Source organism: Ornithodoros turicata, chromosome 1, assembly GCF_037126465.1.
Source record: "Ornithodoros turicata isolate Travis chromosome 1, ASM3712646v1, whole genome shotgun sequence".
In the NCBI taxonomy this organism is placed as follows: domain Eukaryota; kingdom Metazoa; phylum Arthropoda; class Arachnida; order Ixodida; family Argasidae; genus Ornithodoros; species Ornithodoros turicata.
Genome location: NC_088201.1, coordinates 100816937 through 100888813, shown reverse-complemented (window position 1 = coordinate 100888813; position 71877 = coordinate 100816937). Strand labels below are relative to the sequence as shown.

At 46.3% G+C, this 71877-nt stretch overlaps 4 protein-coding genes and 1 long non-coding RNA gene across 5 annotated transcripts; 2 read left to right on the top strand and 3 right to left on the bottom strand.

Annotated features, from left to right (window-relative positions):
* Window positions 1-26730: 26730 nt before the first annotated feature.
* Window positions 26731-28754, bottom strand: LOC135367122 (uncharacterized). The gene is made up of 4 exons (XR_010414370.1): window positions 28369-28754; window positions 28134-28228; window positions 27893-28010; window positions 26731-26895 (listed from the first exon to the last, which is right to left on the bottom strand). It is a non-coding gene; the product is annotated as an uncharacterized LOC135367122 (long non-coding RNA).
* A 15159-nt stretch (window positions 28755-43913) lies between these two features.
* On the top strand, window positions 43914-44549 carry LOC135380306 (uncharacterized). Its single transcript, XM_064612502.1, has one exon. The coding sequence runs from the start codon at window positions 43914-43916 to the stop codon at window positions 44547-44549; it is 636 nt and encodes a 211-aa protein (XP_064468572.1).
* A 12963-nt stretch (window positions 44550-57512) lies between these two features.
* LOC135380290 (uncharacterized) lies at window positions 57513-62858 on the top strand. Its single transcript, XM_064612501.1, has 4 exons — window positions 57513-57643; window positions 57698-57786; window positions 58976-59195; window positions 62731-62858. Exons 1-4 carry the CDS (start codon window positions 57520-57522, stop codon window positions 62856-62858), a joined length of 561 nt encoding a protein of 186 aa, XP_064468571.1. The 5' UTR covers window positions 57513-57519.
* Window positions 62859-65394: 2536 nt separating this feature from the next.
* On the bottom strand, window positions 65395-69149 carry LOC135380274 (uncharacterized). Its single transcript, XM_064612500.1, has 2 exons — window positions 66199-69149; window positions 65395-66076 (listed from the first exon to the last, which is right to left on the bottom strand). Exons 1-2 carry the CDS (start codon window positions 69147-69149, stop codon window positions 65395-65397), a joined length of 3633 nt encoding a protein of 1210 aa, XP_064468570.1.
* Window positions 69150-69841: 692 nt separating this feature from the next.
* Window positions 69842-70987, bottom strand: LOC135380258 (uncharacterized). Its single transcript, XM_064612499.1, has one exon. The coding sequence runs from the start codon at window positions 70985-70987 to the stop codon at window positions 69842-69844; it is 1146 nt and encodes a 381-aa protein (XP_064468569.1).
* Between the last annotated feature and the right edge of the window lie 890 nt (window positions 70988-71877).

The following is a 71877-nucleotide window of genomic DNA, read 5'->3' as shown; positions in this document are numbered from 1 at the left end:
ACGTTTTCGTCCCGTCTATACTGAGAAATGTTGGCCCAGAGCTTGGTTTCTGGATGCCACAAAACACTTCTCGCCAATGTGGTGCACTGTGACTCAATGGGGCATTTACAGCTCAGTGTCATTACCACATGAGGCAAGTTGGCTCTCTCAGGTGCTGTAGAAGATCCAGAGTATATTCTTTGTCATTGCCCACACTACTGAGCTTTCCAAACTGCCATTTTGAGATCTCAATAATCTGAACTCCTGCCCCTCTCTCTAAAATTTCTTGGCCTATAGCTAAATCGAGCCCACGAATGCCTGCTCTCGAAGCTCTTTTGGCAATTTTGGACTCCATGGGACATTATTTCCTTCCTCACACCACAAGCAGCTATGGGGTAGAGTACCGCCCCAGGCAATGAAACTCTCTGTCCATCTCAAAATAAAGTTGATGAACAGCATCTGCAACTTCTGTGAGGTGGTTTAAACCACTCTTATAACTACATGATACAGACAAAATACAGAAACCGACACTTCCTCAGGTAGGACCTAAGGAAGCGTGGACCTCCATGCGAAACCTTGTACAAATTAAACTTAAACAAAAATCTTCAGTGTCGGTTTCTGTATTTTGTTTATGCGATCTACAGGACTTGACTCCCCTCTTCGTATATCAACCACATGGTATGTGTAACCTAGGAATGCTGGTATGTGGGTGGAGTGACTAGTTTGCCACAGTACCACAAATAGGAACACAAATGGCTGATAAATCTGCTACAGAATCTGGGCCAAGACGATGAGCACTTGGAATCATCACAGTTTTCAATACCATGCAGAGGAAGATAGAGTAGAGTACCCTCAAATTTTGTACTACTTTTTCTGAATTACTTGTAATTATGCAGCAGCTACATAGGCAGCAGTTAAAATGCTACTCAGAATTGCCAAAACTTCATGCTAGCACTCAATTCTTTTTACAAACTTTGGTTTGTGATGTGATGAATGTTTCGGTGACTTCCATAGGCCCGGTTTCACCAACTCTGGTTAACTGAACCAATATCAAGGGTTGCCAATCCTCGAACAGACACTTCTTTTTTTCCATCGGTGATGTGGTGAAGCAGATAGTTTAATGACCGTTCATCTTAGTTCAGATGCTGAAAAGGTTGGTGAAACTGGGTCATTATGTAGCCTTTGTGTTCTGGTGCTGTGCAATGGTTTTTCGAGGGATTCGAACTACAAAAAAAGGGTAGTAATAAAAAAAATTCTTGGCATACCTACCTACCTACATATATGTCCTGGACAGCATGTAAGAAACTCAACAGAATATAAATGTCATCATGACATTGGTAGACAGACTGATACCGAAACAAATCGGAAGGGGAGGGCTGGGTTCCACGAATGGGCACTTGTTCACTGCCTCCTCTTGAAAGAAAAGTAGGACCGAAAGTCGCGTGCTCTGTCAAAGACCACCATAATCCCCTCAAGACCGTGCCTTTTTGATGCGAACTCGTCCCCCCTAGCTTTGAGCGTAGCTCAACTGTACCAAATTGGTGGCACTGTTGAACAGTATGATGTCATTTGTTTTTATGATGGACAGTGTGATGTCATTTGTACCGTTTCTAAGGCACTTTGTACAAGGGTTTTGTATGCCAGCAGTGTACTGTCTGCGAAAGGTAGTTTCCGTGTCCACTTCAAGAAGACAATTTTTTTAAGAGGCTTAGAGGATGCGTAACTAATGTGTGATTCCCACTAAATATCAGAAGAGAGGTGCACACTTAAATACCTGAAACCCTCAACTCAATTAATTGTAGGATCAAAATTACGTGGGAATATATTGAGGTTTGTCTCGTTCACAAAAGACATCATTGCACACTCTGCAAAGTGCATCGGTAGTTGCCATGGCCTACATCAATCATAGATACTGCAAACCACTCATTGAGCATAGTCAGTCCGCGGTACACAAAGTGAAAAGCGTCATTGCCCATTGTGAACATGGCCATGCAACAGTGCTTGCGGCTTCGCATTTCTCACTAGTTTCTTTCATCACTTTGTTATGAGATGACTAACGCTTTGCCAATTCAACACTTGGAACTTTGGAACAACTTTGCAAAGCATATGTACTCGTATGCACTTCCTTTAATCGCTTCAGGAGTATTTCTTCCGTAACATATCTCAGCAAAGCAGTATGTCATGTAGGTAACACAATTTTGGCACAGTATTTGCTTGATATGTCCAACAAGCAGAGATATCAAATCTTTGTGCCAAAATGGTGTGCCACGTGTCCGTGTAAAGACGAGTCGCTTAGATGGAATAGGTACAGCATCTTGATGTTGAATGCAAGAAGTTAATGTTTGACAACATATATGTCATGGGTTAAATAGAGCAGTATATCATACACATCAGAAGAATGCCAACACTTCAGTGCTTTACCTTTACCTGTTATTCCAATGTTTACTCTCCCTTCTATTGGAATTATGTATTTCAGAATCATTTTTGTATTACTGAATTTTAATTTGGCAATCCTTTCACATGTCTTGTGATAGACAGGTTAGCAATGTAAGCAGTGTTTATGTGCCTCTCACAACCTGCATCTTTATGCAAAAGTACTCCAAAAGCCGGGAGACGACATAACTAGACAAAAAAGTAGAGAACTCCAACTTAACATAACAAAATAACAAGGTTTACTCAGACGTTTCATCCGTCATGCGACAGACATCATCAGTGCCAAACTGAATGAGCGATTGCACAACCGGTCATTATTTAAGGAGATGGGAGTATTGTTCGGGGAAGGGCCACGGTTTTTCTTAAAAACCGAGGGGTCACTGCGTATGTTCCGAGACTCTAGAAGCTTCCTGTGTCCCCATCTTTGTTCTCTCTTGTTATGTTAAGTTGGAGTTCTCTACTTTTTTGTCTGCATTTTTATGTCTGAGGGTGTTTTTGTGACAAGAGGGCAAGGGTGCCGGCAACATGGCACATGTTCACAAAAATGCAGAACCAGAGACACACACACACAAAAAAAAGTATAGCATAACACAGTCCCAATCATTTTGTCGTGTCCTTTTTGATGTGTCGTCTGTTCTACAGTTTTTTTTGTTTTTTTTTCGTGTGTAGTTTCTGGATTTTAAGCCCAGGAGCAGTTGCTGTAGAGGATGCTGAGAACATGTGAAGCATACATTTTCTCATTCTCACATTATGCTGTAAGCAGTGTGAAATACAACCCAAAAGGAATTTAATGAGAGACAACTTGTCATCAAGATCAGTGTGGGAACATTGCAAAGGAAAAATAATTCTGAACCATAATGAATTTCTATCCTATTTAATGGTACAGTATCAGATGAAAGTAATCCAAATAATATTAAAGAAGTAACCGTGCAAATTATGAGTCAAACAGTGAAGCTGGCTGCAGTACACTACAATGTGTCACATGTAACAATATCAGTGTTTCCAAAACTGACACATAAACCTTAGGGAGGCCGCAATAGTCAAAGCAGGGGTTACACCAGTTGGCGAAAAGAAAAAGCAGATGAAATGAACGCAATATGCGACAAAACCAAGGAAACTATCACGCTACAACTGCAATATATTGAAGTTGTTTTTAAAAAATAGAAGTTAGTTCAGCGCACAGATATCAGCTGTCGAACACACAGCCATCCCGAAAACTATGCCCATCTTCGTTGATGCACCCACGAATCCACAGGAAGACCGCCGAGGCTTTCCCACTCGGATTAAGTATCTGTACCTTGAACTGTGAACAGTTTGGTGTACACTCCAGAAAACGAGAACAGCTGATTGCCGATTTCATGGGCGCGGCCATGCGAGCCGACAAGGACAGTTCAACAGAGGAGCAATTTGAACGCGAATGTGGCGCTAGTGGTAGGCGCAACAATTTGCACTTCAAACGACGTAAAGTGACCAAAAATTAAGCAGCGAGGATGCGTGCTTGCTCATTTGTGATTATTTGGGCCTGTAATCCACATCACGGTTCAGAAAAGCTGCTAAAAATGCCGATGACTGGCACAAGAAAAACGAGTTTGCAATGTTTTTTGACCCGTTGCGGTTCAAGCGAATATATCTTTTTTGTGCTTCCTTCCTCTTTTTTTCTTTCTTGTTTTTCTTTTTCTTTTATTGTTTTTTACTGTTGTCGGTTCGTTCCGGAGCCCTAGCTTGGAAAGCTGCTCCTGTTTAGTTTCGGTATAAATCGGAATGTGGGGGCAGGGGGAACAGTCCACCGCTCCTCGAGTTTTCACAGTGCTGGCTCTGCCCCCACCCCCCACCCTCGAATTTTCCCTCCGAGGACCTCTTTGAAAATGCCGTACTTCTCAATCTCTAACTCCATGTCCAGCAGTGCTCTCCTTCAGGTTAGGTTAGGTTGGGTTAGGTTAGGTTAGGGCTCGCTCCCCCTTGCCGACTTCCGAGTTAGTGCGAGCGAAGTATCTCGATAATGGAAAATCTGAAACGGTGCACTAAAAACAAATGTCACCTCTGGGGATAATAATTTGAAGCATATAGATGAAGGATTCATCTCATATCTAAACCGATTGCCAGCAATTCTGCTCTTTCTGTTTCTCGAAGAAAGAAAAAGAGCTTCACACACGCACACACAAAAAAAATACATCTTAGTGAATTATGCAAATTAGAATGCCAAAATACCTTGCAGATAAGGTTTTCCTCCACTCGCGTACGCGTACGTGCGAAACTAATGTACACATAGTCCTAGTTGTTTTATTTAAAAAAATCTCCATTAAAATATGGCTACGACCACAAAGTATGCGTTTGTGGCACCCCGTTTATTTTGTGTGTGTGTGTGTTTCAGCTTGGGGGGGGGGACAAACTTTTATAAAAATGGCACGAGAGCACGTCATTTTCACAGTTGAGTTCTACGGGCGCGTATCTTTTCCAAGAGAGACTGTAATGACTAATAAGGATGACTAATCAATTAAATTCATTAATTAACTCTAATAAGGACGTCTTGAACAAAAGCCAGATACCGATATGAGAGACTGTCCTAGTTAAAATCCACGTTTAAAAATTTTGAAACGCGTACGTGTATTAAAATATCAATCCCTGAATTTTGACATGCAAATGGCCAAAACCGAAACCGTGGCAACCACGTTTGGGGTGGTGGTCTTCACGGTACGGGATCTGTATGGGATACTTCTGTAAGTCAACTGCGCTCGCAACTATATTGTCTTGGCTCAGAAACCGTATGTTTCTGGAACGTAGAGAGGGAAAAAAGGAATCACACAACAGGAATATACTTCAAGTACTCTTCTCCTTAGGGAAGCGAGGAAGCGAAAGATTTATTGACTCTACGTTGCACTAGTGTCAGCGCGCTGAGCGGTTGAGCTGGAATTGGAATTAGAATTGGAAATGAATCAAAAAGAATGATAAATATTACTAGAAAGAAAAAGAATGAAAAAAGCGTTATCTGAGCTGATCGAACTCGGTTCACTCTGGAAATTGTTGCACCGACGACTGGCGCCACGTTCGAACTTACCTAAAATTGCTCCTCTGTTGAACGGTCCTTCTCGGCTCGCATGGCCGCTCGCATGGCCGCGCCCATGAAAGCAGCAATCAGCTGTTCTCGTTTCGTGGAGTGTGCACTAAACTGTTTGTAGTTCAAGCTACAGGTACTTAATACGAGTGGGAGAGCTTCGGCAGTCTTCCTGTGGATTCGTGGGTGCATCAACAAAGATGGGCATAGCCTTCGGGATGTCTGTGTGTGTCAGCCGGTGTCTTTCTCCGTCTGTTACGTCGCGAGACAACTGAGATCACCGTCTGTGCGCGCTCAGGAAGCTTGAAATCTGCCCTGATACATATACAGTAATATACACCTTCAATATACGCTGATACATATACGGTCAATAAATTGGGACTTGCTCCACGGCAATCTTTCCCGGAGTTCACAAGAGACACTGTTTGTGGATTTATGCCTTACATTTAATCTATCGCATGCCGTTCCACATCCTACCCGAATAACTCATGCCACGCAGTCAACCCTTGACTTGGTTTTAACCTCCCATCCTGAGCACATCACTTCTTTGCATGTCACTGATGGTCTCAGTGACCATTTTCTAAGATATCTCTTCAAGTAGTCCAAATGTTCATAAATTCAACGATAAAACCATATACGACTATGCTCGAGCTAACTTCCAAGCCATCAACGAGGGTCTTGAAGCTCTGTATGAAAATTCATTTCATGGCACCTTGCCTCACTCCATTGAGGATAACTGGTCCCTCTTTCGTGACAACATAAACTACCTTACCGAGTACAATGTTCCAAAGATAAGAGTGAAATCTTATGATCACAATCCTTGGTTCACGAAAAGTCTTAAAATCTTGCTAACCAAGAAAAAGCGCTTATTCAGGAAAGCAAAGCGTCTTGGCGACAACGTATCATGGGCTAAATTTCACTACTGTGAACGGGAATACAGGTGCTCGATCAAGGAAGTGAAACATAAGTTCTTTACCATCGACCTCCCGTCTCTCTTGACGAATAAACCAAAACAATTTTGGAAAATCTTATCTCCACCAAAATCCCACCGTATCAGTCTAACTGACACCCGCCGACAGCGACTGCGCCAACGCTTTCGCTTCCTTGTTTTCATCCGTTTTCAACACCGATAACGGGTACACCCAAACTCCATTATCAGTAATCGCCTTGTCACCTATGGTCCCCATTCATATCAGCACTCATGGTATTTGTAAAATCATTGAGTCACTTAAGCTGTCGTCGAGTGCTGGTCCGGACTCTATTAACCCGAAGGTTCTATACAAGACGAGATCTATTTCCAGCAAGATTCTATGTTGCATATTTACTCAGTCACTCCAAGATTCTGCCATACCGCAGGACTGGAAGATGGCGAAGATTGTCCCTATTCACAAATCAGGCAGCTGCCACATCGTTAATAACTACCGCCCCATTTCACTCACATCTATAGTATGTAAAATTCTCGAACGCATACTCCAACGTAGTTAAGTACCTTGAAGAAAAATGCTTCTTCTATCACTTGCAGCACGGGTTTCGAAACCTCTTTTCATGTGAAACTCAAGTAGTCAGTTTTGTTCACGACATCTTTCTCCACGCGGACAATAATCATCAGACTGACGCCGCTTTCTTAGACTTTCGCAAGGCCTTCGATATGGTGCCGCACTCTAAGCTTCTATACAAACTCTATCTGCTTAACCTCGACCCGTATGTCGTCCATTGGATAGCTCAATTTCTGACTAATCGTACGTTATTGGTTACTTGCAACAACCACCTATCCCCAGATGTACCTGTGCTTTCTGGTCTCCCTCAGGGTTCAGTCCTCGGCCCTCTCCTTTTCCTTATCTATATAAATGACCTTCCTTCAGGCATATCTTCCACGATTTGTCTCTTTGCTGACGACTGTGTAGTGTACAGGCAAATCCTCTCTCCTTCTGACCAACTAACCTTACAAAGCGACCTTTAACTAATCCGGCGTTGGTGCAATGAGTGGCAAATGCCTCTGAACATTGCACAGAGTCGCATTTTGTCGTTTTCTCGAAGACGGGTCTCCTGCCTTCCTCCCTTCCCCTACACTCTAAGTGATATCACATTAACCCGAGCAGATTCTTACAAATATCTTGGAATCCACCTTTCCTCCAACCTAACTTGGAACGAGCACATCAACCACATAATAACTAACGCTTCTCGCTCCCTAGGCTTTGTTAGACGCACCCTCAGGTTGGCGGGCTCCATCTTAAGCTCCTAACCTTCACGGCTCTTGTACGAAGCAAGCTGGAATATGCATCACCTATTTGGGACCCTCCCCAAAAGTATCTCTGCGACGCCCTAGAAGCCATCCAGAATCGGGCTGCCCGTTTCATTTCGAACGACTACAAATTCGATCCCTTGTAACCGCGTTAAAATCAAACCTTAATCTCGACTCACTCGAACGTCGTCGCCGTCTTGCCAAGTTAGCCCTCTTCCATTGGTTCTTTTTCATCTTGCCACCGCACCAATCGCCCATCACCTGCCTGAGTGTCATTTTTCCTCGCATCCACCACACTAATAAGGTCACATGCTTTCATTGTAATACCAATGCATTATCCAGATCATTCTTTTGTTCAACTGCCATCGAATGGAACAACCTCCCATCACCTCTCGCAACTATTATCTACCATACACTATTTTGTAACACCCTCTCCCGTTCACTCCACCCACAAGACCACCACGCTTGTGTCAGTTGCTATGAAATTTTTCACCTCCCCCTTATCATATTTGTTAATTATCTGTACTTATGTGAACGAACTCCCTGTTTCACGCTTTAATACTTGTTTTCATATAAGATTGTACTGTCGTCGTTTCTTTATTTTCCTGTTTACTTACTGCTAATTGTGTTGTTCTTTTCTGCTTGCTTGTTTGTTTCTATCAAGTTGCTGTAAATGTATCTTACGCTCCAGTTCCCACCCCCCATGTGATGTCCTCCGGACCCTTGGGGTTCTCGAAATAAATAAAGAAATATGAATTTTATACTAGTGCGTGCAAGTAGCGTCTGATGTAGGTCCACGGTCTCGTCATGATACAGTGAGGAATACTGCGGCACACTTGATTCAAAGCATTGCTGCGAGTTAGCTTGTTTCCCGACTGATTGTGTGCTGAACTGAACTTGCATTTTTGTAAAACTTCAATATAATGCAGTCGTAGAGAGATAGTTTCCTTGGTTTTGTTGCATATTGCCCTCACTTCATCTGCTTTCTCTTGGGCCCCGTTTGGGCTTTCGTGGCCTCAATGGGGGTCCTGACACACGGTTTGGGAAACACTGAGGCATACTGTATATTGTTACATGTTGTAGTGTACTGAAGCCAGCTTCACTGTTGTATTGTGTCTTCGCATGGTTACTTCTTCAACATTACTTGAATGAGGAATGCGGAGAATGAGGAAATGTATGCCTTGCATGTTCTGGATGTGCTCTATTTGCTGACCCCTGCTGTTGGGCTAAAATCCAGCAACTACACAAAAAGATTAACAAATGCAGAACAGGAGACAGAAACACGGACACAATGACATGATTGAGATCATGATATGCTGTCAATTTTTTTCTGTGTCTCTGGTTCTACATCTTATGAACATGCGCCACATTGCCAGCACCCTTTCCCTCTTGCTAAGAAGAGAGCCTCTCAGCAATAAAAATGCGGGTTGTCAAATGCACGTAAACAGTGGTTACATTTTTTTGGGGTCTTCAGTCATCTAATGTTTATGCCAGAAAATGCTCCTCTAGTTCACATGGCATACTGAATATGAGTGTGCTCCACAGCCACAAACTACATTGTAAATTAGCACTGCAGTATATTTATTGGCACACATGAAATTACCCTTCATAAGTGCATCATGCAAGCTGATTGATTCTGATGCCAACTGCTCATGAAATAACGTGGGGTGGGGTGAAAGACACTGGAATCACATGTTGCGTCACTAGCAGTGCCGTACTCACTCAGCAGTGACATCACAAGCAGTGATTTTTCACTGAAGCCTGCAACTCAACGATGTAATTAACATCTTGATTGCAGAAAAAGTAAGCACATGTTTGTTATTACTTGGTATACAGTTGAAACTTGTTAATTTGATGACGGTCATTCTCGTTGATTTTGGCAATGAAACCATTTTAGGATAAAAAACACCTGTCAAGGTGTAAGCTATGAAAAGTAGTAAATTGAGTGAGGCATTTTAAATTGCCTTTTTTCCTTTATATTTTCAGTGCTGACATACATCAGCTTGTGTAACTGTCAACCTGGGCTATTCCAGCCAAAACCAGCCAGAGATGTAGCTTGACTCTGTTAAATATCACTGAAAAAAATTGTGTGCATTTTTTAGATGATGCATGTATCGAATGTAACTCATCATTTTGTTTTCTTGAACAATGGGGGCACATTAAACCGTGCCGAAATATAAAGTTGTCCCTTACGAGCTTCCTTCTGACATCTACATATACATCATTTGTGCGCTTTCCTTGCCTGGTGTTAGAGGGGAACCACGGCTCTGCCATCCCAAAGGGTATGTAGAACGAGAATAAATCTGGTGACGTGGTGAGAACTCGAGAAAGGAACACATTTGGAGTGAAGTTTACAATACATTTCTGACACATTAGCATTCTTGAAGGAGCCCCAGATTATTTATGCTTGTAACTGATTGCTTGTGATTAGCTTCGCATAAAAATATCAAGCTGATCTATATTCATTGTTTAACCATGTGTTTGAGAATAACAAGCACTTGCAAAACATTACTTTTTTTTCAGATAGTATATTCACATATAGGTCGTCTAAAAGAAATCTTCCCTTATTTGTATAACTAGTCCTCTCCTGCAACATATTGAAAATCTAGAGGTTTATTTTTCTTTAGAAAAAAAAAAAAAAATTGTCACCATAATGTGCTGCAGCTTATTCGTCAGTTAAGGCCATCTAGGAAGCAAAAAAAAATATTTTGAGAACCTACAGGTGTATTTGCTCTTAGCAAGAAAAATGTTTCGTCAGCTCATTCATATCCCATCTGTATGACGCTATAGCACACTTTGAACAAATTCTGCATTCAACCGTTCTGCCCAGTTCTACAGATTAATTGCAGTGGCTGCTTCATAACAGCTTTGTCAACATTTATGATTGTTTTCACATACCTGAAGTCATCTGGAAAGTAAACAAATCTCATCATTTCAAGGGCATACCCTCTCCTATAGCATGTTCAGAATCTGCTGGCATGTGTTTTCTGTTGGTCTTATAGCATCAGCTGACCATATTGGCTCAGATCATGTCAGAATGCGACGTAACAGCTTTTGGAAACAATTTGTTATGATCTCGTGTGCCCTTCAACCACAACAGAAAAAAAAACAGTCTTTCTTTCAGTGGAAATAGGTGTTTTTGCTGCATTAACAGAAGGTGGCTCAAATTAATTGTGTACCTCCTTGTGGCCTGGGTGGAGCATGCCTCACTGTGCTTTATGTCCAGTAATTTCTTCTCCAACCGCATCTCTTTGGCAATGAGCCACAACGTATGCAGTCTTCAAGCTTTCTTTCACCCGGAAGAACAGCTTACAGCTCTGCAGGCATCAGAATATTTGCACGCAATAAGGGGCTACAATCTAGCCCTATAGGTGCCAACGTTTTAAATCGTACTGCGAACACAGTCATAGTACCCTATATCACGGCACAAAGCAATTATGTCAAAGTAATGCTTGTGGAGGCAAAGTCACGCTTGCCAAAGCCAAAGAGGCAAAGTGATGCTTATGGAGGGTTTTATTATGCCCTGCTGCTCGGTGTATGGCTTCTGTTTTTAGCTGGAACAAACCAATAAAAAAAAATCTGAGGAAAGAAATATGCCACCTTCAGTTGTCATCGACCAAGCAAACTAAGTCAATAATGGTGGTTGTTATTCACTCTGCTATGTGATTGTCTTCATGTAAATTCACCTCTTTGGTACTGTGGTATCAGGTAGCTTCCTTGTAGCGTAACATATATGTGACCACATAGAGGACAAAGAGGAGGAATTAGCTAGTCTGGCGTAGGAGCTCTCACACTGGCATAGCTGGTCAAAAAGAAAATGTGGGCCATATATCACATAAGACACAAATACCAGTATATTTTCAGCAAGCACTGGTTAATTTCTAGTAGGTGCAGTGCATATAGCATGTCCATGGACTGATATTTTATTCTTAGAGAAATAATATTTTTGCAGTTATAAAGGATGACAACATGTTCTACATCCGAAGCGAATGTACTAATTAGGTCTCGTTTAATTATTAGAAATAGAAGGTCGGTGCAAATGCAATGTCGGTTTCCCTATGTGCCGCTATAGTTTTCTAAAGTATGCTCGTGACCATTTAGTGCGAGGACATGGCCCCGAAATAATGGCTGTGTGAGAGTAAGTCCCGGAGCGTTCTTTTTGCCTTTTCACTTGAACGTGATCAAGAAACAACGCTGCAGAACTGCAAGCAGCACATTTAATGTAATGTCGTACAGGATGCAAGTTTTACAGCGATTTCATATTTCAGCACAATATTTATAAGCTGTAAAAATGGGTGCAAGGGTACCATACAGTGAAGTAGCTGGTACCGTAAATTTTAGACCTCTTCTTGGCGTGGGTGCTTGGCATAAAGAGTGACTGCTAATAAACGTACTTGGGGATTTCTGAATGTGAAGATCATAGGAGAGAAAGGAAGGCAAACAAATACAACAGAGGGTGCCATTCATTTCTCACACTTCTGATTTCAGTTACTTCATTGCTCTTAGTTTTCTTAAGTTCCGACATCTGATAACCAGAATTTACACTGTATGTTTGATTTGATTTGGGTTTTATTGGCGCATCAGCTACAAAGGCCATAATGCGCCAAATACCACTGAAGACTAGTTAGTTAAAAGGTACGTGTGTAGGACTAAAATGTGAGTAACTGTGCATTAGTATTTAAAATCACAGATGCTTTAAAAACCCAGTATCTTTAAAAAACCTATATACGTTTTCAAAAGGAACAAAGCTGTCATCACCCAGCAGAAGCATTGGGTGGAGGGGCAAGAAGGTTCTATAAAAAGGAGCAAAATGATGTTGACGAAGATTTTGGTGCGCTGGACACGTGATGAGGATGTGAATGATTGAAAGCTGTTTCCCACAGTGGTTGCATTCCGGTGGGTCTTCTCCTCGAAGAAGATACCCATGCGTCAAGTATGTGTGTCCCAAACGAAGGCGAGAGGATAGCACTTCATATAGTCGACTGGACATACCAGGTGAACTGGAGCCTACATAGGGCTTGATACTGTGTAATTTATTATTGGTTTGCTGGTCCCAAGATGTCTGCCAGTCGTTATTGATGCATCTTTTTAGACATAGTGTGAGGTCTTGATATGGAATTTCGAAAGGGGTTATGTCACTTGTTAGCGCAGCCGTAGCAGCATGATCAGCTCGCTCATTGCCAGGTATCCCAACATGACTGGGTACCCAGCAGAAGAGTAGCTGATAGGCCCTATTAGCTATAGTGCTTGCCAGGCTCCTTGCACGAGCAACTACCAGGTTTTTAGTGGGGTGTATGTTACAAATAGCCTGCAGAGAACTGAGAGAATCTGTGTATATTACTGATGATCTTATGTGATTTTGTAGGATGTAGTTGAGGGCTAAAATTATTCCATACACTTCAGCAGTAAAAATAGACATGGTGCTCTTTAGACGGTGTGAACGTGTAACTATTCCAGCAACCATAGCACATGAAACCCTGGTATTTGTTTTTGATCCATCAGTGTAGAATTCAATATGGCTGCCAAAGGTTTCCTTTAGGTGCTCAAATTCCTGTTTCAATACAATGCTTGGCGTATCACGTTTGTCGAATCTGGTCAGTGATTTATCACATTTTGGATAAGGTTGCCATGGTGAGATTTTTTTGCTGCACTCAAGGATCATTGAGTTATATTCTGAAAAGCCATAGTGCTCAATTTTCTGCGACAAATTTACACTGTATGTCCACGCGAATAAAAAAGATGCAAAAATTCCTGTGAGAAAATTTCATGGTTTTTAATACCTTGAAAATGGCATTCTTCGGTTCCAGTGTATTCAAAGACCAGTGAAAACAAAGTGCTTGAAGTATTATGTCTAGATATATCTTTTGCAGCTTTTGCATGGCAAATCGTTGTCTAGGAAGGTGCGCGAATCAATGTGGATGTTCCTGAAATTAGAATCTTATTTCGTTACACTTTGAGATTACCGTATGCTGGTTACAAAAAAATTAGGACCTCTGCTGACTCAAGTTATTCATTCGAGAGAAAATAGTTTTTTTCTTGCAAACAAACACACAATTTCTTCACATTCATATTCAGCTTATTTGCAGAAATGCATTTCGAGAGTCTGTCCAGTACCTGTTCCGTGCGTTAATCAGAACGTAGGCTCACAAGGAAAACCACAGGCAGGTTCCGATTTCACGATTCTACGGTTCTGAGGCTGGAACACACACAAACACATACAGACGGATAAACACAACACATCCACACGGTATCGGAATCAGGCTTTTTCGTCGATCGTCACTTTTCAACTCTACGACTTCACAACCAAGGCAGCTGCAGGAGAATGGCGATGTTCCCGACAATGTTCATAAAATAGCAGGTGTCCACCATAGCTGGGACCAACACCGGGAACTCATTTGGTGACACCACACGAATTCAGAGTTCGACATACTCAAATTTGACAGGCGAGCAGCAGAGCAAATCATTAACTGCAGTGTCAACAGAATCCTGATAGCCGGCGGAGAATACAGTAAACGATTCGTCCAGACTCGGTACTCTCGTTCCCAGCCCACCGCAAAAAGCCTCACCCTGCGGGGAACTATTTTGAGACGCGGGAGCCAAAAGCCTTCGCTGCTCTGAGGCTGCCGTGCCTGTCGACCAATCAGAGACGATTTATTTTGAAAGTTTGAATCTGAAGCGTTTGTATCGCAAAAGTTGATTTTTACGGCTTTATCTTTACACCGTGGATTTTTTCGTGATTTATTTTGAGGAGTTTATTCTCGAAGTTTATTTTGCGAAGTGTAAACCACAGTGGTCCCCGCTCTCGTACATCTTTTCTATGGGAAGGTGACCGTACGGTCCTTGTCGATGCACATGAGCTTGGGACACTCGGAAATCAAGAGGACGGTGACTGCGTGTGGAAGGGCTTTAGCGAAGCGTAATTGCAGGCGAACATTTCCTTTTCGCCACTCGTCCAAATACGAAGGAGAAGAACACTTGTTCACGTCCAAGTTGAAATAGAGAAGGAATCCGTTTGTTTTAAATCGGTCGTAGCTGTACTTGAAATGTTTTTCACCCAGTTCTTGCAAGAAGTTAAAGTAGGGAATTTTGACGAGGTCGTTCTTAAAGTCGTACTCGGCTCGCACTTGCTGGCCGTCCACGGAGAGCATCGAATGAGACAGGTCGTAATGGCGGAATTTGTAGGGGTTCGACTGGATGTCGCCGAGAAAGTCGGACGTGGCGAGCAGGGCGACGCATAATTTGGAAGGCACCCTTTCAGGGTACACGTTTTCAAAGTGAGCGTCCAAGCTCCCGGCACTCAAACTCCGCACTTTGATTTCCAATCCGCGTAACACATAGATGGCTGGCGTGGTCTGAAGCCGCCGCTCGTAGTCCAAAAACAGGGAAGGTGCCAGCGTCACCTTTTTCAAGTGTAACGTCATTTCTTTAATGTCCACCTCGTCATTGTACGTTTTCTTGTCGTTGGGGGCCGCTATGAGTTTAAATTCGTCGTTGTTTAACAGGAAAACGACGCGAATTTCGACGGCAGGTACCATCAGGCGCGGCTGTTGGAACAGGTCGGTATTGATCTGTCCGACCAGGTTAAAGTATTTTCCACCCTTCGTCGCTTCGTAACGTTGTTTCGGACCGCGAGACGAGACGTCATAGTCGCTTTTTAAATGTTCGTCGTCCTCGACAAAGAGTCCAGCCGCGTGCACGGTCTCTTGAGCCAGGGGCGTGGAATGAAGCACGACGTCCAAAATACTCCTGTAGGCGTACAACTCGTTGGAACTGACGAGCTTGTTGTTCGCATAAACGGTGACCGTCTTGAACATGCCGCTCAACAGGTGGTTTATTGGGAAAACGACATCTTTCTCGTTCATTTCTTCTCAGTCCTCGCGAACAATACGCGCGGTCAGTACACGGGAATTTTTTGGGGGGAATTACGGTACATATTTGAAAGGCAAAGTTAAATTAGTTCTACCTTTGGACTGCAACGGTAAACGTCTTTCTGTTTCGTCCGCGAGAACAATTGTCACTGAGGGAATTTCGAATTGAGACAGGTTAAAATACTGGATGTTATCTAATGTGTAGGTGATCACGTGCTTGTGTTTCTCGTAATAAAATGGTAGTATTTTTAATGACTGATAAAAGAGAGAGGACGCTGACAAGCTGGTGCATACTTGAAGAGGGAGGAACCAGAGACACGGAGGAGATTGGGACGGACACAACAATTCTCAAACACAGCAAAGATTTTATTGACAACAACCCACTATATATTCAAAAACCTCCGAAGGGGAGGAAGAGGAGTGAGAGTGGGTTGACTAACACAATTCCCTCGTGTGGCTACCTGTTTCTTTCTCATCATCTTTACCGTCAGTGGCTTTTCTTCAAGAATACAGACTTTGCTAAGTTTTTGTTTCCCAAGAAGAATTTGTTAGTACCGCCAGCTACTCCTACTGATAATCCCACCGCTGTAGCCACCTTTGTTAAAGGTCAGCTATGCCGATATCCCAAATAGTCGAAACTGTTGTGATATTCTGAAAGCCCACATCCAGCTCTCCCCAAAATACACCTTCATTCTCTCAGTTCGGTACAGTACCATGTCAAAAAAATAGGTAATTCATTCCGAAACACACATGGGCGCAGCCATTTTTATGACGTAGATGCACCCGAACGGGCATTGTGACGTATACGCGCCTTCGTACTTGTCAGTGGATTTCAGCTACGGCTTCTCGCGGCTTCACGTATCTGTGCTTGAAGATGGCGGACAGCCGGGTTCCACCGTTCCGCGATAAGTAAACAGTGCAGCAGCTGCGAACTCATTCGCGAACCAACCTCTGTGCGATGTTGTGACTGGAATTCGTCGTTTGTGTTTTGTGAGCACGTACAATTTGTATCAAGTCGCGTCTGCGTTAGCCCCTTTACAGCACTTGCCCGTTGTAGAGGCTGACGTTTCGGCAGCCGTGTCAGCAAGAAAATGCCGACAGCGTTTTATTACTGCAGGAAAATTGTGCTATGTATTTGAGAAACCGCATACTGCACTCTAAATCAGGTAACGCATATGTAACGGTTAAGTACCGCTTGGCCTAGAGGTACATTTTTTAAAAAATGTACCTCTTAAAATTAAGAGGTACATGCGCCCTCACATGCGGTACATGTAACGGATAGCGCGCAGCGATTTAGGCCTACCCGTCGGGGTGGTTCCCCTCCTCCACGATATATTAACAGCCCCAGGAAGCTACGCTGCACGATAAATATAACAAACAAATACCTTTATTCGAAAATTATATCCATTTCAGGATTGGTGCTTGTCCATCGCGAGCGTGCATTGTCATGATGCACAAACGCCGAACACACGGGGCACAACGTATATGGATGAACGATGACCACTGCGTCTCTCCTTCACCACTGCAGCTGCTCTGTGGTCACGCTTCTTTATCTCTTCCACACCTTTGGATAGCTGTTCTTCCCCAACTTCCGTTTCTTCCGCAGAACGTAACACCAACCACAGTAGACGATTGACTCACCCATTTACGACATCGCTTGACGTAACCTAGGAGAAAATATAATGTAAAAAAAAATCCAACAACCGAAATAGCTTGCCTGAAAAACATGCCTCTTGCTTGTGTAATCCAGGTGTAAAATGCACTCTCGGCTCCTCTAATTCACGCATCAACGTTCGTGCATGAAGCACAAAGTTCGTTGTCTCCGTCCCTCAGTCGTTGTGTCCAGCCTGCCGGTGATCAGGACCACTGGGAATCAGAGCGAAGATGAACGAAAATGCGTCGTGAAGACGAATAATTACTTCAGAGATATAATACGCACCTTAAAGCTCAGCTACGCCGATTTTCGAGTGTTACAGAATGGAATGGTACTCACACGATGTGTTCATAAGCGAACACTGATTATGTATGCAAAATAGTTATCCCAAACTCCTCGCGGTTTTCCGAAAAAGTGAATTTTTAGTTTCACTGACATCCCGTCTTGTGGCCCGCAAACCCTGTGTCGACGACACATTCGTGGTCTGCCCGCGTTCCGGCTTGGCATGACTTTTGGCTTGGTTTCTTCCGCCGAGCCGGCCAGTTTCTTCTGCCGAGCCGTCTGCTACGTCTGCTGCGCAGATTCACATTGGGGAAGTGATAAACAGTTCGCTATTAGGGAGCCAGTATATTTCTGGACTTCACTAAACCCACGAGGAACGTGAGTTTTGCTTCCTTCGGCTGCAAAGCATTTGCTAGGCCAGTATACAGACTTCCTGGTGTGATTCGTGTTCTGTGCTGCGTGCCGAGAATGCGTGAGCGTTTTGCTCCCGTCTGCAAGAACACTTCAGCATGCAGTTCCAATGTTTCAAACCACAATTTTCCGAAACGCGAAAGAGAAATCTATTGACTGCAACAATCGGTTACAACTCCGACTGGGTGCCACCTTCGAAAGCATTTATTTGATCTGTTCATCTGGCTCATACGAATGTTACGGAAGCAATGCGCAACTTGTTTAACAAGAAGCCGAAGATGTCTCGTCCGGGATGCTGTGCCAACCTTATCTGCAGCAGGAGATTGCAGGGGCAGGACTAGGCAGCAGATAAAGGTAAGACGCGTAATGTTAGACAAGTCAGTCATGCGGTGCAAATTGCATCACGTAGAAGAGAAAAATACGCTATCTGTCAGTTACTGCTTCATCCTTTAGAGATTACGCCCCAGCGGGTGTATTCTCAGTACAGATTTGGAATTGCCTTATTTGTTAAATGATTTCGCAGGCATTGGCACCACCGAAAAGCTTGCACTCCACGTCTCAACTATCACCGTCTGGGTTTCAAGCTGAAGGCTGTCACCAGTGCCAACCAGACGCCCCTTCAAAGTTCATCTGTTTTTGTTGACGGAACAGTGACCCCTGGTACTGAGACATTTCATTTTCTGATTAATCAAGTGCATTCCATCACTTGTGCTCGACTTCTTGTGTTCGTATACCCTTGCTGTTGCTCGCTAGTTTAGAGCAACCATGCCTGAGGTGCCAGCGCTTTCAGAGTACATTTAAGCAGTATCATCGTATCATATGCACGGCAGCACATCTTGTGTATTTTGAGAAAGGTATAAATTCAATGTTGGCTCAGCTGTTGTATTTTGGTCACAAATAAGGTGTTCTTCCAGAGCGCTCAAGGGCAGTTCAAGCAGTTTCATGTGTGCAACAGCACATACTTTTTTTCAGTTTTGACTAAGGTAAATCGAAATCTTCCAGTTGATGTCTTTCGGTCATAAATTATGTTTTTCGAGACATTCAAACAGCATCATGTGTGCAACAGTACATACTTTTTCTCAGGTGAAGTAAGGTAAATCTGTCCGCCGTGGTGTTCTGGCAGTGCAGCAGAAGCTTGTGTTGCATTCAAGTGGTATAATGTATACGAAAACTTGTTTTATGCCTTTCTCTAGCTGCTGTACGAATATTGTGAGTACAGAGACATTCCTGCAGAACATATCAGAGCATCTTGTGTGCTATTGTTTGTATCATCTGCAGCAGTATATTGATAATGTTAATTATTCAATGACTTCAGCTAACATTTACATTCTTACTTCCAGGTAAACCTGTCACGCAGGTGCCCTACCCCTTGGTATGCATAGTTCAAGATTGTACCGAAACAATCCACCTGGAGCATTATTCTTCAATTGGCAGTGGCATTACTATCACAACACACCACATACTGCATGTCTAAGGTGCGTGTACAATGCATCAAACCTATTCTCAGGTACAGGCCAGCTGGTACGCAATTACAACATGAAACAACTGACACAGAGACCGTAAAGTCATGCCTTTTCCTCCGCCCCGGGTTTCATGTTATTATCCTCTCATGCAGCTCAATTCGCCTGTGCTGTGCAGCATGAGCAAAAGCATATATTGTTTGTGGTCACATGACACGTAACATAAATACAGTGAAACCTTCCTATGTTGGACACCGGCGGTGCAGCCGAAGCGTCTCCTACTTATAGAGGTGTCCGAGTTACAGAATATGACGGCAACAAAAAATGGAAGAGATCACAGCTGTGAGAAATGTCCCCCTTCTTCAATTTAAGGTCCTTAGTGGTACGTGGTGGTGGTGCCTGGTAGTGGTACCTCTACCCACTCTTCACTGATAATTATTACTGATTTTAGTATATTCAATTCCGTTCAGATTCTACTCAATGGCATTACCTCTGGAGCTTTTCGAGCAGCAAGGACTTGTCTCTGAAGCGTCAGCCCACTTCTCATAGCTTTGGTGCAGTGCTCGTTCAAAGGCTCTAGACAAACTGAAGACAAGTGCTCACATAAAGAAATACAATGTAGACTGACAGCACTTGTTTTTGGACTCTAAAAACTAAAGCAACAAAATGCTGAGACCAGTATAGGGGAAAAAGGGGGCAAAAGACAAGGCCACTGGCTCGTTTTGGGTCTTTTTGGTGCAAAGATAGGCCGATATTGAGGTAATTTGGCCAGGGTTTTGTCCGACTTTTTAGGGAAACCCCTATCCTACTTCCAAGATAGGGAGGTGTCCGACATAGAGAATTTCGTCTAGATGTAGTTTCAATGGGAGCCTGCCCGTGCAAGGAAATCATGGGGAGTTGTCCGAGGTAGGGAGGTGTCCGACTTTGGATGTTTTACTGTACTATAGAGGATTCTACATCATGTAATCTAACAGTTGTTCACGTTTGGATATTTTAACCATGGAATTTACCCTGCATGCACCATACCATGTCCAAACACGAACAATTGCTAGAGAGCAGCATGTACTGTTTCCGTATAGCACTTATGGCTTGCGTCCTGTGATCGGAAACAGTGGTGTCTTTTATCTGCTACAACCAGAATAATGGAAGGAGCTCAATATGACCCTTAGGCTGTGCGTGGTCATTGCTTTCTGACAAATGGTGACTTAGAATTTCAGGACAGTGCCTGCAGTGGTAGTATTCTTGTGTTCTCACCCTTGACGCCCATTGTGTGTCATCGGTCACCTGTAATCTGCTAATACGCACATAGCTAAAACAAAGTATATTTGTATTTCTTCGAATACAGTTGGTACAGCACATTGTTCTTTACATATTCTTTGGAAAATATAAATAAAAAATTCTCTACTCTGCAAGTCTCCTGTCAGCTCTACAGAGCAGCTTCGAATTTCACTAGAAGCCACGTGTGAAACCTAGACCAAACTAGTGGTGAAGGTCCATATAGGTCATAGATAGATACTATTATTATTATTAGATCATAGGTCAGGCTTAGGGCCTGGTTGGTAGCAACGCATTTGAATCTTATTAAAAATTGGTGCAGGAGGTGACCAACATAACTAAATACACCAACTGACTCTCACAAATTTTGTGGTGTTATACTTTTGAAACAACATTAATACGCTGCAGTGGTCTTTTCTCCTTTGTTCCTTTTAACCTAGAAATATTAGGTCTTCGGCATCACCAGCCTTAGTTGCTGAACATGCAGTTATTTACGTTGAGCACTGCAGTTTCATATTTGTTTCTCTGGACAAGCAAGTCTGCTTCCCCATTTTGATAAGAGTCTTTCAGCTTTGACAGGGCATTTGTGGACAAGGAAAACATTTGGACTATTGTGTATTTTGCTATGAAGTGCACCGTACAAGGCAGAGGACACCATCAACCATTTCCACCAAGGTTATTAAATTTGTGATAAAGTACATATACCTTTTGTCACTGACTAATTTGGTGGCAAAGTTACTTGAGTGGCAGTGGCTTAAAAAAAATAGGATATGGGAAGTGCTGACTGGTTGAACATGTGGAGTACCCAATATAATAATTGGGGGTTTACGTCGCGAGACAACTGAGTGTGGAATACACAGCACAGTGTAATGTTCCTTATTCTGGCAATGTTAGCATGGTTCAAGAAGTGGGAAATGTTGCACTACCCTTAATAACATCTGTTGGGCCCAGCAAACAGGATACACATACCCTGATCTGAAGACACTATGCCTAACTCAAAAGCAATACGAGATCGACCCGTACGTGTTTATTTGCGAAACTATTATGAATGAAATATGGCCTATGTGGTATAGAACAATGCGCGCACTCAAGTAAACATGCAAAAAATACGTATAAGGGTTCTCGACCTACATGCCGCGATGCGCTCTACGAGATAAACAACACACTACAAAACTACACCCAAAACTTTTTGTGCGGGGCAACTCTAATGTGCACTTTCATATAACCGACGAATGGTTCAACGAATGCAGTTCGAGTGGTCACGATACATTCCCACGTCATTCATTGCAGTCGCACTATGATGCTGCACAATATATGTATCTCGTGTAACAAGCCTGGCAATCGCACGATGTGCATGGGCAGAAATACGGCCTTCTGTCTTTGAAGACCAGTCCTCTGCAGGTATATGCTCAAACGATCACCAAGTCTCACGTTGTTGCTCAATCGCTCCCATTCCTGCACTTGTAGTAACAGCAGCAAACGGGTTGACGTGAATGGCTGCTGAACGGTTGAACTGCGAAGTTCTCGAGCACATAATCACAATTTCACGCCGAAAATGATGTTGAGGTGAGTTCGCGGTTGTTGTTTCAATCGCTCAATAGTTCTCGGGATTACCTCGGACGAAACGCTCATCGTAGCCGGCGGCCATAACTGGATTTCCTCGCAAACGGGAGAAGACGCCAGGGAAGTCAGAGAAAGCCTCAGCTTTCATCCAATCAGACGCACGATTCTCTATCTACGTAGATGGAGCAGGTTTATCCCATCTACGTCACAAAAATGGCTGCGCCCATGGCTTGTTTTGGTTTCTTTGATGAATTAATTTTCGTAACAGGAAGACAAAATTGAGAAACGAAGGTGCGTTTCGGGGGCAGTTGGATGTGCTCGTTCTGAATATCACAACCGTTTCAACACATCGGGAAATCGGCGTAGCTGACCTTTAAATGACTTCAATCTTGAACGCGTCGAACGAATTTCTTCGAAGCCCGAGCAGACTCGTCCTCGCTCCCCGACGTTTCAAAACAAACTGATTTGCAGCGATTGCAAGAAACGAATTCTTCCCAAACATGCGATCCCTCACGGTCATGGGTTCTAGTTATTGCACTTCTTTGACAGAATGATAGTGCTCATCCATTACGGCACTGCTGCGTAAGGGAATTTATAGACTGGTATTCGGAATCACACGAAATATTTTTGCAGCGCATGGATATCGTGAGAAGGCGTTCGTACTCATGCGCCGGAAACACGCGGTACACATGAGGTACAGCTGCTATAGATCGCGCTTAAAAGGTACCTAGCCGGTACGGATGGGTCTCGGAGCCCTTGTACCGTTTGAATTTCGCAGTGGTTGAGGACTGCACCTCATGTGTACCGCCTGGCCCAGGTGCGGGTCCTCTTTCATGCGGTACATATCGGGTGTCGGATTTAGAGTGTGCTATGGGACAAGTTTTACGTACGATTTATCAATGTGCAATAGCGTCGACGATGGTATGTAACGACGAAAGACGTAAAACGAAATACAAATCACATTTTAAACTTTTTGTGGGATTCTGTGCATTTTCCAGAAGCTTTCTTTGAATCACACACTCCCATGTCACGCTGCGTTGTGTGGTACGCTACAAACTACTGCATTTTATGTCTAACATCTGGATATTGTTTGTAATGAACACCGTCGCACAAAAAGATGCACAGGAAAGCTCCAGTAGCCATGTGGTTGCACACTATGCAGACGCAAAAGAAGTACCAGAGCACATATTGCCACTTAGAAATGTGGTGTCTGAAGAGTTAGGGCATAGCATAGATCCTAGAAATCAGGTGCACCTTATCCTTCTGTAGAGTGCTCTTTCAATTCACAACTCAGCCCATGGGGTGTAAAAGTGTTAAAGGCAATTATGTGACTTGTCGTCCTGGGTGACATCACTGGCCAGCCTCGGGATTAATGCCGTGCTCAGGAATTATTGTACAAATCACTTTGTATGTAGGACGTGATAAGCAATATGTAAGTTGCAACCTTGTCTGCAGCATTCTCGATTGCCTCTTACCTTTACAGTTCAAGACCAAACCATTTGCAAAGGGCACTCTTACAGGGGCCGTGTAACTTGAGTTTTTAGTTTATAAAATTTATAAAAATATAAGTATACAATATAGATGGGTAGAAATCCAGCGAACCGGTAGAATGTAGGAAGGGAGTTGCCTCAGGACAGAAGCCGCCGATATTTCGAACAGAGACTGTTCTTCTTCTGAAGAAGAACAGTCTCTGTTAGAAATATCGGCGGCTTCTGTCCTGAGGCAACTCCCTTCCTAAGTATACAATATGTAATATGAAATTTATATAAAATCAAAAATAACATTTATAAAAAGAATTTATAAAAAATAAATAAAAAGGCTTCATGGAAGCAATCCGTTAGCATACCCATTGCACATGAAGCACAATTATATATGCTTGGACATCATCTAATTAATCTTCTGAACCATATGTGTGGCTGCATACGAATTTTTTTATGCGCATCCTCTACCTTCCTATTCCTACATGTGCACACGAATAACAGTGCATATATGTGAAGTGGCAAAAAGCAACGCTAGACTCTACCATCATTGTGCCCCTTTAACTTTTCCACATTTATGTCTGGTGAACAGGGAATATCTCACCAGAAAAGAAGACATTTGTGCATTGTTTGGCAAGCAAATAAATATATTTATTTACATTTTCCATAAATCAACAATGTTGTGACCTGGTGCAAATATTAATGTTAACAAGTAAAGTACTTACAAATTATTCCTATGTGCTCAAATGCAGATATGACAATTCTGTTTTTGTACCTCAGCACAGTACAGTTTCAAAATTAACAAACTGCACAGCATCAGCAATCTTAAAGTATCTGAAGAGGGGAATCACATAAAGCTCCAATAATAGACTGTGCAAACAAAGCTAAAAAAAAAACAAAGTACTTCAAGAAAAATCTGAATAATCGGTTGCCGTTGTGATATGTACTACTATGCACAGTTCATGAATGGAACATGTTACCTCATTGCATTGCCTCCATGTGAGCACTAGAACAGGCGGCTTTTTAGGTCGCTCTTTCCGTGTTTTTCTATTGTCTTTTTTTTTTTCTGTTTTTGCAATAGCAAGCATGGCCATAGTGAATCACAAGCAACCAAGGACAGGATGAGACATCTACAATGCGACTGCTAGCTCTAAACTGATATATTTATTAGCAGACTCTGGAATATACACACATATGCTGCTAAGAAAATGACAATTTAACCAATAGAATAACAGACAAGAAAAAGGGTTATATATCTTCCCCTCTCCTCATTCTATTTCACAGGCAGCCCTAGTATCATTCTGAGTGTGTCCGTGCGTTCCCTTTGAGATAACGTATCTCTGACAGAAGCAAATCCAACAGCGGACTGCTTACGGATGCAACTATCTTGCATTTCTCTAACCACTTGTTATTTAACCGCTGCCTTGAGCTGTGTGTTCTGGAAATTTAGGCAGCATCCAGAGTCTCTGCAATGTGTTGCCATGTTTCTCGAGGGCCTGTGTTTCACTATGGCTCTCAGATACAAACTACCCCATTTCAACACAGTAGAAAACACAGATTTGTAAATAGCATCTGTTGATTGCACTGTACGTACCCCCCACATAAAGGATCATAGTGGATACTACATCTTGTGCGATAATGTCAGGACAACACAAAAAAGCTAGATTTGAAACCACGGGCGGGAACTACCGGTTCTGAAACCTATCCCTGACATGTGTAGCCATCAGGGAGGAAACCCAAGGGCTGCGGTGGAAAAGACAAACACACACGGGCTATGTTCTCTCTGTGTATCAGCTGCTCTGGCTACTAAGAAGAACATGTTCCAAATTAATATAACATGGCTTGACATGATACGCCAGCGAAAGCTAACCAATAAAATTAGTAGTTAAATGTACAATACGTAAACACTTGCCATAACATGACAGTTTCCTTCCTGCATTCATGCGCTACCATTCAACCCACACAAACAGTGTACTGAATTTTTTATAGCATTACAGGTTGTTTGACAGAACTTGAACAAGATTATATAGCACACGCTAAAAGTAGAGTGAACATAATGTGCAGAAAAAATGGCTGCAAGCAAGCGAGCTGGTGAAGATGATGCATATGTAAAACCCCGAGACTAGGGAACACAAAGGGACATGTTTGTGTCTGTCCCTTCGTCTTCCCTAGTCTTGGGGTTTTACATCATGGATAATGTGCAGGTTTCTAATCACGCTTAATGGCCGTAGCAGTAATGCATAAAGACCACTGCTAAGTTGTGTTGAGAAACACCACTTTATGTTTGCCATGTCTAAATGAAACGTACCTGACCTGATCCAAATTAACCGTTCTGAGTCTGGAACACACAAAGAGAAAAACGCAACACACACCACAACATTAACAGATAGCAAATGAGCTGTAGCGAGCTCCACCTTGAGACAAAGTCAACAAGTAGTTCACCAAAAGTCAATGAGCGCCTGAAATGTAACATCTCCAGTCGCGTAGCCAGACCTCAAAGGTAGGGGGGGCTCGATACGAAAACTCCCCCCCCCCCCGCTGATCCTGTGTCGACAACACACACATACGTGTGCACACTGCAAACTGAGGATTAAAAAAGGGAACGAAAATAGTTGATTTAGACGTTCACAGTACGATTACATGTATATAGATGGGTAGAAATCCAGTGAAGAACAGTCTCTGTTCGAAATATCGGCGGCTTCTGTCCTGAGGCAACTCCCCCCGATTACATGTATAGGCTGTCATGACCAATGAAGTGGTGTCACGAGATTGGAAGTATTTTGAAAAGCTCATACTTTGAAAACCATTCAAGAGTGCTTCTTAGAAAGACGCCATGAACTGTAAGAACTTTCGCGATAGTCACACTGGTCCCCCCCCCCCATATATTATGTTCTCGGATTTGCACGATTTGTGTGGGTCGGTCCGTGGCAGGTAGGGGGGCTCGAGTGCCCCCCCCCCCCCCCCCCCCCCCCCCCCCCCCCCCCCGTGGCTACGCCACTGAACATCTCTGACTGGTAGCAGGACGGTCCACGTTCAATTCCTGGTGCTAGCACTGACTGACTTTTTCATGAATTATTTGTTGGAAGTTTCGATGTGCTTGAGAACCATTCGTCAACCATTGTATCCTCATGAGGTGATGAGGGTTTGTCATCCCAAAGAGACTCCCTTTCTGGCATGTGTCCTTATGGATGCTCATCACTGCAGAAAAAAAGAAAGAAAGAAAGGAAAAGCATTTAATGACAAGAAATGGATAGTCGCATTTACTGTATAATGATTGTGCACAACAGAAAGAATACTTTTGCACAGAAGGCTGTACTTCTTGATGTCTAACATCAAGTTACAAAATTCCAGAATATATGACATGTTGTAAGGTAGAGAATAAGTAGAGTTATTGAGTTGTCGAGTTGAGTTGAGGGGGGAGTTGTACCCCCTTTTTATTTTATTATATATGATTATATAATTATCTTTATGTCTGTACCACCCCTCGCTCTCTACATTACAACATGTTTTATATATTCTGGGATTTTGTAACTTCATGTTAGACATTAACAAGAGCAGCCTTGTGCACGAAAGTCTCGTCTCATTAAAATTTAGATGCTCTCAACAGTCTTCTTTCTGTTGTGAATCTCCATCGCAGCATACCTGCACATTGCTGTTCTACGTACTGTGACTTTGCAGTAAGAGTATGGACTTAGGGTAAAAAGACTACACAGCACTGCTCAGGTATTTTTGCCTATCGAACAGTATGTATGTATGCAGTATGCACACAGTATTTGTGCACCGGACCCACTAAAAATGTAGTGAATGTGGCATTGCCCACGGTAATGCACCAAGTTGAACACAATTATTGTAGAATCCAGGTATTTTAGCTTACATGTCAAGCCAGTACCACACCAGTATCCAGTGTGAAGTTGTGACAAATAAATAGTTTCCATTTTTCTTAGCTCTCAGAAAACAGACAGTGAATTAATAAGAGTAGACAATGTTAACATGAATTCTGGGCTATTCTTCAGTTGAAGATTCACAGATAGTAAAGGAACCTTCCTCAATGGACGTTGATGACACTGAAAATTCTAAAACGTTATCAGAGGCGACATCAGCTTCGGTGTGTCAAAGGATTGTATGTCCAACAGTAATCCAGCTAACAGTAACAAAAATGTGCAAAAGACAAATTAACTGAACTAATGTAACGTACCTTCTATATCAGACAGTGAAGCTTGTAACACCCCATCCACAGGAACCAGTGTCCAGACACAAAAGTGCTTGAACTGGGAGATAGCAGCTAATCGGAATGGCGACCTTTGTTTTCCACCCTGAAAGCACAGGTTGTAACTTTGAGGGCAGATATAAAAGTGGTGTCAAGATGTCTGCATGCGAGTGCACATGAAAAGTTGAACATAGATGAATACTCAAATTATAACATCACATTGTCATACCTGTTGGTGGAGGTGGACTGCAACTAACGTGTCAGCAATTTCTTCATGACCAGATGCAAGCCAGATCATGCTTCATTTCCGCCTTCAGCGTGCACCTGTGATAATTCAGAGGTTAGATTATCAATAGTACTAGTATTGTGTTGTTAATCGTGGTTATATCAGAGTAAGCGCAGTAGGACAGCTGCACAATCGATTCATTAAGCTTGCTATTTTTTATATCTGAACCTCGACTTACCATTTTTTGCTCTCGTTTTTTGCCTTGATCCTCCGTGGCACGTTCAAAATGTTATGCGTCGGGCACCTCAGATTTTCATCAGACGATTTCGTGCCGAGATTCCAAATTGCCTCTGGAGTCGCGCGTAACCTATGATAACATCGTGGACGAAATCCTTGCAGTGGAAATTAGCAGGCACCACTGTCAGCCAAGAGCTTCGCACTGCTTGGTCTTTTGGCAGCTTATAATAGGTAACACTTGAATGCTCCGATGAATTGTTCTAACAGCGTAGCACTGTCGCATCTTCGACAACTTCGCCGTGGCATATTCACGAATCATATCGCTCCAGCCCATAAAAGGCAAGGTCAGAACAAGGAAGTGCACTTTCCAAACGACGCTGTGCCAAAAAAAAAAAAAAAACATTCACATGCTTTGTTTCCGGCTTAGCAACAACATAACAGCTGTTCGCTTATGTATGATGCACAGAGGAGGAAACGAAAGAAGCCAAGCAGCCAAGCCAAGAGTCCATGCCAAGCCAAAGACAGATAAACCGAGAGCAGTGACGTCGGTGCGCCCATGCGCAGGGTTTGCCGACGGTCTGACGGCCGGGCGTGGGAACTAAAACAACTGTTTTCTAAAAAACTACGAACAGTTGGAGCAAGATATTTCGCACACATATTCAGTGTTCGGTAATGAACACACAGCGCGAGTATCGCTCAGTTCTGCGGCACTTCAAAATCGGCATATCTGACCTTTAACCCTTCCAATGCTGTTCTTTCTGCTTCAACATCCCAATTGTTATCTTTGACGCCGAAATTTTGTCTCCCTGTGAAACCTACCAGGTTTGATCTATCGGCTATCCTTGCTGGCGTTGCCTCAAGCATTGATGATGCTGTTGATAAGAATTTGTTTGTCGAAAGATGTATCTCCCGTATACCTGCTAATGCTCTCTCGAGGAGAAAGCAACCTGTTGCAACCAAGCTTTCGAATGTTGTCGATGAGCTTCAGCGCTCTAGTCTTCAGCTATTAGAGACTGACAAATCTGGCAAATTTGCTGTTCTCCCCTCTACCACATTTCGTTCCAAAGTCAATCTAGCTCTTGATTCCCTCTTCAAGCCTTTTGCCGGCTCTCTAAAGAAAGCTAAATCGTTAATTGTTACTACCTTGTCACCTAACAACCATCCTTTGTTCAACGCTGTCAACAAATGTCGTATTGACTCTCTCTCGGTAAAATTCCTACTGAAGGATCACAAGCCCGACATGCCTGTTCGTGTTGTGATCAGCGAACGTGGATCTTGGCAAAGGACTGTTTCTGATTTTCTCCTGCGTGTTCTTAAGACGTTGCCGCTATCTGGTTCTCTTTCCATTAGGAATTCTGAGGAGTTTGTTGACTCCATAAAGCATTTTCATGGATTCAAGGATTTCATGGATTTCATGGATTTCATGGATCAAGTGTTAACACACTTTCACTTGACATCAAAGATATTTATTATTCCATGAATATAACCCTGTAGCTTGACCGGGTATCCAACCTTCTCAACAACCACTTGGTAGTTTTCCAGAATACGGCCGGCATGTCTGTTGCGCACTTCATGACAATTCTTGAAACTTACCTAAAATCTTCTGTCATCTTGTGGGAGAATAAGCGGTTAACTCAAGCCAATGGTGTTTGCATTGGTTCCTCTGTTGCTCCAGTCCTTGCGGAAATTTATCTTAATACTCTGGATTGCGCTATTCATCCCTCATTTCCCGCACTTCCGATGGTATTCTGTTCATCCGTAGGTATGTTGACGACATTGTTGTAATTTTCTCCCTTCCCTCTGTCTCCCCGGACATGTTGGTGGATTCCCTCACCTCCCTGGCCCCCGAACTCAATTTCGCTGTTGAATTTTCTTCGAGTAGCCATACCCTTAAGTTCCTTGATTTAACGTTAGTCACTGAGTCTGGCCTTTGTTGGTATTATGGCAAAGATAATGCTAAACCTCTCCTACCGCGATCCAGTTTCCACTCGAAGATAGTCAAGTCTGGCATTGTTTCATTCTTGGTTAGAGCCTCCGTGTCAAAAACGTGCTCGCATTTTATCAATTTCAGTTTGTCCCGCCAATGCGGTAGGTTGCTCTCAGCTGGCTATGATCGCCATCTTATCGCTTCCAGGGCCCTTTTATTTTTACGTAAGTTGTACTCCGCTCAACCGACCTTGCCCGATCTTTCCCGGAACTCTAAAAAGATGGTGGCCATCCCGTTCCACCACTCGGTTTCCCACAATATTTTAGCTGTTGCTAAGAATTTTGGCATTAAGATTGTTTTTTTTTTTCAAATGTCTGCAAATTAAGCAAGCTTTGCCCCTTCTCTTCTGTGAACCGTGGTTATAATGTCACCCACCGTAATCCGTTTGTTTCCTGTAACCACTCAGTGGTCTATTGTATACCTCTTGCTTGTGGCATGTGCTTTGTGGGTCAAACAGGACGCTGTCTGAATGACCGTCTTAGGGAACATGCCCTTAGCACAGAAAGGACCCACGTGTCAAGCGAATTAGTTCAACATCTCCGGGAATGTAACAAATGTGAAGCCCTCTTCGCGGAAACCTCTGTTTTGCGTAGGGAAAGAGTGACCTGGCGAAGAATGCTTTGTGAGTCTGTAGAGATAGCCACACGAGGCAATTGTGTTAGTCAACCCTCTCTCATTCCTCTTCCTCCCCTCCGGAGGTTTTTGAATATATAGTGGGTTGTTGTCAATAAAATCTTTGCTGTGTTTGAGAATTGTTGTGTCCGTCCCAATCTCCTCCGTGTCTCTGGTTCCTCCCTCTTCAAGTATTTTTAATATTGTTTTTTTTTTCACTCCCCACGTACGTGGGTTCCACGATATCCGTGCAGACGATTATGTTGTGAAACGGGGTTCCAGGAGTACCTTGACGGAGCTCGTGGCGTCCTTCTCCGTGAACACGGTGCGCGATTCGAAGCCCAAAAGCAAGATCAGGTAATCGGAAAGTCTTAAGGAGGTGGTGCCCTGGGAAAGCTGAATTTTACATCTCTGTTCGGTTCTGTCGAAGCCGAAACGCACGCGTTCGCCTACGCGCTGGTTAATCGCATCCAGGAGTGCTTGGAGTGTAGCATAATAGGCGGGAGGCAGAAGTACTTGAAAAGATCGAGGAATTTTCGTCTTGATCGTGAAAGAAAATTGGCGCGCTAAAGGGAAAGAGACGCGTAGCGTTTCTCCGTGTCCCTCGACGGGTGTGAACTGTTCCGGTACGTGCAACCCTTTCAGCGTTTTCAGAGGGTAGACGTTATCCGCGAATTCTAGCAAGGCGTCCAGCTTGTCGTCTGGAAATACTTGTTGAGTGTGTTATGTAGGAACGTGGTGTAGGAACGTTTAGGCGCGTTACCTCCCCGAAAAAGTCTTATCATGGCTGTTTTCATTTCCGCGGGGCGTTTCGTCTTTAGCGGGAGGGTGCGCAGAAAGCTGGAGAGGGAATCGATCGCCACAAGAATGTAGCGGTAGCCACCGTTGAACCTCTTGTATTTTGAAAAGTCGGCGTGATCCATCTGCTAGACGTCATTGATCTTGAGCGCGATGATGCGTCTCCTATTAAACTTTCTTCTCACCGGATGGTGTAGCGTGTAGGCGTCCAGCTTTCTGAGAACGGCGAGAGCCTTGTTTTTGCTCAGGTGATGCGCTTTGCTATAGCGGTAGCTCCCCCCAAGCCACCCTCTGGTTTCTCATATCCCTCCATAAGTCGCCCATGCAATGGAGGCTTGCTGCTGCTGCTGCTGTTGAGGCTCGCGAGATTTGGTTAGAGAAATCAGGCGCAATAGTTTCGAGACTTTGGGGAACTAGGAAGGTTTCTTTCCCGTCTTACGTTGCAACAAATAATTGACGAGTTCGTCAACGGAGAAGTGCCTGATGTGCTTGCCTGACACGGATACACAACCCTCGCGATCCCAGGAAATAACCTTCTTTAATTCCGAGACGACCCTTTCCATTTCCTCTTCCTCCACCTCTGTAGAGAGGAGCGAATAGTCAAAGTCATTTGTAGCGTCGGACGCCTTGTTTTTATTGTCGTAGGGGTCGAATCCGTACTGCTTGAGTATGCGGTACAGTGCTTGCAGTATGAGTTTCACTTTGACGTCGTTACTCTCCTTCGTGGAAAGAATGTTTCTGATGGAGGTGGTCACTTCAATTCTCTTGGCCATTGGCGAAGAGGTTCAACATGGTAGAAAGCAGGAGAGGAACGCCCGGAAAAGAACGCCCTGCCCTCGCTGCTGAGACAAATAGCGCTTCAAACGTTGCAGATTCTTGTGAATCTTTTTGTAGGCGAGCCGACGTAAGAAGCATTTGTGCTTCTTCAAACGTGCGAACGTGTCTGGAGCTAGAGCCACCTTTCCATTCAGTGCATTGAGGCAAATTTCGGAGAGGTGTTTCATGTCGGACGAAGAAGAACGTCTCAAGACGTCGCGACGGCGCGGAGGGGGTAGAGTAGAGAGCACTTTGAGTAAAGTGAGGTGAGGGCGGAGATTCATTTCGGAGCGTAGATATATTGACGTTCTCCCGGAAAGATATTGCTACGCAACCTGTGATCCTCGTGCGTATAGTTGTGAAGATCCACGAGTAAATAAGCGTGGGGTGACGACATCGCTTGTTTATAAGCATCCAGAAAATACTCCAATATTTTTCTGCCAAATAGCTGTACAGATGAGCTGCACAGAACGACGTAACTGGCGTTGTAGGATATAGTTCTAAAATGGCTGTTAAAAAAGATGTTTTGAACGAGTAAGAAGATCGACGCGTTGGCGTGGTGTGAACCCCGAATGAAAAGATCGGTCACCTCCTTCAAGGAATCGGCGTCGGTCATGTGATCGTCGACGACGATGAGAGTAGCGCACGACGTGTCCCACTGTCGTGGTAGCTCCTTGGTAAATTTTAGAGTCCCCAAATTCGTCCTGCATGATCGGCGAAGCATATTTCTTCACAATGAATATTTGTGACAGAGGCTTGTCCACGACGTTGTTCAGGTTAATCAGCACGTTCGCAACGAATGTAGATTTGCCGCACATGGAGGGGCCGCTTCAGATACAGCGAAAAGGGTGGCGGAAACGAAAAGGTTCGGGGGAAGACATGTTGTGTGCGTGCGTACACGTTGCACGAAGAAAAATAATAGACTGAGACTCGTAGCAAAATGTACCGCTTTTATTTACACGTCATCGTCGTCCTCTAGATCGGAACTGCATTCCCAATACAGATTATCCAGGCTAAAGTTGGACTTCTTTTTCGTCAGTCTGTCTGCCGTTAAGATGCGGTCCAGCGTCTTCAACTTGTCCTGACACATTCCTTGACGTGCTTGCAGCTATTCCAGGTGATGGACTTGGAAGGCTTCCTCCACGATGCCGCGAATAAACTCGTGAAGTTCTTCGTTTTTTGTCCTTCCTCGTCGCAGCGCAGTGCGTGCTGCCTTGATACAGCGTTTTTAAATAAACACGCGCAGAGAAACGAGAGCGAAACCGAAATGGAGAAGCAACCCGTTGCCGCTAGGAGCGCGCGCGGAAGGAGCAGAGAGCGAAACCGAAACGGGGAGCGCCCGCAAGGAGATGACCGCTGGATACCGGGCACGGCGCCGTCGAGAGTCAGAAGTGCAGCATAGTTTGAGACAAGCTTATGATTTTTGTTGTCTTTAGTGTATATTGTAGAATTTGTGTATCATCTAAATAGGCAAAGTTATCACCTATTCAGTATGTCAATTCTTCCATTGGCGTATGTCTTGACTGACTTCCCCACTTCGTACATGCCTTTCGATCATCAATCTTCCATTCTGCACTGTATGTACTGCCATGTGAAGGGCTATCCCAACGCACTGCAAATCCCCCTCAAGGTGTAGTGACACTGACTTCATGGGAGTTACTATGCTCCTTTTTAGGAGCTGTGATACTCTTTTCATGAGTGTTACTACACTCCTCTGAAGGTGTACTGGCAACCCTAATACGGCAGTGAGGAGACTCCCTAACGAGAGTATCCGTACACTCTATGGGGGAGTGCTGGTACCCCCTTTAGGATGGAGAGTAACGGTACACCCCTAAGGGAGTAGTATATGCGGCAAGGGTGTACTTCCAAAAAAGGAGTTAGCGTACACCATTTTTTTAAGAGTGTACAATGACCCAGTGACAAAACTAACAAAATGCAGCGATTTATGATATTTACAATGATTGAGGAACGGATATGGATACAAACAACAACGTACTCTGAGTTTTACAAAAGTTTACAAAGTTGTGTTGTTGACTGATTAGATGAATCACAGGATTAGTGATCCGATCTACCTTATCGCTTTAGCCTACTATTCCTTATATCCTTAATTTACCGATTCGCTTTATTTTCCCTAACAATGACAACAACTGAGCTCAAATTTCAGAAAGACAAGCTACTGCAAGAGGAGCAGTACTGCAAGCACTGCACAAACAAAGAGACACACAAACTACGAAATAATTTAGCAAAATCTTCCCGGGAACAGCACCGCAGGCAATACTGCCCCGACGACCGTTTTATGGGCCGTGCATTCAAAGACACGGCCCACCCGGAGGCGGTCCGCATTATCAAGGGGCCCTCTCCAGTATACCTACTCGTAAATTAGGGACTTGCGCTACCAACGCGCGGGAACTTGATGGTGCGTCAACAATACTTTCCCGGACGAACTCCCCCAAACTCTTGCAGCAGTCTGTCGGCCTGTTCAAAGCAGTACGGAGTAAAGTGGTGAGAACAAACTCGCAGGTGGGGTGACTTCGTCAATCATTCTGGAGATTACCGTGGTACAGGGAGCAGTCCAATGAAGGCTGCTGAGGGATGATCGCATATTTTCTGTAGTGGGTAGGTTGGTCTACCCAAGTCCCAGAGCAACAAGGAATGCACATCATTCCCTCTCGTGTGTCACCATCATCTCTACCCTCCAATTAGTTGTCTGTGCGCCAGAAAAACCTGAATCATCATCATCATCACGCTGATCGCACCTTCCCCCTACATCACCCTACCCCACCCCAAAACAGTCTGCTTAACTTGTAGAGCTTCCATCGGCGACGACGTACACTGGCTATCCACAACTGTTTTAGGCGTTTGGACTTCGGAAACCCGAAACACCACACGCTCGTGTTTTGTCTCTTCTTCTCACAATGAACAAAGCAATACCTATGTTCCACCATCGCTCAACAACGCCGTCATGAGTGCAGTAAGCAATCGCCGTTAAGAAAAAGCAGCTACACGATATGCGTACTGAAATTATGAGAACGGCTACGCACAAAGCACAACCATAACTCCTCGTGAGGAGCCGTCGAGCAGACGCCTCAAAGAATGGAACAGAACACTCGTGGCGTCACGAATGCTCGAGATGCGGCTTTCAGACGGTGCCAAAATGTGTAACTTTAAAATTGCTGTAAAAAAATTCGAAGCCCAATATAAACGACATATTTTGCACGGCGATTCAGAAGCACATGAGGAATCATTTGATAATTGCCATTTACTTCACATTTATGGTCCAGACTATCCTTGTAACGGTATGTCCGAAACCCTGCCGCAAACTGCGTTCTATACCGAAAGCCTGTAGGAGCTTCTTATATTGATTAAGAACATAGTAGTTTTTTTGTGTTGACGTTTACGTTTTACAAGTGAAAACGTTTTACAAGGTTTTACGTTTCACCTATAGGCGAAATGGGTTGGAATCTATAAGAGCGCTGTTTCCTTCCGTATTTTCGCAACCTTCGTAATCGGTGGTGGTGATTAGATAGATCCGCATAGAATTGTAAATTTTAGACGGCGTGAAACAAAAACCGTCTCTTTCACGCTTTTTTATAGAGAGTTTGAAAAAGCAAACAAAACATGCAAAGCATTTCCTGAAATTTGAGGTGACAGACTGACAGCTACAACAAACTCACTGCTGGTTCACTTTTGGTTTTGAGTTGTGTGCTGTCCATCCGTGTTTACTCATACTTAAGGAAAAATTTCCTTTCTGATGTGTATAGACAAGAAAGCTTGCAATCTCCTACTTTGTTCGTGCATTTGTTCCGTAACATTGGAAGTTATTTGAAACAACTAAGTTCTTGTAGAATTTTTCACGACAGGGATATGTCATTCAGCGACACTGACTCCATGACATGTGTCACTCAGTGTATATACCGCTGGGAAAAGAAACGCTTCCAGAGTCGCTTGATGCTTTTTCCGCATTCGCAGATTCACTAGTCTTCCCCCGCCTCCCCCCGCGACCACATTGCGTAGTTTGGTAAGTACAGTGCTAGAATGAAATCAGATTGAGATTGATCAGGTTGAGCAGAGTTGGTCCAACGCTCGCTTTCCGCATGCCACGAAACACCTCTCGTCAAGATGTTGCATTAATCCACCGAATGCGACTCGATGTGGCCTTTACCGCTCAGTGGCGTTACCGCTTGAGACAAGTTGACTCCCCGACCTGCTGCCACTGTGGTGTTCTTGAGCATCTGGAGCACATTCTTCTTCATTGCCCCCACTACCAACCGTCCCGAACCGCACTCTCCGAGTCCCTTAGTCAGCTGGACTCTCGCCCCTTCTCCCTATCGAAATTGCTTGGTCCCTGGCCCAATCGAGCCCAGCAAAGATCTGCGCTCAAAGCTCTTTTGACATTTCTGGACACCATCGGACTTCGATCGTTATTGTGAAGGGGCTCATTATTTTATTCCCCACATCCCCACCAGCAATGGGGTAGAGTATCGCCTCTGGCGATGACCCTCCCCACTCTCCATCTCAAAATAAAGTTGTTGTTGCTTGAAATCAGATTCGTCGTATATGACGCTGATGCCTTCCAGGGCAAGGCATACCTCGTAAAGCATGAGGAAAGCCGTACGATACTTTACAATACTTGCAGACTGTTTGGTTTCTGCCTTCGCCCCTTCACAATAAGGATCGAGGTCTTATTGTAGATCACACACAGAGACACCCGTAGAACATAATACGACAATGGAAAAAGTCAGACGAGAACCATACAACACCAACCCACATAATAACGAACGAGAACCGCGGAACACCACACGAAAACCGAACAACAAACGAAAACAAACAAAAAGTATAAAAACGGAAGTACCTTACAATAACTAACAGTGTGAAACCTTTCTGAGCAAAAAGAATTAATTTTATAGGTTGACATTCACCGAATTCACCTTCATGCGTATGCTCCCTGTGCACGACACTTACGACCCCTATTCGGAATACAGACAGCGGAGAAGAAAAAGAAGGCAATTACCATTAAAACCTACAGGAACACGGCTGAAGCACGTTTGGAATACATCAGTACACTGATTCCTAAGAAAGATGCGTGCTAATCAGCAATAAGGAGCGTTTAAAGCGCAATAAATACTCCAACTTAAATCGCTTCCCATTGTTTCCTATGTGAGCAGCCGGCTCCAGTGGCCCCTCCACCATGGCGGCCGGGTGCCGAACCTCTCTCCCACGAGCCCCTCTCCTATGCGCGATCCAGCCTTTATACATAGAGATCAGTGAAAATGACAGTACTCGCCCAAAGTTATCAACGACATGTCCACGGAGATCCTTTGCCTGAACGCCATCCTGTCATCTGAAGGCCACAGTGTGTGGTTCCAGTAGGTTCCGGGCCACGTTGGTGTCTCGGGGAATGCCCTCGCCTTTTCTGCGGCCAGGTGTGCTCGTGCAGCTGAGTCTGTCACTTCCGTCCTGGGGTGCTAGACTCGTCAAAGCAGAACTAAGTTCAAAAAATGACACCGCGCAGGGAGAGGTTTTGGACATCCAAAGCTCAAGAAAAATGTTTCCCTTTCCCGGCGACTGAAGTTGGGTCTACGTCAGTGTGTGCGCGACCCGCCCACTGGCACGAACGTGAATGAAGGACGAGAAAGCGCACCGCTTCTGTCCGCTCCGGTGAAGATTGAAATGCAGAGCAATACATTCTTGAATGACTTAAGGTCAAATCATACATTGTCAAATATATTGGGCTGCGCGAACATTAGAATATTTCGGATCCCGAGGCGCATAACTGTGTTCCGAATGGAATACGGAATTATATGTTCAATTTTGAATCGAATCAATATTTCTTCCCTCAGTTGTCTCGACGTAAACCCCAAATTATTATTATTATAATATTACTTCCAAACTGAATGCATACAGAAACACCATGAGTCGAGGCCTGATCCCATGACATCACGAAACACACGCGCTACTGGGTAACGGTAAAAAGGAAAACTTGTACGATTCACGGAAATTGCGGGCTGGGCAGTCCTCCGTCAAGTTATGCAAACGCAAAAAGAAAAAAAAAAGTCGAAAATACGAAACATCCGGTTGCACGGCTTTTCTTGTAACCTCCTCACTGTTGCCTCAGATAGCTGCGTCGTTTCAACCTTGCTGCCGCTATCGGCAGAAGCATGGAAGAGGGAACTGAAGGGGAGACTCACCGTTTTTTTCCACAGTATTCTACATTACGTGACGGAGTACTTAACGCGGTCGAGATTTTGCGCAAAGGAAATTTTCCCCAGCTATTTTTATTGTATTGGGGTGACGTGATGCCCTTTCTGTTTCGGACAAGAAAAAAACACAAGAAAGACAACAACAAACAAACGAAATAAAAAAAAGCTGCGCTGACTTGGCATATTTCAGAGTTCTATTCAGAATATTTTTCGCGACTGAAAATCAATGGAGTGCACGCAAGTCACGCCAAAAGTTCGTCGATGGCAGGAGCCAGTGGCACAGCGAAGTAGAATTTTAAGCCTCTATTTTGGGGCACACTACATGACACACGACGCTTTCCAACGCCCTGCACATGCAGTGTTCATGTCTCTGTTGTGTGCATTTTATATTTAGGGAGCATCTCTCAATCAGAAGGAAAGCTGTTGTCCTCCTCCGCGTGTCAATCGAAAATCCCATTTTTGTACAGCAAGGAAAGCGCGTGAAAACGAGACGACATCACGGAACCTGCAGCCATGGGAGGTACAGTGTCATACGTGGAGAACACAACAATCTTCCATGACTTGAAAACCCAAGACGAGGTAGGGACGATAACAGACAAACACAAACACTGTCTCTGCGCTATGATATCATTATCCGGGACGAGAAGCGCATCTTGCGTGAACCCTACACTCTCAGAATACAACTTCATCGCATAGCACGTTGTCCGCAAACCATTGACACGAATGATAGCATTACCGTTTCTGATTCGAAAAGCAAGGGCGGTGTATAGCAATTTGAATATATGATAATTGCTATGAAAATGCCTATGTCCCCCTCTCTCTTCAAATCAGAAGCGATAAGCATATCGTTCGTGGCTGTAGTTGGCGCACAACATGCTATGCGGTGAAGTTATGTTCTGAGAGTGTAGGCTCTGCGCAGGTGGTCACAGAGCGAACGAACAGCGTTCTTGGACAGTCTGTAACACAGGCAAAAATCCTCGTTTGGCATTTCAAACGTATCTTCATACCCATGATAAATGCGGAGTGAGAGGCGTAGTAGTAAAGGCATGGCAATAAAAGCGGCCTCAATCTTTCTAACAAACTTCAAAGTTCGCCACTATCTTTCCTTGAACTGTTCTCTGCGAAAACCACCTTTCGTCACCCAACTGCCCCACCTGTCATGTTGAAGGAGAAATTCCGCACCTGCTGCTCCACTGTACCCGTTACCGCCAACATCATCATCTCCTACGGTCGCGCATCGCTCGCCTCAGAATTTCGGACTTTTCCCTAGCTACGCTGCTAGGCCCCACACAGCATAGTCAGGTGTCAAAGGCACTTGTTCAGTTCCTGCGGGTCTGTGGCCTTCTGAGTGAACTGTGACAAATTTTGTGTTTGTTTTCCTTTTTTGTTAATTTTTATTTTTCTTCTTTTCCTTTCTTTTTTCTTTGCTGGGAACAGCAAGCCACCGTAGCGCAGGCTAATCTTTCCCCCTCTTTTTTCCATAATAATACAAATACATATATCCCCCTCTACAGTACACAATCGAAATGATCATAGAAACGCCATCCGAAAATCTCGCAGTTCTTTCTTACTTTTTTTTTTTGTGTGTGGGGGGATCATTGACAGGATCAAAACAAGCAGGGTTCTTTCTCTCTCTCTTTTTTTTGTTGTTGAGCTTTTACATTGTTAGTGTGCACGTTAGAAGCTTGCCATTGTGGGCTTCTCCGTAATCACCAGTTCGTAATCAACAGAAGTTATCGTTCTCATCGATATATATATATATAATCACACTAGAACTGTTATTAACAGATTTTTTCACAAAAAGTTATGAGAGCAAGATAGATACCGTCTTTGCAGGTTGGCCAGGCGGACATCCTCTCGAGGAGAAGTATGTAACATGTAGGTGACATATTACATGAGTGAACTCTTTAATTAGGAGCTTTCGGGCAAATGTGAGATAGCAAAATATGGGAGATAATCCTATTTGAAATCAATTGTACTTTTTATCTCTTGAAACGCGCACACGCGCTGAAATATCGCGCGCCGAGATTTGCTCTGCAAATGAGCCGAAACTGAAGAGGCACACACCAGAACCGCACTGCGGCATCGCTACTTAGATACATGCTTTTAAAGCCTCCTCTGGGTGTAGTTCGTTACCGGGACCACTGACTTTTAAAAAAATTGTGAAAGCGTTTGAAGCGCAGATATTGCATATAAGTGGGAGAGTATCGTTTTCCGAATCGAAAAATATGGGTTGTGGGTTGGGTGTTGGTCTTTTCTATGTCAGTTTAAAGTTCATCCCACCCCCCACTTTTAGACGTCACTTTAGACACTTTTAGACGAAGACGAGATATATGGTGCGTGATGTGAATGCCAGCTTGATACATAGAGCATGGAGTGTGGGATGTGTAGAATATGTGGTGTTGAGACTGGGGTCGGGTTGGGTTTTTACGTATTTCACATGTTCGAGGGTCAGTCAGTTGATGTAGAATGTGCACACACGTCGAGACTGGCTTGGGTCAGGTTGGGTTATTGCGTATTTGAAATGCTGGAGGGTTGTCAGTTCATGCAGAATGACTCTGAATGACATACAGAATGAATGAATGAACTCCTCAGCATGCGCAACCTGCAGGGTGGAAGCAGACGCTGCGCATCTACTACTGCACTGTAGACGTTACGATACTGCCGGCGACAGCCTCAAAGGACGCCTGACTGCTCTGGGACACGCACACATAGAGCTTTCTGTATTACTTGGCCCTGTGCGACACTCCCGTCAGTGGTGCGTCACTCGAGATTTGCTCGACTTCCCCCAGACGGCAGACCTCATGAACAAATTATGAGTTGACCTTTCATTTCTTCTACATTTCACCTTATCCTCGTTATCTTATATCTGTTTTTGCTTCATTTTTGAACTATATTTTTGTTTTAGGAATAGCAAGCCGACCTTCGGTCAGGCTGACATTTCCGAAATAAACGTATATCCCCCCCCCAGCCAAACAGTAAGGCTCCTGATTGGCCGACTGGTATGCATAATACGTACAATGACACAATTTCATTGGTCATGTGCCCAGGGCTGTGAGAATTGTCTCAAACTATGCCTCGCGCAAAGACCGCTCCGTGCACCTCTCATCCACAGTGCACCTCCGTCCCATCAGTATTTTTCATCCTGCCTATGCCTCACTTTGAACTCACCGAGTCTGCCGAGTCACCGAGTCTCTTGTCCCCCCCCCCCCCAACCTTTTTTTTAGATATAGTCTTGACGATGCCCACTCGTGTGCGGCCAGCAACGGCAAGCTACTTCGACCCCCCCAATCTTAAACTATGGGCTCTATGGGGAGCTGTTGGAGCCTGGTGGTAGTGCTGAAAGAGCTCGCCGTTGTCGGACTCACAAAGGCCGCGGCGCTCAAATGAACAACTGCGCTTCAACGTGTTAAAAATTACAGGACGGTTACGACTCGTGTAACGCGAAATTCAGCATCAGCTGTGCGTGTGGGGAAATGAGGTCAGATGAAAGTGTGTAGACAAATTTATTTAAACATAATGAGTATTGATTTGTGGTCGCTGAAATGGTTGGCGAGGTGAGTGGTGTCCTGAACGAGGGGGCTGTTCTGGAACACCAAGCCTATGCATGAGTCATGTCTAGTTGTGGGTTGGCGGATGTCGGTGCACAGCGTAAGGTCCAGTTGTTCGAACATATCACTTAGGAAAGTGGTGTTTTTGGTCAGTAAAATGTCTACGTTGAAGTCTCCGACGACGAGAAGCTTGTGCGTGCGGTAAGGCGCGAGTGCATACAAGATAAAGTCGCAGATGCGTTCCGGCGCGGCGCGAGGCGAGACGTAGCACACCCCCACCACGAGCCCTGTGGGAAGCTGCACGGCACAAATTTCTCCGACGTCGTCTCCTGGAAGGGTAACTTCAAGTGGGATAGCCAGTACTCCGGCGCACAAGTAAATGGCAACTCCGGCCGTTCGGTTGCCCTTTTCACTGCGACGCGCCCCACAGCAGCACCTGAAGCGCACTTTTGTTTTCACCTCACTTTTCTTCGATAGCTGTTGTAAACTGGCGGGATTCTCCTCTTTACTCCCAATAAAAGTTTTGTGCGCACATGCGAATGCCGACGACGCCGACGCGATCTCGGGAAAGTCTCCACTATACAGCTGTCGCTGTAAAAAAGACGCTGAAAACATACTTACTATACGTGCTCGTTTGATTGCTAGGTGAAGGGCACCTCGCTGCACACCCGCCTCACTCTGCACGAGGCCAGCGGAGGTTGCAGAACATCATCGCGGCTAAGCCCATCACACGAAGCCACCTACACGTCCTGGTCCATCAAGGCAGGTTACACGCACTTACGCCAGTGTGACAGAACCAACAGGCATGAGAAGACAGTTACCATCATCAGCTACTGAAGATGTGCCTTCTCTTGAACTGTTCTCTGCGGTACTCGCGGCATTTCATGGTGCGTCGCAACTGCCCGAGGTTAAAGCACTTCTGGCACATGAAGGCATTGTATAGAAACTACAACAACAAATACACTGTTGATAGCGATGCGGTGGAATCCTCGAACCATGCGTAACAAGCTTCCTCCTGATTTGAAATCACATCTGCAACAGAACAAGTTTCCTTTCATAGGTGTTTATGCGAACGCGGCATGGACTCTGCACATCGCGTTAATTGATACACAATCTATCGATCTCATCAATCATATGAGAGCAGAACAGCGTTATACGTTCGTAATGACCCCGTTGCTGCGCCCATGGGGTCAGCTTGCCATCGTTTTTATGATGATGTCACCTGCAAGGTCCGCCTCGGGCCCATGGCGTTAACGTTCGTCAGTATATAAATGACCTCGAACGCTTACTCGACTCACTGGAAGCCATGGGGCTCGGCTGAGTGGCTTCAATGCTCATCATACGGCCTTGGGAAGCCGAAGGACGGACGGCAGGGGAAGGAGGTTGTTGGAAGTGTTGCGGCCCGTGGACGACGATGAAGACGTGCCCGTGTTGGCGCGCACCACTGCGCTTGCCAGCTAGTTCTACCGGCACCGCCCTAGCGTGAGGCCACGTCCATCTGCCCGCTGGGACATTCCATCATCGCCGGTCAGGACTCGTGTGGAGGGACACCACCTCCTCTACATTTGGTGATCCAAACGTGATGGCTTCGCCGCCTAACCAGCCGGAACGAGAGACCGGAACCAGCTGCAAGATACTGCAGGAATTGCTTTTGGCGGAAGAACTCGGGGACCGGCGCCCAAGCCAACTACTGCAACGCATGCAGAATCTCCTGGGCGACCGCGCGCAGACGTTCGATCCCCAGCTAATGAAACAGCTGTTCTTGCAACGTGTCCCTGCAAACGTACAAATGATCCTGGCAACAGCTTCGGCCCTGCCGCTTCAGGAGCTCGCAGTGCGTGCCGACCGCATCATGGAGGTCGCTGCTCCATCGCTGTGCGCCTTCTCGCCGCCGACCCTGCCTACGATACTCCCAATCAGCCGTCCTCACGAGTCTACCTCTAATTCTGATACCCTGTCTCGGTTGCAAGCAGACGTCGCTGACGTCACCGAAATGGTAGCTGCTCTACGTACTTCTCGGCAGTTTCGCCCCCGGTTCCGGCGTCCTCGCCGTCAGTCCCGATCTCCTTCCTATGCACGGGGTCGCAACCGGTCACCATCCACCGGCCCTGCGCCTGATGACTCCGGACCTTGTTGGTACCATTACCGCTTCGGAGCGCGCGCCCGCCGATGCGAAAGCCGCTGTTCCTGGACGGGAAATATTCCCGGAGACCGCTAGAAGCGGCGGCTGGCCTCCGTTCTTCGACAAGCCGCTTGTTTTACATCATTGGCAAGACCTCCAGACGAAAGTTTCTTGTTGACACAGGTGCGGAAGTGAGTGTTTTCCCCGCTACTAGGAGCGAGCGCCTCCAACCTTCCTCGTACCAGCTGCGAGCCGTCAATAACACCGGTAATCTCATCTACGCCGAGCGACCGCTGACTCACAACCTTGGGCTTCGTTGACACTTTCCATGGATTTTCCTAATCGCGGCTGTCGACGTCCTCATCCTAGGTGCTGCCTTCTTGGCTGCCTACAAGCTAAGCGTCGACGTCGCTTTCGGTGCACGCCCTCAGCGCTCGCCGTCCGTACGCAGTGATAGGAACTTTTCTCGAGCCCTTGCAGTCCCATTATGCTGCCATTCTGAAAGACTTCCCCGAATTCACATCAGGCTTCTGTACAAGATACTACAGCCCATCCAATTGCGGTCAAGAGGCATCGGGACCAACGGAGTCCAGAGTGAGTTCTACTCCCGGTCTCCCAGGGCTTCACGATGGTCCTCCCCGGCACTCTCCTTGGCGACAGTACAAGCTCACCGCTCACGAACCGGTCGCAGTTCTGTCGCCCCACTCTCTTGATCACATCCGCCTACCTACCTGCACTCTGCTTCGGCCCGGCCCTGGAACTCGCCCGATCAGCGCTTGTCCGCACCATTCATCCCGCCATTTCTGCCAACTCAGCACAAGACGCAAGTCCAGCCGTCCCTGTTCCACGTGTTGCCCTTCTTTCCCCTCTTCACGTATCGACTCGCACCTCAACCGCTAGCTCAACACCGCTCCGCGTCTGAGGGGGGGGGGGGGGCGGCCCGTGGACGACAATGAAGACTTGCCTGTGCTGGCGCGCACCCCTGCGCTTGCCAGCCAGTTCTACCGGCACCGCCCTAGCGTGAGGCCACGTCCATCCGCCCGCTGGGACATTCCATCATCGCCGGTCAGGACTCGTGTGGAGGAACACCACCTCCTCTACAGAAGTAATGGAGAATCGTGACGTACCTACTGAACAATCGAGAGCAAACTTATATGCGATGACCAATGTCACTCGCTGTCTTGGACCTTTTGTAGTGTTCAGCGGACTTAATTCGCCACTTGTCGTGCGCTACAGATGTTGACACCAGAGGTAGTGACAATTTTCCTCTGTATATTTCGCAGGATAAACTTCCGCTCTCAGCAAGTACTGGACTGATATCTATCACGAACTGGAGAGTCTTTCGTGACTGTCTCGGAACACCTGTGTACACCGGTATGTCACCAGAGGCTCCCTCGCAAGCAATTATTTGCGGCATTCAAGACGCGGTGGTCACGTTTAAAAAAGGGTAACAGGACACTTCGGTCATTCTCCAGCAATTAATCACCTTAGGACATTACGTCACCGAACAGAAAGAACACCTCGTCGGACAGGGCAACTTACTGCCATTGTGGTATACCACCTGATGAAAGCTTAAAGTAACGTGAGAACTTAAGAAAGAAGACCGGAAGCGTTAGCGTAAGCTTTGTGAACACCTTTCACCGCTTGAGCTTGCCACAAAGACCTGTAGGACAATGCGGTCTCTGGAGGAGGTGCGCCCTCAAAAGAATCCTCTTACTACATTTTCTATCGTTAAGGGTGAGACTTCTGTGTGGCAGTAACGACACTGGCGGCTGCCTCGACGACCCCTGTACACAACAGTTTTGTCCAAAGTTTGACGGCCGAAATTCACCAAGACCGGCCCAGCTCACGGAAGGTTATGGACCCTGACTTCACTGTAATCGTGCTAAATATAGCGTTGAAGCTTGTGAACGTGGGTTCCTCCACGAGACCCGATAAAATCACCTATGCCGCACTGCGAAACCTTCACGGGCGTCACTCCAAACTCTCATTGATGTGTATAATACATCTTGGCAGCATGGATCTGTACCACCTACCTGGAAGGAGGCATTAGTTGTTTCCATCCTGAAACCAGACAAGCCCCCAAATGCCCTGTCCTCCTTCCGCCCAGTGAGCCTGACAAGCTGTATGGAAAAACTGATGGAGAGAATGGTTTTGCATCGTCTCGACTGGTGGATCGAAAAGCAAGGTGTGTTCACTCACGAAATGGGTTGTTTTTGTCGCCATCGAACCTCAATTGATCCAGTTCTCGACCTGGACTGTACAGTCCAAGATGCTCGTGCTCATCGCCGGATCGTTGTATCGATTTTCCTGGACATCAAGCGCGCATATGATACCGTCTCGCACATTTGTGTGCTGCATGCCTTGCGCTCGTTTGGGGTATCCGGTCGGCTCCGAATTGTCGCTGTCCCTACATCCCAAGGCCATAGGTCTAAGCATCACGTTCATCAAGGAGTCGCCCAAGGAAACATTCTGAGTCCGACACTCTTTAACGTGGTGATGGCGGGCCTAAAATGGATAATTCTACCCAAAGTGGTGTTCTCTGTGCATGCAGATGACGTTGCCGTTTGGACAATATGAAAATCACGACCTGCCATTCGGCGCCGCACATTTCTGCACAGGATTTTCACAACGTCATTGAATACCCTTCGGACCCTGTTTGCTCTAAGCCTTCGTCGCTGCCTTGGAATTCCAAGAATGGCCGAAACATGGCAAGGCCTGACTGAAGCCGGCGCACTCCCGATTGAAGTTCTTCGTGAATGTAAAACGGCTCGGCATTACGCCTTATTCATAACTGCTGCCATCTCGTGGCGGCGGCTGGCGGCGGCGCCACGTTTGAGTATTCGGGCGGTCGCGCTATGTGCGATTTCGTATAACGGGACCAGCTGGGAAGTCGGGAAACTTGCGATTCAACCTTTTTAGCATGGCAGGCGAGCAGGAAGAATGCACAGCCGAGCTCACGAAGCTAACGTTATACGAACGTTTCTTTCGGACAACTTCGTTATTATCTTCTACAACGAGCAAACAGCATCGGATAAGCACGCTCGGCGTAGCTGCAACTTCGTGACTGAATCTCACGTCGAACTGCAGAATTTTGGGGACTCTGTCGCTTTTGTACATATGAATACTCAACTACTTGCACGAACTTTACAGCAGAGTGTTCTGATGCGGTGTGTTACGCAGTTACGTAGCGGGTCCCTATATGCGCGTTTGTGCAGCATGGAGTGGCGATGGATGATCTTACTACAGGACTCTCTGCTTAGCTGCTGGTCCTGTTCAGTAACGGAATAAAAAAGCATTTGAGCACCTGTGACTAGACACATTTTGTGTACCTTCAGTAAAATATCAGATGTACTTTCATACTCGCACATGTAGTTGTTTGGTTCTGACCGTGAACGTGTCACGTGCCTTTTTAATTATTTTAGAGGCAATAATAGTGAACTGAGGATTTACCCCTTACAAAAATGAAAATTGACTTCCTATTGGTGTCCTATGAGCCCCCTATGGACCCTATTGAGTTCTTATTGCAAGTCACTTCCTATTGACATTACTAAATAGAATGCTTATTGGCATCTTATAAACTTTTTATTTATGTGCTGTGTATTGTGTGTTGTCAATATGTACTCAATAAGCGACGTATTGAGCTTCTTTCTCCTAATGTAGAATTTTGTGGTTTGTGTGGAACTGCCAGGCAGACCATGTACTGAGCAGACTCATACACGTTACTTCAGAAAAGTTGTTTACCATTATTTTTACTCTTGAAAAAAAAATACCATCATGTATTACCTCAGTATACAAATCTAATCTAATAACATTACTTAACATTAATGGTACTGCATTACTTCAGGTTTCTGAAAAGCAAAGCAATATCGGTGCTCTCTAACCATAGCTTTACCGGCGGCAGCAAGTCCAAGAATGGACTTGCAAGAATCACGCATGTAATGGCTGCCCGACCTATGCTGAAGTATACATTTGCGTAAATGTGTAAGTGTGCAAGTGCAGCAATCCTGACATCAAACATCCCAAGCAGCGATACAGAAAAAAATATTCACAGAAAAAAACTACATTTTTTATATTACACGTACCATACCTCATGAGGCAAAGCTTATTCAAGCTCATTGGCTTTGAAGATAACAAGTTTTTAATACATGGAGCCACATGGTGCATTTAAGTAAGAGGCTATTACCTTGTTGTTCATGTCATGAATATCCACAGTGAACACCTACATACGAAAACTGATGCTGCACAGCGATAATTCAGTAGGGCACGTCCACGGGGTTTTGGCCCGTGGCTATTGAACACTGCAGAAGAGTCATAAGAGCAGCACATGAGTGCACCGCCCAGCGTCCCGGTGCATATTTCACATAGCGAAAGCATCAATTCCTCAAGGTCCAAAACTTTCAAAATGACGCAACTAAACTGGTTCCCTGCCAGTCCCAAGGTACACTTAGTAAGTCAGATTATAGGGCAATACTGAGAATAGGGCCAGGTACTCAATGGTCAAGGCACACTCAGAACAGATCGGTAGCGTGACAGTGGGTGGAAAATGTATTTTTTTCATTCTCCCATGGGCTGTTAATCTTTTCTCTCAGTGCTTCAATTACTCTGTAATGAATTATGTAATGAGATCACTTGCAAAATTACTTCCTTGCAAAATTCATCGATTACAGTAAACATTACTAAAAAGGAAATTCATTACCAGTAATGCGATCACAGGCTACTCCCTATGTTTAAGACCGGTGCCAAGACATAAGTTTGTAGCTAATTAGTTATTTTCTGCACGCTCAGAATAGACCAGGTGAAAGGGTAGCATGGCAGTGCGTGTAAAATGGTTTTATTTTTTTTCCACGAGCTGTCAATCCGTTTTCTCAGCGTATCAATTAGTCTGTGATGTATTACTTGACATTGTAATCAGATTACTTCTTGCAAAATTACTTTTTGGCAAAATGAATCAATTAGAGTAAAAAGTACTGAAAAAGTAATTCATTACCAGTAACGCAACCACAGGCTACTCCTTATGTTTAAGACCGGTGCCGAGACATAATTTTGTAGCTAATTAGTTACTATCTGTTAGACCAGTGAAACATTATCTCACTCAAGGCTGTAATTGTGGGTCGGAAAAACTATGGTGCAGGTCATGATACATGGCTAAACGTGCGAACAGTTGTACATGAAAATAAAGTAAATTAGTGCAAGAGCAGTTGTCCATTTCATCAGTCCATCACCATACTTTGCACGAAGCATGCAAAAGGATGAGACCAACAGGGTATTTGTCAGCACATTTTTCCAGGCATAGCCCAAACTTCATTTATTGCAATGCAACCTCTTCAAATACTAGCGTAGTGAGAACACTGTCAAAACATGAAAAATTAGAGCGGCACTTTTCCACAAAACACAAGCGTCTCAAATTTTCAATATTGCAGGAAATAATTCAATGCAGTCAACTAGCATAAATGAAGGAAGTTCACACACATATACATAACTGATATTTAAAAAAGTTAAAAATTTTTCATCTGCACAAGATTGCTTAACTACTACCATTTCACGCACATGCAGTTTCATAAATGTAATGTACAAGATAACCAACAAATATTTACAATATAGGACAAAGCACAGAAGGCATCCCAACTAAAATTGTTGCACTTTGGCAAAACTGCAGCATATTTCGCACATTCACGCTTCGTTAACAAGCAACATGCAGGCCGGTCACTTTCCAGTGTCATTAGGAAATGCAGTGTCTTCAGGCAAGCCTTGATGGCAACTGGCTTAACTGTAGCTAATTGCTGTCACTATCCAGAAAATGGTAGTGTTGTGTAGTTCAATTACTATTTCTGAATACGTAATTTACTGTAGCTTGGTTATTTTCCTTTTTAAATAACTACCATCTTAACTATACCATAAATAACTACCATCGTGGAGAAGCAAAAATAAAAATTACCAAAACATCCAGCTCATATATTTTGAACTGCCTATTTTGCCCAAAACCTCCCTTTCTCAGGCCTGCATGCTTCCAGTTCATGTGGCAACACACAGGTGGCACGGCACACAAAACTGACACGACAAAAGCCAGACAGGTATTTCAAAATACACAGGCTGAAATTTCTGGCAATTTCTATTTTTGCTCCTACGTGACATCCATGGGCAAAAAAGATAGCAATAAAACTTGAGACAAAAAGCTATTGAATGACAAGCCTGAAGAATGGCAGGCATATAATTGTGTTAACCTCAAGAATAAACTAAAGTCAGGACCGTCGTTTGAGATGTACTCCTCCGCTGGCCATGGGTGGGCCGACAACACTAATGAAGCTCAATCCTGACCGCCTACTGCAAACTTTCAGTCCCTTGGTGCAAGTTGTCTTTGTGCATACAGCTCTGCACAATACAGAACATAATTCAACATCTTCGCCTTAAGTGTTCACCACTGATGTGCCAATATTTTACAGTTTCACCTGCAGTAAAGCAATTTCAAACAAATAGTTGAAACATGCTACATATCACGGTGTAGAGTGACGCAGTGTACAGCCAGAGACAGACAGACACTAAGAACCAGTGCCATCCACCACCGGTGGAAGAGCAGTAGGCACTAACAAGCATAATTTTCGTCAGTTCTTGAAGCAAACACAACTACAGCCTTGTATACTTCAGACGATGTAAAAATGTGCCACAATTGCATGCCATTCCCTGCATTTTATAGTTCACCTGAACGCACTCGAAATTCTTTTGTTTATTTCTCACAGGTACAAAGGTTCACGTTCATCGTTATTGGAGAGAACTATTCAATAAACGACATGCATAAATCCCAGGAGGTACCACGATGGAGTGCACTTTGGGAGTGGATTGCCTACCCTCTGTATGAGCAAATATGATGGAAAGTTCTCCTGTGGCTGGGAGACACATAGTGGGAGAAACACAGACAAAGCTCAATGCCTATAGTGAAACGGACTAGAAAGATGGCAGTGGTTGAAAAGGTCAGGCAGGAGCGGAGTACGATCCCGCAACCTTCAGACTGAGTCTGAAGGTTGCAGGGTCTTACCCAGCTCTTGCCTGACCTATTCAACCACAGCTATCTTTCCCTTCCGTACGGGCGACAGCGACTGAAATCTCTCTCAAGGTGCACCGCGTTGGACTGCCTCCTCAGATTTATGTATATTGTCTATTTCTCTCTGTCGTGGTGATTATCGCTGTCTTACGTAAAACCGAAGGTGTTAAAACTGACTACATGCGGAAGGCAATTTACTATCATGTACTAGCCCTACACAGCTTCTACCGTTCCGTTCTTGTGCAACACACACAAGTATGTAACTTCTGCACATTGCAACGTAATGCACTTCTGAATGTCCCTGCTACTCACTGTGAACATTTCATTTGTAGCCTGTACTTCCACAAAAAGAATAGTTATACCCGGCACTCATGTGAGCACTTGTCTCTTTACTTTCATTTTTTCTGCATGTATTTGCACTGTGTCCCTGCTCCCTGTGCTAGGAAGTATGATTTTAGAAATCCTTCCAAAGTTCCCTCTTGAGAAAACAAAAGAATTACAGCGCCTACACTTGTCAAGCTCCTTTGTGCAATAGGTAAATCCACCGACCTTAACCTTTTTAAATGAAGTAGCACCGGAAGAGAGCGACTTCCCCTTCCCAAACAGTACCGCCGTGTCGTGCCTTGTAATGTGTTTCCGGAGCGTGTAGCCATGAAGTGTATCCTTCATAAACGACAGAACACAAGCAGAAGCTGTGCTGCTTGCAAGCCTGGGCAAGGCTCGCAGCAAGAAGTACTTTTCAACGACCTGGAGATGGACGTACCTGGTGCCATTCAGGAGCCTGACAAGAGTCCCATGCATGCTTTCAAATGGAAATGATGAGTAGCACCAAAGTGGGCCCCACTCCCGTGCACTGTCGACAAGATGTAACAACAAGTGGGCATTGTAGGTCATGTGCTTTCTGCCGTAGAGGTCTTGATACTCTTCTGGGAACGATACCATCTGCTTCTTTAGCAGAGCAATCATATCCAGTGGGACAGAATTTCCAAGCAACACATGCATTATGTTCACAAACTTCAGCCAGTTTTTTAGGTACTTGCTTGGAAGTATTCCCCGAAGAACAATTGGGGAATAATACAGCAGCCAACTCCGCCACTCCGAAGCCTTCCAGTACTTCCAGGCCTCAACTGACCGAGGCAAACGTGAAATTTCCCAGGTCGGCTTGAGGCCTTGAAGCCTACTGTCTATTTGTGACACGTAGTTTCCCAAGTGAAACGGCTTTGTGCTCTTGTGTGTGAACCACATGCATGCTGTGGATCTGACAAACCCTGAGCACACAGCATGCATGTAGTCCACTACGAAACCACAAGGAAATGCAAAATACGCCATTTAAGTACAAAATACTGGTCCCTTTCATCCCACACAGAGGTTTTTGCTTCCTCTCAGCTTTAGTTGCCTTATCCTGCATGGATTTCTGTGTCCTGACTTTTGGCAGGGGCCGTTCCAAGGGGTACACACGGGCAGTGCCTCTTCCCACTTCCATTTGTTCTCCTGATATCTCACACCAACCACACCCATGCTTACCATTGAACTGTGTCATATTCATGACAAGGCACCTGGCAACAGTGTCCACAGAACATGGCCCAGGGAACACACGGGTAACTGTTTCATGGCCGACACTGTCCACCCACGTTACTCCACCAGACGACAGCACGTTCATTTCCTCGACAAATGGCTTTAGGAACGTATTCACGCTAGGTTTGTGGGGACCAAACCATAAGCCACAAAGTACTATGTTCTGTGTGCGAAGCTTGAATGGGAGCTCATTCACCATCAGCTGCAGTGGCCATATGCTGAAACTCGAAGATTCAAACACGGGCACACCATCGGTGTTCCAGGTGATGCTGATATCGTTCTCAGTGATAGGGAGTCTCTTGTAGGCGACAGATTCTGTGATGTCCGTGACGTCAAAACCAGAGTCCATGTTCCTTTTGGGCAAGCCATGCTGCTCCAGAAGATGTCTTATTTGGCTACCAATGCTTAATGTCGTGAAGAATGACCCACATTTCATTAGCTTTTCGACACTGTGGCTGTGCCCACAGCGAGTACAGGAAACAGAAGAATTGGCTGTGTTCTCTTCACTGTCCAACACAGAAAGGTATGATTCGCAAGTCGGGCAATACAAGTGGAAGGAACTTTCCTTTGTGTGTTGTGCAAACTGATTGAAGAAAAGGTACTTGGACTGTGGCAGGGTGACACTGTCTGGAATATGGGCATTCACAAGCCTCAGAAGACTTGCTGTTGCCTCCTTCGAAGAGTGGTGTCTCAGGCTGTGGCCCATGATCAGAAGCAGGCTCTCTCTCCGTGACAACTTTGCCCCTGGGTATAGCGGTTCATCCTAAAGCAGAAAATCTGACAGTTAGCATGACCTTACGTGTGCTCATAAGATAATATCTATAGGGCGAGGCACTCAAGTGTGTCACATTTCGACAGCGTGGGAAAAATACAAGACGGGGCTAGGGATGCCACCAGGCCGGTATTATACCGGCGCGGACGGTTATTTGCTCGCTCTGTCAATTGCCGGTAGGAAGGTGATACCGGAAGCCTTTTGTCAGTATTTGTGGCTCAAGACCTTTCATAGGTGCTTTCACGGGATTTTCCCTTCAACATTCCACTACAGCTTGAATAAATCTGGAGCACAGACCCAACTCCGCGCAGTCACCAGTTGTTTCCTTAGCTATTCATTATTATTATTATTACACACAGGTACACGTTTCCTTGTATTGTCTTGAGCTCTCTCTCTCTCTCTCTCTCGTTTTCTGTGCATGCTCTTCCACTCCTCATCCCACATCCCTTTCCCACGAGCATTTCCTCCTTTCCCACAGCCAGGATTTTTCACTACAAAAGGTGGCAACCCTAGACGGGGCCTGACAATCCTCAAGCTTTGCCAATTTATAGCATTGGGACTGGAGTTTTATTGTTATTTTTTTCGTGCATGTTCATCGTGCAGAAGTTAAGGCAGAAATTATCAAAATTTTCCCATGTATATTCAATTTAAAGCCCATGTATATTCAATGACCTATATCAGCCAAAATTCGTCATTCCCAGGCCTGTCCGCACAACTTCATATCGCGCCGCATTTGATGGGCACCGCATACGAGAAACCGAAACCTGTTGCCTCACGATGCTTACATCCAGTTTTTGTCATGCGAGGATTTCCGATGCTGAACCTCCTGTGTGGGACGATATGAACTTGAGCGGACAAGCCTGAGAATACAAGATAGCGAAGATGGCAGCGAGCCTACATAGGAGAATCCATAGGAGAAGAAAACCCTCAACCTGGGGAGACACGAAAAGGACGACATGACACGAAGATTCAAACTTCGTGTTGTGTCGTCCTTTTCATGTCTCCCCAGGTTCAGGGTTTTCTTCTCCTATGAAGCCTGAGAACGACCTGTTTCGGGCGAGATAGGTCATTGGAAATACATGGGCTGAAAATTTTGATAATGTTTACCTTCGCTTGTACACAACGCGCATGCACGAAAAAAATACTAGGAAAAATTCAGCCCAAATGCTATTGATTGGCAAAGTTTGAGGAATATCAGGCCTCGTCTTGTATTTTTCCCACGTAGTCGAAATGTGGCGCACTTGAGTGCCGCACTCTGTACATGCGAACCGTTAGCGACTGGGAACTTACAAGTTCGTCTGTCGTTTGTACTTGCGCTGCAGGGCTCTCGTGAAAAGAGTCTTCTGACGATGAACCGCCGTCGTCAGACAGGGACCCTGGTATCCCGGACAGCGAAATGCCCGAGTGCACGCTGTCTGAGTCCTCGCCGATGTCAACGTAAGACACATGAGGTAGTTCATGCAATCCAGGACCCACAACGTCGCCGTTGGTGTCCAGCTGTTGCGCACACTCTTGAATATTCTCGTCGTATTCAGTGCTGGCGTCCATCAGCGCTGGACTGTCTCTCACATCATCGCTGCTTGAAGCTTCTCCTAAGCCATCTGGCTGTGCTGGAGATGCCGCCGCTGTTCCTGGTTGGAGGGCCGACGAGACGTCTAGTTTTGCCCTCTTCTCTCGGTTTTTTGTCCGCACGGGACACGGGCAAGCAGGATCCCACAGGCTCTGATTGTAGCGCTGCTTCGCCGCCATACTAGCCTGTGGAGCGCTAAACAGCACTCACCAGTTGCAGGACAGACGTTTTACCCTCATAATTACACTTTACTCATAATCCTACGAAAATGTAAACTACAGACGGCCGGACGACATGGCGAACGAATCGCTCCTGTCAACGACCAACAACCACCAGCCTGATGATGATGCTATTGGCTTCCCCTTTGTTCCTTTGTATCACTGTGTGCGTTTGTTATAGAAGATAATAAAATATAAACACCAGAAATATGAATACATAAGATAAGTGATGCCATCACTTATAAAAAAGTGCAAGCGTACTGGCCACTATAATCCATTAATTTTATCCTTCCCAGTCTCGGGTTTCTGCATGAATGATGGCATGTTATATTATCAATAGTAACTTAACTAGCATTAACTAACTTATTTATGGTCAATAAACCAGCTATAATTAGCCAGTTAATTATATGTGCTAACAATAACGAAACATGATAAAATACGATGCATCAATATTCGTCTCCATGTAGCAAACATTGGTTCGCAAGCATACTTAAGCCAATCCAACTGAAGCCGGCCTCCTCCTTGTTTGCGACGCTTGCTTACTATCGCCGCCATCGATCATCTGTCACCGGTTCCATCGCTGCGATTCCGTCATTTCTACGATGTCACACATTTTGGTGAAGTGGCCCAAGCAAAACGCATGGGACGTTTATCCGATTCGTGTTCTCGTGGACGTCGAACTCGGCAGAAAACTGTCCGTGCACCCCGAACACGTGGAAGCCATCCAAGGAAAAGTGCTTGTGAGATGGAAGGAGTGCACAAAACCGGCACGGGCATATATCTTGGCAGTTGGTAAGTAATATGATCAGTTATGTTCTTAGTTTACTGTGATGCCTTCAGGTCAATTGCGGGTAACGGTCGCGATTGGCTGGCCCCCGGTTGCACGAAGGGCATGTTATGAATGCTAGCACTGCTGCCTACCTTTGCCAAATTATAGAGCGCCTCGCGGAGCTCTTCCAGTCATCAACTTTGTCCTCTGGCACCACGTGTAAGATGTAGTGTTAAACGAGCTAGGTTTATCGCCTTTCATGTCATTGCGTCGCTCTCGTGAAAGCGGCTCAGCCTTTTCTACTTAGCATACATGCTTTGCCGTCCCTGGTTGTTTGATCCGTGCTTGTCTGCGAGTAGCATAAATGTGCGCTGGCACGTCAGGACCGCCGACCATGCTTAGGGCAAACGACTTTAATCCTCATGACTTGGTCTGCCTTCGTGAACTGAGAATCTATACTAAATAGAGCACACTGCCTTTACTTCAGGCACAGAGTCTGCCATGGAAAGGAAGCGAACAAAAATTGTAAATGAATGCCTCTCCCAAGCCACTGCTTCGTCCATGTCGGACACCGAAGACACGGCGGATGAGGTATGCAGCGTCTCATGAAAACTATTTTCTTTGCCACTTGTCGCCTTTTGTGATTGATTACAATTTTAATGCAGGACCCGTGCTGCAGCCACCTCCAGGAAATTGATGCTCTCAGACGGGAGAACCAAGAGCTCCAAGACAAGCTACGGAAAGCTGAGGAGGCCCTTGGTATGTCCACACAGTCTTATATTTCTGCGTTTTTGAAGTGGGAAAGGGTTGCATATCCTTACTTCAGCTACTGTCCAACAAGCACAATATAATATGCACAATGTCACACAGATCTCACTCAAGTTCATATACCACGAGTCCGACAAAAATCTCAGCAGCCCATTGTACGAATAGATGGATAAATGGAAAACTGAGGCACTGTTAGTGGTACTTGAATTAGAAACAGGTTCTACACGACGAGTAGAACCTGTTTCTAACTCACGTACCACGATGATCGCCTCATTTTTCCGTGACTTGACTGGTTACTCTGTGGACTAATTTTGCCTACCTGAGTGTTTTCTAGACTGTACTGAAATCTCAACACATGGCACACTGTTCAGCGTCCCCTGTGGATGGCACATGTCTGTCGCATTGTCTGTGGATGGCAGCAACTGCTGGCATCTTTGGCAAAGTACAAACCTGCCACCTTGGAACGTCAAGGACAAGAGGTATAATGCCTGACTTGTGGCCTATGTTTTATCCGGAACTGTTCTCTTCTTCAGATTCATCGAAGATGGTCAAGCGGCTGAAGCGGCTGGTGGAGTCGGACATGGGCAAAGGGCAGTCAGCCACTGTAGTTGCTGAGCCTCAGGTAACTCTCTCTTCAGTTATACGGCTGGTGAACGATAATTCGGACTTATAGGGGTCACAAAAGTTGTCTGAATTAGTGAGCAGCCTGAATTATTAGTCAAAGGTCAAGACCTGCTTCCAGAACATTTGTCCAGACTACTGAAAGTAGCTTAAAGGAACTATCGATTCCAATTTGTTTAGCAGACCATAAACAAAAACAAGTGTTCTTGCGTATCTCTGGTAGTGTTGTGCCGCTGGGGTACACACTGCTAAGCATACTTATGGCACCGCGAATCATTCCAGTAGTTGTGCAGTCTCCGATATTTGCGACGTCTACGGCTTGGCTGTCGGTCACATCAATCAATTCAGCACAGAATAGTGGAAACCAATCAACACAGTAACGTAAATGTCAAGTGCTACTTTGGGCGGGATTGTCGTCCCACACTACGAAGTTTTCACAACCAAAGACTGGCCGTCCGCCGAGTTGTTGTGGTTGTCATTGACATCACTACCACCAACCCTAGTCGTCCCTTGTTTCCGGACCGTATTCAGAAAAACAATACAGGAATTTGGCGTAGCTAGTGTTGCAGGCTCAGAAAAAAACTTGCGCAAAAAAAAGCAGACCGTGTGTGGGGGGCGAAAAACACGGGGACGCGGCATGTGTTCAGTATCACTTGGCGTTCGAGTATCAGCAAGGGGTGTTGTGGGCTTTGTGGTCTTGGGATCGCCACATCATTCCACATGATGCGCGCATTCATTGCAAGCAGTGAATGTGGGTGGTTGTTGTCCTCCATACCGGGCCGAAGCCACATTTAGGATTATTTGGAGTCCGCGGTGTGAAGAATAAAAAAAAACAATCAGCTTGGACTGAAATTAGTGCGAAATGTTGAGCAATTGTTGGAGAAAACAGTTCGAAATATTTTCAGTAAAACCCCATTAGTGCTATGGTGCTTCTGATAGTGCCATTACGTTTGTCTAGATTGGAATGTCGGAGTTATTGGTCCATGACTGGATTCTATAGCTGTGGGGTGCATCACGTCCCATGGTCGGAAGCCTATTCTGTTAACAGCATAAAATTCTCTGCATGCTGTTCACAAGTATCAAGGCACGCTTAGCTGTAATATCGGTCCTCACGAGAGCAAGCCTATACCATCAAATAACCCTGTCTACAATGTTCCTACACGCACTACAAATGCACTTTCCCATTCCAGGTGGATATAGGTGGGGGCGTCCTGGTAGGAAGCCACCACCTGACGTATTTGAAAAGCCGGTGCGAAGGGAATGCTACAAAGTTCGCCAGGGCCCTCTTGAGGGTTCTCTTCTCTCCTGAAGAGTTGCGCGGGAAGTCCCTCTTCGGCGTGGCATCGAATGCCCACAAGAACAAGGAAGCAAAGGAGGGGCTTGACAGGAAGAGGGTAAACGCATTGATTGGTAAGCGCATTTCATGGTGGATCTTGTCCATTTGCTTGCCTTAGTTTCTGCCATCTTATCTGCTAGACACAAGCTTGCCAAGACAAGCACTGTATATTCATGTTTTGCCTGTGTTGTGCTGAGTTAAAGCCATGCCAAATATAGTCGCTGTCAGAATTGAGGACCAAGGTGTAGCTGTGGCGTTATCATGCTCCTTTCGTCACTTGTTCACTGCCTGTCTTTTTTGCCTAGGGAGAGTTCCGTTTTGGTTCATTTCTGTCAATGCATTTCATTCGTCTGGGTATATTACAGAGCGTACTTTATTCGATTCGGACAAACTTGAGGGCCTTTTTCTGCTAACAAAATATTTCATTTAGCAATTTGAACAGCTAAATGCAAGAAATTGAAGTTTCCTCCAATGGACCACTTTCCCCATTCCTACCAAATAGTCTGATCAGGACCTTCCAGCCGGTCACGTGGTAGGAAGCAACCACTCCTGCCTGTCTTGGTTGGACTGGAAAATGGTTGACTAAAAATTGTTGTCCAAAGTCAACAACAGTTGACTACGCACTTTTTCAGCACAGTTTTCCTGTTAGGACTTTTATTATAAGATTCTTGCACTGGTTCTATCGTTGACCCTGAACTTTGCCCTGTGATGGTAATACTAATGCACGCTTCCATATATTTCTTTTCAGCGTACACCATGTCAACGTTTCAGTTGAAGGACGACTACAAGTTAAAAAATAGTCTATCAAGCTTGTTGGTGAGGGAGTGCAAATAAAACGTTCTGAGTGTCCAAGTATGGCATCTTCGTCCAATATTATGCATGTGCAATGCGCATCATAGACACACTTAAGGTACGTTTGCAGAAAGCGCCGGGATCTCACAGTGCCGGTGCATGTTTTAGCAGTACAGGTCCACCACAGATATCGGGTTTCATAAATTCGCAATAAGAGTGCAATAAGAGCACAATACACCTAAGCAATATGGTCACAATAGGGCAGCCATAGACTTTCTGCAATACAGGGTCAATATGGGCACGGTGGCCAATTCCCAATAGGTTTTTCATAGAAAGCTCATAGGGGACCTATAGTGCCCTTACCGCGGCTCTATTGACCTCTATGGCCAAATGTTCATTGGCATTCTATAGGGCACCAATACAAATTTTTGTAAGGGACCTTATTGGTATTCGAGCCAATATTGCCCTTTTGGGTGCACAGTGGCACGAGCAGTAATGAGAAGTTGCCGGTCAACCTCCCGGGATGCCGCGTTGCTGGCGATAGGCGATGTGGCGAAAACCGAAACCACCGGCAGCTATACTCAAACATGGCGCGTAGACGTAGTCTCCGTATCCGCACATAGATGGCGCGCACTTATGCATAAGGCGTCTTCCTCCGTTTGCGTGCGCGCATTCCGGGCACCCCAACCACCGGTCACCATCTGGAGCACACTCTTCTTCATTGCCCCCACTCCCTACCTTCCCGAACCGCACTCTCCGAGTCTCTTAGTCAGTTGGACTCTCGCCCCTTCTCCCTATCGAAATTGCTTTGTCCCTGGCCCAATCTAGCCCAGCAACATATCTGCGCTCAAAGCTCTTTTTGACATTTCTGGACACCATCGGACTTCGATCGTTATTGTGAAGAGGCTCATTATTTTATTCCCCACATCCCCACCAGCAATGGAGTAGAGTATCGCCTCTGGCCATGAACCTCCCCACTCTCCATCTCAAAATAAAGTTGTTGTTGTTCCCGGTGGCCCGCTCCTCAGGAAAATTCGATACCGCCATGAAAGTGACTTCTTTCGAGTAACGCAGAGGACACGCCAAAATTCTAACTGGCCTCGTAGATAAACAAGTAACACCACAGGAAGCCCCCTGGTCTCGGCCAGTACCACCCACCTTTCTGGAACGAAGAGATCAGGTTCCCTCTCAAGTCCTTCGAGCCTATTTTGGTAGACGAGAAGTTTTCTACGTCTGCAGCAGCATATACAGATGGCGTATCCAGAAATGACAAGTTAGCCTCAACATTCCTCATACCATCCGAAGGCGTAGTGCAAGGACAATGCCTTTCGCATCAACCTCATCAACAGCTGCGGGACTCTATGTCATCCTTTTCTTTCTGCAGCACATCGTTGACTTTACCCCACGAGAATGGGCAGTGTTCACTGATTCAAAATGTGCACTGCAAGCCATGAAAATTTTGGCATACGAGGCTCATCCGCGAACGAACGCTTCGTTCTTTCATCGTCTTCACATAATGTTCCACGTGCAATGGGGTAGAATACCGCACCACCGCGGGGAAACACCCCATCTCATCATCATCATTTATTGTTATTGTTGTCCTTCATATTTCTTTACGTGCCACATATGAACCTCAAGCGTAAACACGCTTCCGAGCTACGAAACCATTTTCTTTTGACAAATTATCCATGCGCCACATAGTCAATATAAAAGTAAAGGGAAAGCTCACCTGTACATTGATTGACGGCTACGATACACTTGTAGTGCGACGACAACAACGACACTACATTCCTCCCACGCCACGCTCTCTTGCCTCACGCAGGAATAAAACGTTTCTTCTTTCGTTCACCGACAACGACGGTTCTAGCCTGTCCTTACTCTCCAGCGAGAACCCCACACACTTCTGTGCGGCAGCAGTAGTGTAGTAGGCAATTCCCTGTTGTCGGTGCTTGCATGAAAGGCAACATCGCGAGTAGCTCTCGTACGGTCTGCTTGGTGATGCGGTACCGGGCAAAAAAGTAGGCGTCGCCGTATGCCTCCATTGGATTCCCGCGATCACTGAGAGATGCCAGTGAGACACACGGCAAATAATATGCCTTTCCAAACACAAGATCACACGCGCGAGTGTTAAACTCGAACGCGGAGATTATCCGCTCCGTCCCAAGCAGCACAACATCTTGGCCCAATATTGCAAATGTCGGCCCAATATTGGACCAAGGTGTTGTGCTGTTTGGGGTGTAGTTTCTCGAAGCCGCAATCATGGAATCAGCTTCAAGTCGGCCTCAATGTTGGTACCGCCCTGACTTGAAGTTTTCGAGATTTTGCTCAAGTCAAGTTCGAAGCTTCAAGTCGAGGAGGATTTTTGAAGTTCGCTAGCGCCGGCTCAATACAGCCGAAGGTCAAGTTCGAGTCAAGGCGCATCTACGAATTCGGTTACACATTTTTCCGCGGCCCCATCATCAATGGGAGCAATGGGAACTAAAAGTCTCCTTTGAAGTTTTGTCTAAACAACCGTTTTTCCTGATTGGGTGGTTGGTCGGTGGGCTTTGCTGGTTGCGGTTGCTGACGCGATACTGAGTCAGCGTTGGTGCTTGGCCCTCACTGCGCCATTGGACCCTTGTGCGAGATACGTCCAGTGGACGAGAAAAAGTTATAAGGTGAGGAGAGAAACAATAGAGGAGGGAGATCGAAGACTCCCAGGAAGGAAGTACAGACGGGGCCGTCACCGAAAGCCGACGTAGCGCCGGCCGGAACATAAGTTGCCGCCGAAGCCGTTGTACATCGTAAATCTTCTGCGGGTGGCTCTATGTCTTCAAGTGAGAGCCAGAGCCTGGATCACACTGCAAACTCGGGCACTTGAGGCCCTTGTCTACCACCTGTCATCGCATCAACACCAGCTCCTGTCGACGCCGCCAAGAGTCTGCCGAGTGCCACCTCCGTATTGAAGATCGGCTAAGGTATGTTGGTGTCACAGCACTGCTTCGTCCACGCATCACCCAAGAGTAGCCCAGGTACTTCAGACGAACGAACACCGAAGATCATCACACGACTCACCGCCGCATTACAAGAGAGCCCGGTGAGAACTTTCCACCTTTCGACAGTTTCTGTCCTTGTCGTGGTAGGGCTGGTCCCCGATCGTGGGCAAGGTGTTTCGTTGGCGCCGCCACTAGTATATAGTGCACAGGCAACAACAATAACAATAGATGATGACAATGAGATGGGGTGTTTCACCGCAGTGGTGCAGTACCCTACACCATTGCACGTGGAACATTATATGAAGATGATGAAGATGAAGGAAGGATGAAAATAATTAAAGCGTCTGGAGCAATCCAGTGGACGACAGGAAGTCCATGAACAGGTGAAGAACCCGACCATGGAGCACAGGATCTTCATAGGGGCCACTGATACGGGCAAGCTAATCACACAGCATCCGCCTTTGCGGGCAGTAGAGTGCACATTCGATGAGAGTGTACTGGGCGTTCGCCATGACACCGCAGGTGAACAGAGGCTTGTGTCACAGCATCTGATCATACACTTGAATTGTGGGGTGAAAGCCACATCCAGGTGGAGCCTACGCAGGTGGGAGGTAAAATGGCGTAATAAACGGGAAGGGAAAGAAAACGACAAATTTGGGTCTACCGAATACATGAGAGATTCATCCGTGATGTCCCTGCACCATTGCTGCAGAGCCAAGGATTGAAACAACGCAGTTAGTAGGGTCCTTCTATCACCTCTCGACAGCACAATGGGCACGGCTGACGGGGACTCATGGGCAGCCGTTGCTACTCTGCCAGCAGGGTTGAAAAAATCCGGATACTTTTAAAAAGATCCTCTCCAGTGGGCTTTTTTTGGGATAAAACCCGAATATTTTTGGAGAATATAGACAAGCCAAGAATTGTGACACAGAGTAAACACAAATATGTTTTGCTGTTCATCTTGATTTTGGGTGACCTCTTATAGTTTGGGTTTATGAAACTGCCTGTCGCAGTAACATGGAACGAGTTTCCATTGTTTTCCGAAAGGGAGAGTCTCATGCACGCGTAGGTCAGTGCCGTGTATGCCAAAGGAAGTCTGGCCATTAGGAGGAGCCTAAAAAAGAGGTTCGACCTGTCAAACAAATTGAGCATTTTTCATTGGCTGCTGTTTTCTATGCGAGCCGCCATGACACCAACATTTTCCCGAAAATGGCGGCGTAGCTTGGAACGGCGAAGCGAGGATTTCCTAACATTTTTTTTCCACAAATTACGTAAATTTCATTTCGTAAGTGTACATTCTGTTGCAATTATTTTGAAAATCACCTTTAAATTACGCTCCAGTGTCATGTTTACCTGAAAATAATATGTTTCGTCGTCCTTGTTAGGCCTAGTAACGACAGCGATCACCGACAAATAGCAAGAAAAACGCAACGAATGGCCAAAAATTTGCATTTTATGACATACTTTTATTCATGTACACACCTTTGCACGTTCTTTTTCAAACTTGTTATATTTCATAGTTAAAATACGTATAATACCGGCAGTCTGTTCCAAGTAGCGGTTCTGCCGGCCAATGATTTCTGCTTCTGCTACTTCTGCCCTTCTGTGTCTTCCCGACATGCCCCTCCCCATCCAGATGGCGCCGTTAAAAGTAGACGCAAAATCCATTATGGTGCTAGGTCGTCAGGGAATATCCTATTCAATCGAATCCAATCCAGTTTCCCGAAAATGTCGGCACCCAGTGAATACAGGTAATATATAGCTTGGATAGCCTGGGATTAATAGCGAACTGTATTTTGGCTTGTGATTGACCAGAGAGCTCAAAAAGTAGGTGGGGCTCCAGGTATAGGCAGGTCCCATTAATGGCCAGACTTCATTTGGCATACACGCCACTGGCGTAGGTGAATGGTGCGGACGCTACACGCATGGATTAGCTGTCGTACTTCAGATACAATGCCTCGGGGAAGCAGAACAAAGCATCTCCCTGAATGGGCAGAAGCAGAAGAAAACGTGAAAGGGGGGGGAGTTAAATCTGAAAAGTTCAACAACTCAAGTTAAAAAGCTAAAAAAGTTAGCAGTTAATGTTGCGCGTACCTGCGCTTTTGTAAACAACCGACACTATAATAAAATATACCGGGATTTTTACGTGTGACGTTGAACTAAGACTGCCTTTCACATCGCATCTGGACGAAATCTCTACAAAATCCGGATTGAATTCGGATCGCCAACCAAGAATGACTCTGACACAGGTTTGGAATAACTTACATTGCTGACTTTATTCCTGCAACGTCTGCTCACTTCCAAGTCCCAGGTACGAGTGACCCCTTCCTCCCCAGGGTCCCCTCCCGCGACACCTTCCACTGACCTACTTCCATGCGCCAAATCGGCCCACGCGGCCAAACTGGCCAGTGGAAAGTTCCTGTGTCGAGGGATCGCCTGGGGGAGATGAGGTCACGGGACGGCTCCCCATGTGTCCCCCAAACTGGGTCACCACACTCCCCCCCACCTAAGGCCCCGACGGGGGGTTCGAACCCAGAAAGTCCATGAGTTCCTGGTCGAACGCAGCGGTCGACTGCGGGGCCTGGTCGCTGGGGGGCACCGGGTTGAGGGTGACGCCAGCGGTGGGAAGGTCCCCGGCGGCGGCTGTGCCGCGCGGCGGTGACCCGGCCTCCAGCAGAAGCTCCGGCCGAAACTCCCGAAGGATCCGCAGGGCGGCGGCGACAGCGTCCTCGGCGGAGGGCGCAGGTGGAGCGTCCGGGACTGCCGGTGTTCGGGCGGCCACTGCGGTCCGGTGACGGTCACCCAGCTCGTGGGTTGTGCGGTGGATTACCAACCCACCGCAGGTCCTGCAGAGACGAGCCGTCTCCTCCTCCGTGTAGACGGCCGGGGGCTCCGAGGGGTGCCGGTCGGACAGGAGATGGCCCCGGAAGGTGGCTGCCACTGAGCCAGGGTCGGCTCCGCGCAGCGGTCGCGGCTGGTCGCGCCACCGTCGCGACGAGACGAAGCACACTGGCTCCTCCCCGACCTGCACGGTCCAGGTGGCCACGGAGTGGTGACTAGGAGTCGCCCGCGGGGTGGGTCCGGCCGAGGGCGCAGACCTCGAGCCTCTTCTCGGGAGACGGGTGCTCCTCGTCATCGAACGGTCCCTGTTGACCGCGTTCGGAGTGGCATGCCTGGGGTTGGGGGTCCTGAAAAGACAGAACGTGCGGAGACACGGAAATGTTATCGAGCGCGCAAATTGTACACGCGAGAACGCTGACCTATAGCCCGTGTTCCGCCGCGGGTAGGGCATGCCGCCCTACCACGTTGCCTTGGGCTAAAGCCGCCCTGGTCACCCTGCAGCTGATTAGGTGGGCGGATAGACTCGTCCCCCTCGTCCGCCGCGTGGTCGCGTTCATGATAGCGTTTTAAGTCGCCAACGTGAACGGGTCCAGTTTCCTCCGCCGTGTTCACACGACGGAGTCGGTACGACAAGCGAGATAATCGGGAAATCACCCGAAAAGGTCCCTCCCAGCACTGCGCCAGTGACGCTGCGAAACCTATAGCAGCGTTGCTCAGCGGGTGTGTGCGCTTCAAGACCAAATCCCCTACTTCATATGACAGAGGACGGTGCCCCTTACCGTACTGACGCGCTTGTTCCGAGCGGGCGGCGTCCAAGCTCTCTCTTGCGGAATTCACCGCACCCGAGAGCCGACTACGCAACTCGCTCGCGTACCTCGACAGATTCCGAGCAATCGGCTCCGTGCACTGTCTCAGTCCGTTCTCCAATGGGAAAGCAACCTCCTTCCCAAAGTTAAGGTATGCCGGGGAAAACCCCGTTGACCTGTTTACTGTCGTCCTGGTTGCAAATCCCAACTCAGTAAGACGTACATCCCAATCCTTGTGCCTGTCGGTTAGAGCTACCAACATATGCTTAAGGTTGCGATTCACTCTTTCAGTAATGTTCGCCTGGGGATGATACGTCGTCGTTCTCTTGTGCTGAATACCCAGTGCAGCGCAAGAGTCGACAAAGACTCGGCCAGTGAAATAACTGGCGTTGTCAGTGATCAACTGTGCCGGAAAACCGAACCGGGAAAAGGTCTCCATCAGCCGGTCGCATATTCGCTCCGACACCAGCTTCCTAAGCGGGAATAACTCCACCCACTTAGAAAAGTGGTCAGTAACCACCAACAGGTACTGATTCCCCCGTGGACTTCTGGGAAATGGACCCATTACGTCACACGCTACTATGTGCCAGGGGTAGCTGCTGACTACTGGCTGCATGAACCCTGGGGGTTTACCACCCCTTGGTTTTGCTTTCTGGCACACGGGGCAGCTCCGGGTAAAGCGCATAACATCGTGCCTCATCCCCGGCCAGGTCGCGACGCGGCATAACTTATGAAATGTCTTGCTGCCACCGCCGTGACCCGCAAGGGCTGAGTCATGGAAATAACGCATAAACACCCTTCGCAATTTCCTGGGAACTACGACCTTGAAGGGGGAAACACTCTCGTCCTCCTCGTCTAACCCGGGCACATATCGCAGCAAAAGCCCGTCCTCACTCAAGAGATATGAGTCGAGGCACCCGTCGTCATCCCTGCCAGCGTTACCGGTGTCAGCTGCGCTATTATCCGCCAGCTTTTCCGACACCCGCTGACATAAACCGTCCGACTTCTGTGCCTCTAAGAGCTCTTCCCTGCTTACGATCGTGCCACAAGACAAGGAGTTACCTGCCCGATTCAAACCAATCGCGGCCACGAGATCCCCCTCCTCGGTCTGCCGTTCCACGCCTTCCGGGAGACTAGCGTAATCGCACGCGCACCCAATCTCCCCTCCTCTCTCTTCCGCTGGGAGAGAGGACCTCCCGCGTCTAGTGGCTCTAACCAGGTCCAAGTCACCCACACAACCGGTCGATGACCTGCCCTGACACTGAGATTCCTGCTGTAATTCACAGCTGTAACCCAGTGGCGCACGGGACAAAGCGTCTGCCACTTTGTTCGCGTTTCCTTTCAGGTATTCTACATGGTAGGAATAGCCCTGAAGTGCTAACGCCCAGCGTGCTAATCTGCCTGACGGTTTCTTCAACCGCTGCAGCCAAGAGAGTGCTTGGTGGTCGGTCTGAATGGTAAAAGTTGTCCCATCCAAATACATGTCGAACTTTTTCAAGCCAAACATTACCGCCAAGCACTCCTTCTCCGTAACGGAATAGTTCATCTCCGCCGGCGACAGTGTGCGACTAGCGAACCCGACCGGGCATAGACCACCGTCGTGTTCCTGTAGCAACAGTGCACCAAGCCCGTAATCGCTTGCATCAGTTTGCATAACGAACGGCTTGTTAAGATCTGGCAACCACAATTTAGCTGTATACGCTATAGCTTGTGATAAGGAGCGAAACGCCTCCTCCTGCCTAGGCCCCCAAGCCCACTGGGAATTCTTCCGCAGTAGCTCGTACAGTGGTTTTGCTAAGGACGCGCAATGCGGGATGAACTGGCGATAGAAGCCAACCATTCCTAGGAACCTCTGAAGGCTCTTGACGTCATGCGGACGAGGATACTCGAGTATGGCCCTCAATTTATCCTTATTCGGACTTAGCGTACCAAGATCAACTACAAAACCAAGGAGATCCACCTTGGGGGATGCAAGCTGAACTTTGCCGGGATTAATGGTCAACCCCGCGTCCCTCATCCGACTTAGCACATTGCCCAAGTGAACGAGATGCTCATCGAACGACTTAGAAAATACCACTACGTCGTCCATGTAAGCCATGGCATAATTGAACTTCGCGTCATCTAGCACGACGTCCATTAGCCTCTGGAAACTAGCGGCCGAGTTGGACAATCCAAAAAGGAGTCTCGTAAATTTAAACAAGCATCTGTGACACGTGAATGCCGTCTTTTGGATATCCTCCTCCCCTACAGGAATCTGCAGAAAGCCCCTGCTACAGTCCAAAATCGTGAACACGCTGGCATTCCCCAACGCGTACATGATCGACTCGATGGACGGAAAAGGATAAGCATCTCTGACCGTCACGGCGTTTAACTGGCGAAAATCCACACACAGCCTTGCCGTCCCATCTTTTTTAGGTGCCAGCACCACCGGGAAAGCCCAGGGGCTCTGCGACCGCCTAACCGCGCCTGTCGCAATCATCTCATCCAGCGCCGCGTCAAGGAGATCCCTCTTACGCGTGCTGAGGGGCCTGGGGTTACACCGCCAGGGCCTCGCAGTACCAGTATCAATCCCATGTTCTAGAACATCGGTTGTTCCTGGGTGCTCCGTAAACATTTCGGAAAAGGGTAGTAAAGCGTCCAAAAGCCTGGCGCGCTCAACTCCTCTGCCCCCGAAAGACGCTACCACCCGCTCGATATCCTGTGGGATTCCCCCCACAGTTTGCACAAGCTTAGTTTCTGACGAGTGGGTATCCACACGACTGGTTAAACGGCCAGTCGGTGAAGGAGAGGCGAAAGGAATCAGTGGGCTTAGCGGTCCCCCACACCGATATCCGTTTGCCTTTAAATCGAGAATCAATCCCTCTCGAACAATGAAATCTCGTCCCAAAATAACTGGGATTGACTGCCCTGACAGGTAAATGAACCGTTGTCTGCACCGTCCCCCGCGAAAGCGCATTGTAAGTCTCACTGCGCCTGTAGCACTGGACATTCCCGATGCTAACCGCAATGGGATATCAACCTTCCTGACGCGGACATTTCGTTCACGACAGTGCGCGTACACGGCGTCTCCGATTAACGAGAGCGTGGCCCCGGTATCCACCAGGCCAATGTACTCTTTCCCAGCTATTGTTACGCCTATGTACGGACCGAACACAGGAGCAGACTCCTGAACTCTACAAGCTATTGGGGCGAAAACTGATCCATCCTCGGCAAAAGACTGCGGCGAGGTATGAAACACACGCCCCGAGCTCTCTCTGACTGCCGACGACGGATTAGGGCTAACCCCAACTGCCGCCGCCGGCGTTACTAGTTTCCCTGCGCCGAGCGGAAATTTCCCCGACGTACAGGACAGTCACGCTTGTAATGCCCTGGTTGATTACAGCCATAGCACCTGGGCTGCGCCCGCCCGCGGTCCGCCTGTGGCATTCTGCTACTGGGGTCCCTCTCTACCTGGTTCTGCCTATCCTGAACCCTCCGAGCAGTGGATGTTCCACTCCTCGGATCGCCGCGTGAGTTTTCGCCAAACCCCGCACGGCGCCTCTGTTCAAAGGAGAAAGGATCCAGGGAGCGCGGCGGGACGATGACGTCCGACCGGCTTCCCGCGTCCGCAACCAAGGACGTCGCTTCCCTTCCCCGTGGAACGGAGTCCTTCACACCCGCCCAAGCGCAACCCGGCTCAACTGATAGTTCCGGGCGCGGTGGAGGTTGGTACCGCAATTCAGACAATAAATCGGCCTGAATCACACGAGCCTCTCGTGCAAGCGCATCAAGATTCTCGAAATTTCGCCCCCGTAGATACGGACGGAAGCTAGGATGGCTCTGCCGTATAACACGCGAAACCTTATCCTGATCTGTGGCCGTCGGGTCGGCCCTATCGTAGAGCTCCTGAATTGCGCGCACAAATTCAATGAGACTCTCGTCGGCGTGCTGTGTGCGAAAAGCTAACTCTTCGCGCACACGCATTGCGTAGTCGGGTGGCAAAAATTCCTCCCTAAAACGATGCCGGAAGTCCGCCATCGAGGTGAAAGGCTTCTGCAGCCTTCGCCATCGAGCGGCGTCCCCCACTAGAGCTACTGGCAAGACCTGCCCTAGCACTACCTCGTCGGACGCTCTAGATGCAACCTGATAGGTCTCCATCTCCAATAGGAAGTCAGCTACCGACTTTCTATCAGAGTATCCCGAGTACGTCGGAATTGTCGTACTCGGGTGGAGCCGTGGGGGAAAAGTAGAATGCGGGCTAGTCTGCGCCGCATTCAACTGCTGGGTCAATGAAGCGACAATATTTGTCACTTGCAGCAATAAGCTAGCGGTATCAACCGCTTGTGGAGTGGGGAGAGGTGGATGCACACCTGCCCCCGTGTTGGTTCCGGCATCGCCGTTGCCGCCACGTGCTCCCGCCTCGCCGGGGTTAATAGTGTCCCCGTTTGTTGCTGACCCGGACTGATTTTCCATGGATCGCGTATGCACTACCATGCCACGAGGCGCCTAACACCCGTGTTCCCCCAAAATCCTAACAGGGCCCCCAAAATGTAGAGCGCTCAGAACCACTCTCAATTGACGACAAAGGAACGTAGGCCTACGTTGGGCGCCAGATGTGGGATTTGCTCCTGCAAGTAGCCTTCCCCACCGGGTTGTGGTCTAAATAACCGGTACGTTCCCTATCGGCAACCAAGAATGACTCTGACACAGGTTTGGAATAACTTACATTGCTGACTTTATTCCTGCAACGTCTGCTCACTTCCAAGTCCCAGGTACGAGTGACCCCTTCCTCCCCAGGGTCCCCTCCCGCGACACCTTCCACTGACCTACTTCCATGCGCCAAATCGGCCCACGCGGCCAAACTGGCCAGTGGAAAGTTCCTGTGTCGAGGGATCGCCTGGGGGAGATGAGGTCACGGGACGGCTCCCCATGTGTCCCCCAAACTGGGTCACCACAAAACTTTCAAAATAAATCGTCTCTACTTGGTCGACAGGCACGACAGCCTCAGACCAGCGAAGGCTTTTGGCTCCCGCGTCTCAAAATAGTTCCCCGCGAACATCGAAATGTGTTCGTTTCGTGTTGTGTCTGTCCCTTCGTGTTCCCTAGTCTCGGGGTTTTTACATTATGCATCGCCATTCTCCTGCAGGACTGCCTTGGTTGTGAAATCGTAGAGTTGAAAAGTGATGATCGACGAAAAAGCCTGATTCCGATACCGTGTGGATGTGTTGTGTTTGTCCGTCTGTATGTGTTTGTGTGTGTTCCAGCCTCAGAAGCGCAGAATCATAAAATCGGAACCTGCCTGTGGTTTTCCTTGTGAGCCTACGCTCTGATAAATGCAGGGAACAGGTACTGGACAGACTCTC

Bases quoted from the DNA above. Each gene is read 5' to 3' on its own strand.
- LOC135380274 (XM_064612500.1), bottom strand. From the start codon at position 69,149: ATGTTTACGGAGCACCCAGGAACAACCGATGTTCTAGAACATGGGATT. The intron at 66,077-66,198 runs GCAACGTGGTAG...CTGTCTTTTCAG, and splicing joins CAGGGCGGCTTTAGCCCAAG to GACCCCCAACCCCAGGCATG.
- LOC135380306 (XM_064612502.1), top strand. From the start codon at position 43,914: ATGGCTTCGCCGCCTAACCAGCCGGAACGAGAGACCGGAACCAGCTGC.
- LOC135380258 (XM_064612499.1), bottom strand. From the start codon at position 70,987: ATGGAAAATCAGTCCGGGTCAGCAACAAACGGGGACACTATTAACCCC.
- LOC135380290 (XM_064612501.1), top strand. From the start codon at position 57,520: ATGGCACACTGTTCAGCGTCCCCTGTGGATGGCACATGTCTGTCGCAT. The intron at 57,787-58,975 runs GTAACTCTCTCT...TTCCCATTCCAG, and splicing joins CTGTAGTTGCTGAGCCTCAG to GTGGATATAGGTGGGGGCGT. The intron at 59,196-62,730 runs GTAAGCGCATTT...TATGTCTTCAAG, and splicing joins GAGGGTAAACGCATTGATTG to TGAGAGCCAGAGCCTGGATC.